At 37.6% G+C, this 72,089-nt stretch overlaps 1 protein-coding gene and 1 long non-coding RNA gene across 2 annotated transcripts in view; one reads left to right on the forward strand and one right to left on the reverse strand.

The window, feature by feature from the left end:
• Positions 1–40,566: 40,566 nt before the first annotated feature.
• XCL1 (X-C motif chemokine ligand 1) lies at positions 40,567–43,589 on the forward strand. Its single transcript, XM_059068512.2, has 3 exons — positions 40,567–40,708; positions 42,411–42,525; positions 43,427–43,589. The coding sequence occupies exons 1-3, from the start codon at positions 40,648–40,650 to the stop codon at positions 43,587–43,589; spliced, it is 339 nt and encodes a 112-aa protein (XP_058924495.1). The 5' UTR covers positions 40,567–40,647.
• Positions 43,590–69,784: 26,195 nt separating this feature from the next.
• Positions 69,785–72,089, reverse strand: part of LOC136794268 (uncharacterized) — a 5,211-nt gene continuing 2,906 nt past the window's right edge. The window contains exons 2-3 of the long non-coding RNA XR_010840882.1: positions 70,685–70,781; positions 69,785–70,088 (exon numbers count right to left, since the gene is read on the reverse strand). This is a non-coding gene — a long non-coding RNA (uncharacterized lncRNA). The remainder of the gene's footprint in view (positions 70,089–70,684; positions 70,782–72,089) is intronic.

The raw sequence follows: 72,089 nt of genomic DNA on the forward strand, positions 1-72,089 counted from the left end.
GCAGGTTGAGAACTACTGTTCTAGGCTGACTTTTCCAATTCTACCTTAACTTCATTGCATTTCTTTTATGTCCATAATATCCAGTCTTGGGGTATTTGAATCAAATCAACTTCAGATAATGAGTGCAGTCAGTAATTGTTCATTGAACGACTGTTTTGTGCCAGACACTGTAGTCAATTCTGGAGGTATAAAAATGAGCAAGAATTCCAATTGTCCTGAGGAGCTTATAGTCTATTTGAAAGAGAAGTTTAGAGTGTAGAGTAATCTATTTCCTACGTAGGTAAATTAATCAGATTAATGCTTCAATAATGGACCATTTCAGATTGTGTTTTGATCCCTATGACAGAGGTGCTGTATTTATCCTTCTGGGCACAAATAGCAAAATCAACATTCCAATCATGAAATCTTTCAGTCTTCAGTGTAATCTTTGCCCAGCTCAGAGAGCCTAGAGGTTGTATGATGCTAACTATAATCTTTCAGAATTTTCCTCAGAAAATTTGAGCTTGGCTTGAAGCAAATGCCTTCAGATTTTCGGACTCCACCAGGGCTGCTGTGTCCAGTTGAGCGTTTTGTACACTGTACAAGAATGTGCAGCTGAGGAGAGAAGAGGAAGCTGAAATTCAGCCCAAACAACCCTCTTTTAGTCCTGTATCTATGGAGCTGCTTCTGTAGAGAAAGGCACCCTTTTCTAATTTGCCCAAAGAAGAAAACATTTTTATAATTTGCATGAAGGTATCATATAGACTAGCAGGTGGCCCTGCTAACCATAACATTCCTTCAGTTCAGTACAACCCACAGCACTTATATTGTATGTTTACTGCAGAGGTATCACTTGAAATACTAGGGACCATATGTTTACCCTAAGAAAAAAATGACTCAGAAAATATACTTTTGAAACTAAAATGTTAGGACCAGAGAGGATTTTAGAAAACATGATGTTCAAACCATCTAATTTTCTATGTGTAGAAAATGACTTTGACTTTTAGAATGTAATGGAAAGTTGGAGATTATATTTATCTCCCTCACTTCACTGATGAAGAAATCAGTTTCTAGAGAGGTGAAGCAAGTAGGGAATCACAGACTTACAGGACTTCTAATCCAGTATTCTTTCAATTTTACTATATTCATTGCCACATGGTTGGTTAATGCAGATGAGTTCAGAATTCAGAGCATTGATACAAGTTAAGTGGCATCAAAACAGGTTTCTAATTCAACACAGGAGACCTAGGGTCTGCCACCAAAACCTGATTTCTAGTCTTATCTTCTCCATGTGAAGCCCACTGATATTGGACAATTTAGGGCATATTTCAATCTGTGTGCATCACCTCTCAAGAGCTCTCTTCAAGTAATCATTCTCTCTTCTCTTAGATTTCTCCATATCCTGTCCCACTTCTGAATTTGGCACAGGAACTGTGGTTGGTGTGATTGCACTTTCACATGTAATCCAAAAGCAAATATTGAGAAAAAGCACTTTCTCTTCTGATATAATCTCTACTCCTTGATCTAGGGCAAGGGGAGGGGTAAACTAAACATCTCAGTCTTATTCTGTGTCTGTCGTATTATTTTCCCAGGTGGCCCACAATTGGTCATAGGCAGTGCCTACATGTGAAAGTGACACACCTCTAGGAGAGAGTGCTTCTGGAGGGAATTGCTTCTGGCCTTGTTATTAACACTTCTTCAGAATTTTAGAGAAGTCCTCAGTGCTGCCCTTCTTCCCAGGGCAAATGGGGCACAGATAACCATTCCTCTTAGAGTTCCTCTTTCTGACATGGATAGCATCATTGCCAGGGCAACCTGACGGGATATATATTTTGGGTGAGACCGCATGAGAAGAGGATTCTGATGGACTGCAATGAGTCCTAGCTTTGCCACGTAGCAGGATGACTTAAGCCAGTCCTTTTATCCTGTTTGTATCTGTCTCTTCACGAATAAAATGGACACAATCATACCTGCTCTATCTTTCTGTACAACACTCTTGGGAGGATCAAACAAGGTAAGGAATTTGAAAATGATTGGATTGTTTGCTGAATCAACCTGAGGCCCATTTGGGGATTCCTTGCAATGAACCCTGGGACTGGGGTAAGGGAAGCTCTTTGCCAGCTGGAGGAGTAGTATGTGCGGCCTCAGCTTCCCACAAGCTCTCTAGGAGCATCTGGTATCCATGCTCCAAATTCACCTCCCCACCCCTGCATTTCCAAGGCTACTTCCAGGAAATCGCCATTAAAAAAATGAGAGCAGCAAGGGATGGGGTCTCATAGACAGAACAAAACTAGAGTAAAACTTTTGATGTGTCCAGTTGTGCACTGTCAAGCCTATTCAAGGGTTTCAAGAGACAGAGGGCTACATACATTATTCTGTGCTAAGCCTTCTGTCTATGAATTTCAACCCATACCATGAGATTTTTGCCCACTGTTTGCTTGAGCTCATCTCTCAATGGGGTGGGCATGGTGGTTTAAGAATGGAGAATGAGTGTGTTTCTCTGACTATATATCTTTGTATTCCAGAGGCCTAGATAAATGCCCTACAGAATGCTTGCTTTACTGTGTAACCTTCCTTTAATTTTTGGTGTCATTCATCAATTGTTGAAAATAACAATAATTTACAATGTTCACCACCACTCTTGGCATCATGGTACTTCAATGAATATTCCTGGTGGGATGGAAGGGAAAGGTCCTGTGAAGAGGAGGTGGTCATAAGAAGGAACAGGTCAAAGATCTGAGGATGGAAGGAAATAATTCCTTATTACTTTTTCTCTCTCTTGTTAAGTGGTGCTCCAGATTCTTCCCAAACATCTCCAGTGATGCACCATTTATTGCATCTCAAGACAGTCCATTCTGTTTCTGGACGACTGCAACCAGGAGAAAATAAGTTATAGTGTTAAGCTAAAATACACTTCTCTGTATTTTCAATTCTTTCGTCTTAGCTATATCCTAAAGATAGTATCTTTTCATTTAAAAAGTCTTGCCCTACATAATGCATTCAGGAGATGCTGTCATAATAGTCCCACTGTTGCCAATAGGGTTTAAATCAGAGTTTCAGGCTTGGTAGAAACCATAAAGTTCCTCTAATTATCAGTCTTGTAGATATCCTTTAGGGCTTACATTTGGGGAAAGTACAGTAGAACTTGCATGATGGTAAGGAAAGAGAGCCTTAGACATACAGACAGCAGTGGGATCTACAAAATATAGGAACATTTTAAAAAAACCCTTTAAACAGTATTCATAGAACCCATTTATTGCACACATATTATAATAGGCACAGTTCTAGGTGCTGTGTCTACAGTGTAAACACAATAGGTGAAGTACCTGCTCTCATGAAGCATACCTTCAGATGAGTATAATGGGAGTATAGCTCAGGGGTAGAGGATTTGACTGCCGATGAATGTAAGGCCAAAAATTAAGTAAGGAAGACAAACTTCACAAAGTGATAAACACCAAGAAGGAAATGAATAGGTCAAACAGGTAGGCAGTGACTCTAAGTTTATCTGTAATTTCAAAATATATAAGTTTTTCTTTATGAGTTATTCTTTGGGAATCTGGTTATGGTATCTTTTCTCTACCTAGAAGTAATAATCTCCTATATTTTCTTTTGTTAAGCTTTATGTATTTGTTTTTCAAATCTGGGTATTTAATTCATCAGGAGTCTATTTTTGTACGTAACATAAGTTAGGGAACATTTTATTTTTCTCTGTAAAATAAAGAAAATATTCCAACAAAACATACTGAATAATATACCTTATCCTCTTCTGATCATTTAATATATATGTATATATAATTTCATAATATATACATAATTTCATAGTATATATATAATTTCCATTTTTCTGTTTGCTCTTTGCTAAAGGTTTTTTATTACCGGAGCTTTGTCTTATGCCTTAACATTTGAAAGGGCATATTTTTACTCTATGGTTTTCTTTTCCCAACTTGCTTCAGCTCTCTGTGAATATCTTTGTGGCACACAAATTTAAGAAGAAGATTAGAAAATTTCTTCTCAAAATTATTTGGATATTTTTATTGGAATGACTTTGAATTGCATACTAGACATTGATTGACATCTTTACAATGTTTGCCATTTACTTCATAAATATTTACACATGTCTTTCGTGTCCTTTAACAGAGTCAAATATTCCTTTTATATCAAAGTGATATGGATATATTATGGAGCAGAATGCAAAATTATCATGAACTTTAAATATCAGTAATGAGACTTCAGGGAACTGTTGGAGTATTGCAACTCCCTTCTCACCAAGACTTTCTCATCTCTGGGAGTGGACTCTCCCCTCTATCAAGACTCGACTAGACAAGTTTTAGGAGCCCTGCCTTTACACATCTGCAAAATGGCTCTCTTCTGCCTGAGTCACTAAGTATGTGGGTACTGAGGCCAGATCACTTGTGTTCAAATCCCTGATCAATCACTTACTAGCTGTGTAACCTTGGGCAGGTGCTCTAACTCCTCCAAATCTTTAGTTTCGTCAGCAGTAAAATGGAGAATCAAATCAGATGATGCATGCCCAATGCTTAGCAGAGTGCCAGACTCGGAGTAAGTGCTTACCAATGGTTAGCTACTAAGATGAGCAATTTTAAGCTGTACTTGCTATAATCTAATATATGAAAATGTGTGTGTGTACTCATAAATGACCTTTCTAAGGAACTGCAGCCTATAACTCTTCTTTGTTCTGTTCAAAATGCATAACTATTAACAAATCAAGTGCAGGAGGGTAGATAGTCTCAATAAATAAAGAACTGAAATAGGCTACAAAAGAATAAAATTGAAGCAGCAAGAAGCTGATACAATATTATGTATTTAATATAAATAAGATAAAGAGCTTTGCAGTGAGAATTAAGCATCATTTTGTTATCTAAGGAATTATAATGTAAGGGGAAAGTAGAAATCAAGAGGCTAAGGAAGTCAGGAGTAATTACAGTAGTTTTCATTACTCTTAGCTTGATGCATGGGCAGAAGCAACAGGAAGGAAATATTGAAGGGTGTTGTATTAAAAGTTAAGCTGCAGTTGGGGAGGAAACCACAACTCTGAAGATGACATTCTCTGGAACGAATTCGTTAAAGTAGCAGCACGAGCAAGTGACAATGCTGAAGTCAGAGGAAGTGACTGCCTAGGCAGGAAACTACTTCTATTGAATTATCTCAGAAGTGGATGTTCCTCTCCCATTGGGAGGAGCCTTGCCCACAGACACCTGACTCTTAAGTCAAGTGTACTGCCACTGGAATTTTATTATTTTTAATTAAAAAAATTTTTTTAACATCTTTATTGGAGTATAACTGTTTTACTATGGTGTGTTAGTTTCTGCTTTACAGCAAAGTGAATCAGTTATACATATACATATGTTCCCATATCTCCTCCCTCTTGCATCTCCTTCCCTCCCACCGTCCCTATCCCATCCCTCTAGGTGGTCACAAACCACCTAGCTGATGTCCCTGTGCTATGTGGCTGCTTCCCACAAGCTATCTATTTTCCATTTGGTAGTGTATATATGTCCATGCCACTCTCTCACTTCGTGAAGAGACTAGGGGTAGGACGGGAATAAAGCCATTGGAATTTTAAATACACAGGATTCAAATACTAATCAGTAGTAGCTGAAGTATGGGGGAGAGCACTTAGTTTATCCTGGATATGAGTTTCCTTTTAATTTTGGTATCAATAGTGATTTTTCTTACTGCTACAACATAAAGGTAGATAATTTATGTTTAATGTCTATTTATAAAGTTCTTTAAATGAAATCATATTTTTATTAAAAAAGCACAATTATTATAGGTTCTAGAAAATACCAGGAAATAATTTAATCATCAATCAAATTGCTAATATGATTAGTTCCTGGTGAAGTAATGAGCTTGAAAGATTAAAGAGTCAGAAATGCATAACTAGTTTCTAGGGGACAGGCATTTGTAAATTCAAATTGTTAGAAGGAAGGCAAATATATATATATGGTTGATACACTGGGTATTATACTAATTGTTAAACTTTCCACTGGATTATTCCCATCAGCATACAAACTTGATGTTATTTCTCCCATTTAAAATTAAAATAAGCAAACAAAAACCCTTTCTTGACTCCACTTCCTTCTTAGGTTATAGTCTTTTTCTCTTCAAGCCTCTATAGTGACACTTTTGAGGCAACTTCAGTCTAAAACTACTCTTAAAGAATTATATATACTGACTGCCTCTAATTCTTCTCCCAGGCCTTCTTGAACCCTTGTCAGTAGGTTTTTGCTCCTGCCAATCCAATGAAATGTTTCCCCTCATGGTTGGTCACCTGTGACTGCTTTGTTATTAAACTCAACAGTCATTTCTAAGTCCTCATTTTCTTTTTATTTTTTCCATCTTTTTTTAAAAAACATCTTTATTGGAGTATAATTGCTTTACAATGGTGTGTTAGTTTCTGCTTTATAACAAAGTGAATCAGCTATACATATATGTATATCCCCATATCTCCTCCCTCTTGCATCTCCCTCCCACCCTCCCTATCCCACCTCTCTAGGTGGTCACGAAGCATGGAGCTGATCTCCATGTGCTATGCGGCTGCTTCCCACTAGCTATCTGTTTTACATTTGGTAGTATATATAAGTACATGCCACTCTCTCACTTTGTCCCAGCTTACCCTTCCCCACTCCCTGTGTCCTCAAGTCCATTCTCTACATCTGAGTCTTTATTCCTGTCCTGCCCCTAGGTTCTTCAGAACCACTTTTTTTTTTTTTTTTTTTTTAGATTCCATATATATGTGTTAGCATATGGTATTTGTTTTTCTCTTTCTGACTTCCCTCTGTATGAGAGACTCTAGGTCCATCTACCTCACTACAAATAACTCAATTTAGTTTCTTTTTATGGCTGAGTAATATTCCATTGTATATATGTGCCACATCTTTATTCAGTAGACAGATATATAGGTCACGAGTTGAGAGGAGACATCAGGGCTGGAAATAAACAGAGCCATCAGCAAATACATTGCATTTCAAGCCATGATAAAGGGTCAATGCACATAGGTAGTGAGAGCTGATAGAAAAAAGAAGAGAAGTTCAAGGACTGAGCCTTAGGACACTCCGAGGTCTTCAGGTTGGGAAGATGAGGAAGAACCAGCAAGAACAATTGAGAAGTAGTCAGAAAGTTATGTGGTGTCCTGGAAACCAAGATAGGAGAGTGTTTGCAGGAAAAAGGGAGTGAGCAATTTTGTCAAATGCTTGGGATAGGTCAGAAAATGAGGACTTATCCAAGATAAGTTTCTGACGACTTCTCAATTTATCTTGTGGTTCATGAGAGCTGATGTCTCTCAATGTATTTCCAGCCCTGATGCTTCCTCTCAACTCGTGACCTATCTACCTGTCTACTTGACATTTCCATTTGGATGTCTAATAAGCATCTCAAACTTATCATGTCCAAAACTGAGCTCTCAAACCTGCAACTCTTGTGTTTTCCCCAGCTCAGTGAATAGTGGGACCATTCTTCTAGAATGGTGTGACCATTTGCTCACAGCAAATGGTTCAGGGCCATCTTTATTCTCCTCATTCTCCATTATTCCACACCCAGTTTGTCAGGAAATCGTGTCAGTCCTACCTGCAAAATAGAACCAGCATTTGAGCCTTCCTTAACAATCCCCTGCCACCACTCTAATTCAATCCACAATCATCTCCCACTTGGATTACTGCAATAGCCTCCTAACTGGTCTGCCTGTCTACCTTAGCCTCCTGTGATCTATTATCAGCGCAGCAGCCAGAGTGTCCTGTTGAAGCCTAGGTCAGACTGTATCACACCTTCTACACATCTATCCAGTGTCTTCTTTTCTCACTTAGAGTAAAAGCCAATGTCTTAACAACAGACTGTAAGACCCAGAATGGTCTTGCTCTCTGTCACCCCTACGACTTCATCTTCTACCTTCTCCCCATTAATTTCCAAAACCAGCTACTTTGGACTTCTTGGCTATTTCTTGAATGTGCCAGGCACACTCTCACCTCAGGGCCTCTGTATTTGCTGTTTCCTCTGCCTTCCTGGAGTGCTCTTCTCCATTACCTTCAGCTCTTTGCTCAAAAGTCATCTTCTTAGTGTGGCTTTTAACAGCTACCCTATTTAAAATCTCAATTACCCCTTCCTCAATATTTCATTCTCCCCTTCCAGGCTTTATTTTTCCTCCTTAGCATTTACCACTTTTTGGTGTATATTTCACTTGTTTAATCCTGTTTATTGTCTGGTTTTCCTGCCAAATGTTTGCTCTACAAAGTCAAAGATTTTGTTTTGTTTATTCTTGTAGCTCCAGTTTTTAGAAAAAAATGGCTGACATGTTGTAGGCTTCAATAACTATTTGTTGCATAAATGAATAAAAAATAAATTGTGAACAAGATAAATATTTCTTAGAGCTCTATTTCACTACTGTTTTTTCCAAACATACATTAAAAAAGAATACTTCCATCTTTTCAAGTTGAATGATTTTGGCCATTCTTAGTCACAGAACTATTATGATTTAGCCACCAGAATTTTCAAATGCTGAAAAAAGACATTAATTGTAGATACATATATATTTTAATTGGTCATTTATTGAGTACCCATTTATGGCTATTTGCTGAATTGTTTTTAGAATAGAGATCTTTGCAGACAATCAGCTCGATCATTTACCAACTGTGTGACCCTGGGCAGTCACTAAATCTCTCTAGATCAGAGGGTCCTCTCTGGAAATTGAGACAATGATATAGGACATTCCTCGGACTTGTTGAAGACTATATAAAAGTTCAATATACACATAATTGCATGCTGCACAAGGAAACCAACTTCACTTGAGGTAATGGTTCTTCCAGTATTAATATGTTTTAACATGTATGCTTTTGCAAACACTACAGATATTGCTGCCCATTATTCCCTACTGAAGAGTAGAGATGGAAGTAGTACTTGTCAGGGAAGAAGGGACAAGAAGAATATCACTTTTTCACTTTTATTGATATATAATGGACATATATTACTTATAAGCTTAAGGTGTACAGAATAATGGTTTGACTTACATCTATTGTGAAACGATCACCACAATAAGTTTAGTTAGCATCCATCATCTCATATAAATACAATTTAAAAAACACACAAAAAGAAAAAACACTTTTTCCTTGTGCTAAGGAGAACATCAATTTAACATGGGAGAGAAGTCTTAACTAACTCCAGAGAGATGCACTAAAAACAACAACAACAAACTTACGTTTTTGCCCTATTTTACTGCATACCAAGCACTTTCTCATATCTTAGTTCATTTTTGAAATACATTTGGTAGCCAGGATTGATATTATTGTCTTCATTTTTTTTAGAGGGAGAGCTGAGGCTTATTTGAGTGATTTGTCCAAGGTGACAGAGTGGGCTAGTTGTGGAGCTAAAACTGTATTTCTGATTCCTATACTAAGTCTCTTTGGAGTGTCTATTGTTCCTACACTGTTAATTCTGTCAGCTGGGTGAGAGCCTCACTGCTTTTCACTTAACTGGTGTCTACTCATTGCAACGTTGGTGATCTTGGCCAGAATTTAAGCTACCTCATGCTCTAACACACCTTCTCTTATTGTTTTGGAGAGGTCCTCTGAGGCCAGCAGTGAGATGTGGAAAACCACAGAAGAAGTCTTTGCATCCTTTTTCACATCCTCTTGGACACTCAGTGAGATGATAAAATGTCCATAGTTCATGAATGGTCAAAGAAGGAACAGAACCTTGAGATAAAAAATGGCAGTCCAATCAATAAGCCTTCTTTAAGGGGCTATAGTGTGACTGACACTGAGGGGAGTACAAGCAAGATTGGCTCACTACTTTTGGTTAGATGGCTGACAACCTCAACAAAATTCTCTTACTTAGTATCTGATTTCGTTACCACTCTGCTTAAAGAGTCCAGTGGCTCCCCCAAACACCTTTAGGTAAAAGTCCACATGCCTTGGTTTAATAGAAGTCCTTTGCTATCTAGTGTCTTCCTTCCTTTGGTTCTTATCTCTCACTCCACTCTAGCTTGCCCTATCAATATCCACATATTTTCTTTATCTACCCTCTCTATGTCATTGAACTTTTCCTTCATCCAGAATGCTGGAACACCCTTCCTTCCTTCTTTAATTGGAAACCCCTACTCATCAATCCTCTGTGACTCCTTTCTTTTCTGCCCCGCCCTTACCCACTAGAAGGGATGTCCCTTCTCTGTGCTCCCACAGAACCCTTTGCTTTTTTCTGTTACTGTTTTATTACTCTGTGTTACATCTGTTTCCTTGATTCACCCATTGTCTCCAGTGCTATCACTGGGTTTGGAATTGCTAGATACTTAGTAAACTGTCTATTGTATGAATGACTAATATGAGTGATGTTTGTCAAATATGAAGTAATAATTGGCAAAACAATTTTAACTGTCTTGTGTAGCCTATGATATGAAATATGGAGCTCAACATACAACAAATATTCAGAGGCATAACCTCCACTGACATGTTGGACCTCATGACCCTCATGACCACTGGGATTGACAGGATGTTTCAGGTGTTCAAGGAGCATCCTTGCTAGCCTAACCCTGCAAAGGTGCCAAGGAGCCTCCCTCATAGAATGGAGGTAATGGTTCCTCACTGATGTCAGGTAAAGGCCACTGAAATCAACAGGATCATGAGGGCATGTGGATATCAAAGGAAATGGTTTGCCTTTGCCGCATACACCACCCCACCAGAATACAGTACACACAAAAAAACGTTGAATAAGAATGCTGTAACCCATAGGAACATGGTAAAGCATCATGAGCAGAAAAATCACAATGTGACACTTATATGGTGTGGTGAGTGGAACAAAAATCAGCTTTTCCACTGATACAGAAGTCCCCCTCAGACTACTGACTTCTCTCGAACATCTCACCTTCCTCAGACAGATCCTTCCCCAGCCTGCCGGTTAGGTGGCTACACTGGTGGTCTTGTACCAGGGGAAATCTCCAGCTCAAGGGAGGGTCCAAGAACCTTAGAGTCTCCCATGGAAAGTCTAATGAGTAACATTTTAGGTTGGTGAACAGCAGAGGCTGAGAAACTTGGGGGAGGGACAGGTCAGAGTTTTCCTCTTCTGCTTTTACTTCTCCACTCAACACTTTCAAAATAGAAGCTATTTCCTCTCTGCTCCACCACCTGCCCCAGTCTCAGCTTCAAGGTGGTCTACCACAATATTTTGTACTGACTGACAGTGGAGAAGCCGCCAACCTTCCTGTCAGACACGACATCAAGCAGAGGAAGATTCAGTCCATGCTACACCAAAGAAAAATGTCTTTGATGTTGGGCTGATCAGCATGAAAAGGGAATGGAGCTGATGAGAGAGCTCTGGGAAGAACGCATTGCCTCTTTAGGTCCAAATGTAAGCAGGAGAAAGAGATATTGATGATCTGGAAATTTTGCTTGGGAGATCCTTAGGTATAGGAACAATTTGTCCTCTGCATTTCTGAACCTGCAACCAGAATAACACCTGGCACCAGGTGGTGACTCAAAAATCTTGAATACATCATTGAATAAAGGAAAGAGGGAGTATGGGATTATTCCCCAGAGTGTAACTGGGTGCTTTCCAGGTAGGGGAAACTGAGTAGAAATCACTTTCATTTTGTCTTTTTTCTAAGGGGCAAAAAAATAAAAGCAGAAGGCTCAGTTATCTTCTTTAAATAACAATAGAGAGTTTGCAGCATGACATATTGTATAACTGCTTTGTAGACATCATTTACATGATTAAGACCTAACTGGGATAGGGGACAGATTCTTCAGGGGCTACTGGCCTGGGTGTTGAGTAGTAGTCTCAGTTGTTACCCACTGGCAGGGCAATTGCACTCAAAGGTGGAGTAGACGATCCTAAACATGACTTAACTTGAGAAAAACAAGTGATACTAGAAGTTCTAAGTGAGAAAAGTGATGATGAATTCTCTTCTTCTTAGTTTGATGGAATCATGGATTAACTTTCAAGAAGAGGTGTCTGGAAATCAGAGTTTAGGTCTAAACTTACAACTTTTGATGCCACCATCACCTCTGCCCCTGGACCCTTCCGATTCTCCCCCACATATAATAAAATTTCAGAAAGGTATGGTCATCTTTGATTCTTTCTAGAATAAACAAATTTCCAGATTGGCTCAACCATGTGAAGAGAAGAAAAGGAGGAGCTGGCTTTGTGGCTCTGTCTGTTAATTGCTAAATCTACGTATCTCATTTTGAGTTCCAGAATGTTGTTTATTGGCCTTTCCTTTTTTGTTTTTTTTAAAATTTCAGTTTTGATTTTGGCCTTTGATAAGTTAGCTATTTTGTCTGCTTGGATTCCTTTCCCATTTTCTGAAGACAACCCCTTCCACCGTCCCATACAAATGTTTACATGAGAGAAGCATGTTCTTATAATAGAATCCTCATCCCCCCGGCAACAGCTGACTGATCCAAGAGTGAGCATTTGACTCAGGACTCTGTCCCCTAGGGGTCTTTAAGTGATTGCAGTTTTAGTCTGGATGGGACTTTGAACAGAGAAAATAGAAACCAGGGTAGCTGTGACATACCATGTAGTCTCATGAGGTATTGGAAGCTCACGTGCTGTGAGAGAGGGGACTAGAACCTGGTATAGACATGCTTTCCTGACCTGTCTAAAATGTTCCAAGCCTGCATGCAGTCTGTTCTCTAGGCCTGGCACATCTTTGCTCGTTGCTTCTATGACTCACCTTTGTATCCTTACAACAATCTTCTCATCTCTAATTAAACTAGTTGTTGCAACCTCAAGTACTAATTCTCATCTCCCCAACCCCGATTTCAGGGGTGAGGCCTCTTACCTCCATTCTTAGCCTAAATCCTTTGTCCCAGCAAAGGGGTTTTAGCTCAGCTTTCTGTTAACATTATTGTGCAATTTAAAAAGTCTCAGGCACCTTATGAATATCTACCACAATTGGAGGATCTGGGAGGATCAGGGAAAGCCTTTATGTTGTAAAGTGTACAAGTGCTCAAGAAAGATATCACATTTCTTCTGTTCTAAAATAAAACCAGTGGTAAGGCACTTAATAGGAATTTTCAGAAAAAAAGTGAAAATATGTTACCATATTCAAAGTAAACAATCTCAAGCTGATTCCAAATTTAGAAATGTTTAAAATAAGAAAAAAAGTAGACATCTTGGAATTGTGGCAATTTGGTAATGCTTTAGGTTTAAGCATTACATAGCATGTCACATTTTTCCACTATGTTTTTTACATAGAGTACTATTAATCAGTGTGTGATCCTTAAGTCACTACTTCAGAGATATTCCATGAAAAGAGCTCAAAAGTTTAATGACAACAAGTCATTTTCTTCCTCTTCATTATGGATCTTTTCTTAAAAAACTTTTTGAGGATATTCTCCAGGAAAAGAAAAGGAGTAAATTGAGAAAAAGGAAGACATGGGCCTATGAAATAGTGGATTTAACCCCAGATAGCAATAATGGGAAGCCCTAAAGTAACACCTGGGCAGCAGTAGGGGAGAGGGCTCTAGGAGGGAGGCCTCTAGGAATAAAGGCAACTAATAGATTACCTGACATATACAATAATTGGGGGAAAAAGTTAGGATTTGTGGATTGAATATGGGACGAGAGATTCAAAACAAAATTCAATTCAAAATTACAAGGAAAATTAAAACATGAACAAGGAAAGAAATGTAATAATTGAATGTGGTTTGGCTCTGCATTTAGCAATGGTCCCAAATTCATAATAATATAAACTGTAATTATTGAATCAACCTACATTCATCTATTGGAAAGACAAAGTACAGGAGGGAAAAATAATGTGTACATAAAAAAATCCTAACCTGTTATAATAGTAAGTCAATTGATAGCATCTAAAATTCATAAATTAAAATATACCATATAAGCAATATCTATATAGAGAGACAAATATAACTATAGAAGAAATAGCTAAAAGAGTTAAACATAGTTTAACTGGTTCAAACTCAACATTGTGTCATTTGGAAATCTACCATATCTTCATATTTGAAAATAGAGACAATACTTACTTGTTTCCCATCTTCTGTCCTCCTTTCATTTTCCATGATTATTTAGATTCTCACTGCTTACATGCTTTTAGTATTCCAGGCTGGCATATTTTCTTGAGGTAACACAAGGGCAGAGAGAGAGAGAGAGAGAGGAGAAACAAGATGCAGCTCAACCATGGGTGGGTTGGGTGGACCCATATTCATGTTGAGGTACAAACTCAATTATGATTCAGCCACAGTAAGACCCAAACAGGCTGGCAAAGCAGTGTCATGGAATCTGTGCAGAAGCCCTTTTGGAAATCAGTCATTTCACATCTCTGTGGTCTGAATGTAGGGGAGGAACGGGTATCTACTCAGATCTGTTCATAGGGGGAGGCTTGGCAAGAGCTGCAGAAGGTAAGAGAGCAGAAGAGCAGCTCTGTGATGGCAATGGGGACATGTCTGGTATGGGAGGGCAATAGTTGGGGCCTCTTCTGATTAGGATTCTAGGATGCAAAAATAGAAACTAACTAAACGAACTCTAGAAACCTAAGAAAAGAAGAAGATTGAGTAGCTCACTGAATTGTCCTAAATTCTGGAGAATCTGGATCAGAGAACTAGGGATAATCAAAATGATGTCACAGGGACAGTTTCCTTAGGATGCTGGCACCATCACCACTGAGCACTCGCCAACCCAATGCTGAATGCCAGTGCCCTTCAACAATGGCTGCCATACTGCCCGATTCTAGATCCTGTCATGGCTACCATGAATAAACTCTGTCCCTGAACCACTTCATCATTCTCTTTAGATTCAAAATTCTAAGAAGTATCCACTTGATTTAAATTTGCCTTGTGTCCAGGTTATTGAGAGAGAAATGTGTCCTCCATTTTCCATAGTGGGTGGTACAGATTTTATTCCCATTTTTCTTGGATTTTGGCCCAGGAGGACAGGTGTCTGATGCTGGATAGCCAATCTCCATGTACAGATTTATTAGAGATCAAATGTGGGACTGTGCCTACAAAGCGGAAAATTAATGGTCTCAGCTGTGGTGAACACAGAGGGCAGAGCCCAGCCATTGAGACAGGGCTGACATAATTCACCTTGGTCCACAGATTTGAATCTATTAAAACGTCTAGCCTCTGTCTTGCTGTTTACCACCTATCTCTAACTTCGACTATCTTTTAACTCTTTTAACTACTTGCTCTGTCTTTGTCACTTTGAAAATCATTCCCCTTACTAGAGAAGATAGAAGATAGTTGAAGCTGATTTATTCTCTTTTTGTCGACTATGTTATATTGCAAAAACTAGAAAAAGCTTCCATGCTTCTTAGTGGGCTTTTAAAAAGTGAGACACAACATAAGATTGCAATTATTTATATTATAGGAAGTTACAGAAAGTAAAACAGAGTCTATTTTGGATGTGGGACAAAATCTAACAGGAAAATGACAACCCCTTCATCACTTGCAGCTGAGAACTATGCTCAAGGAAATCACAGCTTTCATGGTCTCACAGTTGGAAGTAGGGCTGCCAGATTTAGCAAATAAAAAGACAGGAGGCCCAATTAAATTTGAATTTCAGATAAATAATTTTTAGTAAAAGCGTGTCTGTACAATATTTAAAATATACTTATACTAATAATTATTTGCTGTTTATTTAAAATCCAGATGTAACTGGGAATCTTGTGTTTTAACTGACAACCCTGGTTGGAGGAGACCTCAAAGGAATTCAGTCCAATCTTGATACAGAAATATGTTCTGCAGAGCAGCAGATCTGGTGTCTGCCCCCCACCTCACTCAATATCCCTATTCAAAAAGCAACAAATCATTTAGGAACAGAATATGCTTGGTCAGTGTTTTGTATTCAAATGCAAAATCTGAAAACAAAAAGGAAAAGGAAGGTTTAAGTATGTAGGTAAATCAGGAAAACCTCCCATTCAGTTGTTGAGTCATTTAAGTAAAAGCAAGTGTTTTCTTCTTTCATTACTGAATCAAGTAGGTAATTATCGTCACATAACTTGACTCTAACATATTCTTTTAATAACTTTTACTCTCTTGTACATAACATTTTACATAATACTAACATTATATTAATAACATCAACTAATATATATTGAATGCTTTATCTGTGCCAGGAACAATTCTAAGTAATTTGCACGTGCTAGCTCATTTAATTCTTGCAACAGCTTCATATGGTAATCAGTATTATTACTTTCATTTTATATAGATAGGGAAACGGAAGCACAGACAGATTAAGTGCATTCAGTAACTGACTGAAGGTCACACAGTTACCAAATGATCAATCTGGCTATGAATACAGCATTCTAGTTGGCCCTTAACCACTACAGTATATTACTTCTCGGAGGTAGATATTCCACAAATAAAATCATATTACATTAAACATAGTGTAAACTGGGTATTCTGGGGTCTGAAACTACACACTTGGTTCTACAACTTCAATAGACTTCCCGGTCTGAACTGCTTGATTAAATGGCTCCACATTATAGTACCTTCCGTAACATTGTCAGCTTGTACTTAATACCTCTAGTGTGAGAAAGTCCTCCTAAAGTAGATATACCAGTTTTCTTGATGATTCTCCTCTGGTACTTTCTTTCCACACACTCTAGATTGATCCAGTGGAACATATGATTACAAGCAATCCCTTGCCAAGAGGTAAAGATCAGTCTGTCTTCCTGAGCATCTCTCTGCTTTGGTCCAAACACTCCCAGCTCTTTCAGCCATTTCATTTTGAGCTATGAAGAAAAATTTACTCATGCTCAAGTTCTGTGGTTGTCCATGAATATTATTTTCTTGGGCATAAACCTGTCCATAGAAATTTTCTTATCATAAGCTCTAGTACATGTTCAAATACAAATTTATAATCTTTAACAGGATGCCCACAAGGAAATTTGCTTCTGTGGAACTTTGGAATGGAAATTCTGTCCTTGTAACTTTTCATAGTGATTCTATGTGCATTGTCTTCCTGAACCAGTTTTTGGCAGTGAAGAGTATATGTTAGGGAAATATTTGTCTTTTGTGCTTTAAATCTGCTACATTTTTCAGAAGATCTAAGTGTAGGACTTTTGTAGTGAAAAATTATTAAATCCCTACATTTACCTACTCCCATGTCTAATGAAAGTGCATCCTCTAATTCTTTTCCCCCTTGTCATTTCAAAAAGCAAATGTTTGCACTGAACAAGTTGTTTTAACTTCTGCTTAAGTAGCCTAGTGTCAGAATTCATGGAAACATATGGAGAAAGCAGATAAGTTTAGAAAAGTAATCTGGATTGCCTGATTTTAGAGACAGCAAGCAGTGACTGGAGAAAGTTTTGTGAATATGACTAAGCTTAGCCTCTGAGGAATATATGATGGTGGTCTGAGTCTAAGGACTAACGGTTTTGAAAGTATTCATCACCACGGGTGACGAAATTTCACTGAACTTTTGGTTACTTTCAACAAACCACATAGACCTACTGTGGATTAGACTATGCTTTAGGGGTAGTATATTCGTGCATACATACTTCAAGGGGAAGAGAAAGAGAAACAGAGACAGAGACAGAGAAATAGAGAGAGACAGAGAAACACACACACACACACACACAGAGGGAGAGAGAGAGATCTGATAAGAAAGCAGCAGCCATGGTATTATACTCTGTTAATAGCATCATTACTATTCTCTTAGGATGAAGAAATGAATAACCAGGCTTCGGCAGCAGTGCTAGTGCTGTTAGTAGGGTCACTTCTACCATTATTTTGTGCTATGTTATCAAAAAGAACCCCAGACTTACTTTTATTCCTTTTAACTGAAGTGGATTCTGGGAGTATAATGATGCTCCTCCACAAATGAGGGTGATGCTAAGACCAGTGGATACCATTTATGTAACTTGGCAGCTGTGCTTCTGGTAATTTGCCTGAAGAAATGATTGGTCAAGTACACAAAGATATATGGGAAAGGATGTTTATTGCAGTTTTGGTAATAACCCCTTCTCCCTCATTAAACTTATCTAAATATCCATCAACAGGAGACTAGTTAAACAAATTTTGTTACATGCATTTAACAGATTCTCAATGGCCGTTAAAAATGACACAGTTATGTATCTGTGGAATATGCATATGAATGTTTTTAGGTGAAAAGAAAACAGGTTAAGGAACAGAATATATAGTATATTCTTATTTTTGTCATCTATCTCTCCACCTAAATGCATAAGAAATATTCTGGAAAGATAAATGTCTAAACATTGGGAATGTTTATCCTTAGATAGTAGAATTATAGATGATATTACCTTTATTTTTGCTTTTCCATTTTTCAAACAATTTTCTATAATTACTATTAATTAAACTTTATATAATACAGAAAAAATAAAATTGTTTTTCAACAGAAATAAGTAGACCATATAAGCTTATTGTTGCTTATAAAAATACCACTTCTGCAGATCTTTAACTAACTAGAACAGATAAGTCTTCCAACAATACCTAGTCTAAACACGCAATTTACATGGATCTACCTTAGTCACAAGATATATTGATCCTTTCTTTTGTTTGAATGTTATACTAATAATTATTATTTTTAAATTATAGAGCTGTTACTACTAAAAAATTCAGCTTACTCATACTAGAAGGTTTCGTATTTCCTTAAAATATTCAATTATTTTCTCTATTGTTACCAGTGTTCCTAAGCTGGTACATCCAATCAAATCGGAAGCCTTACCTTATCTTTTAGGTACAATACTTTGGAGTAAGAAGATCATCTTGGCAGACAGTAAATGTAAAGAGCATTAATTGAGAGCTTTCTATTATCTGTCAAATGTTTTGATTAATATCACTTACTTCCCCAAAATAACCTTATGACACAGAAATTATTCCCATTTTCAGAAGAATAAACAGAGATTTGGAAGAGTTAGGTGATTCCTAGCATCGTACAGTTAGCCATAGGCAAAACCAAAACTTAGACTCAGGTCTGTTGATTTTAAATCCCATTTCCTTTATCTATATCATACTGCCTCAAGAAGAATAATAAAGAACTAATTGTCTGGCAACTTACTATCAAGAAAATACATTTGACTGTCTTTGGAGATCATTCGTTCCATGTGAGTTCTTGGTTGCAAACAATAGGACATGCTTTTGAAGAATAATTACCAAATTACACTGTGGGACTGCCTACAGGTGGGTTCTCACAATCATGACTCCATGACTACAGTAATCAAGACAGTGTTGTATTGGCAGAAGAATAGACAATTTTATCAATGGAAGAAAAAAAGAGCCCAGAAAGAGATCTACACAAATATAGTCAATTGATCTTTGACAAAGAAGCAAAGGCAAATCGTTGGAGAAAGAATAATCTTTTCATCACATAATTCTGGAACAACTGTGCATCCACATGCAAAAAAAAAAAGAAAGAAAGAAAATAGACATAGACCTTATGCATTTCATGAAAAAATTAACTCAAAACATATCATAGGCCTAAATGGAAAATGGAAAATTATTAAACACATAGAAGATGACTGACATAGGAGAGAATCTAGATGACTGTGGGTTTGGAGATTTTTTTTTTTTTAATTTTGGGTATGACACCAAAGTCATACTCCTTACAAGAAAAAATTAAGTTGGAGTTCATTAAAATGATAAACTTCTGTTCTGTGAAAGACTGTCAAAAGAATGAGATGATAAACCACAGGTTAGGAGAAAATATTTTCAAAAGACATATCTGATAAAGGATTGTTATCCAAAGCACACATAGAACTCTTAAAACTCAACACTAAGAGAAAACAACTTGATTAAGTAATCCAGGCAAAAGATCTTAACAAACACCTCACCGAAAGAGATATACAGATGGAAAATAAACAAAGGAAAAGATGCTCAATGTCATACCTCATCAGGAAATTGCAAATTAAAATAATAATGACATACCACTACACACCTATTAGAATGGCAAAAATTCAAAACACTAACAACACCAAATGATGGCAAGGATGTGGAGCAACAGGAAGTTTTATTCATTATTGATGGAAATGAAAAGTGGTGCAGCCACATTTGAATAGTTTGGTAGTTCCTCACAAAGCTAAACATAGTTTTACCATATCATCCAACAATTGTGATCCTTGGAATGTATCCAAATGAGTTGAAAATGTGTTCACACACAACCTGCATATGGAGTTTTAATAGCTTTTTTCAAATTTGCCAAAACTTGGAAACAACCAAGGTGTCCTTCAATAGGTGACTGGATAAATAAACTGTGCTACATCCATACAAAAAAATGTTATTCAGTAGTGAAGAGAAATGAGTGATCAAGCCACAAAAGACATGGAAGGAACTTAAAAATATATTATTAAGTGCAAGAAGTCAATGTGAAAAGGCTACATAATATATGATTTTAATTATATGGCATTTTGGAAAAGGCAAACTATGGAGGCAGTAAAGAGTGGTGGTTTCCAGAAACTTAGACTGAGGGAGGGAAGAATATGTGGAGCACAGGTGAGTTTTGGGGTGGTAAAACTATTCTGTATGAAGCTGTAAAGGGTGGGTACATTTGTCAAAACCCATAGAATGTACAACACAGAGACTGTGTCCTAATGGAAACTGTGGACTTTGGGTGACGATGTGTCAATGTAGGTTCATCAGTGGAACAAATGGACCCCTCTGGTGTGGGATGATGATGGGGGGGCTATACATGTGTGTGGGGCAAGGGGATATATGGGGACTCTGTACTTTCTGCTCAATTTTGCTGTGAAACTAAAACTGCTCTTAAACATAAAGCCAATTAAAAAGAGTGTATATATTTGTATGTATAACTGATTCACTTTGCCATACACCTGAAACTAACACAACATTGTAAATCAATAATATTCCAATAAAAAATTTTTTAAACAGTCGGTTAGCTAAAAACAAACTCCAAAGCTATTGTTCACAATCATAAAACTCTCGCAAAATATGGATATGTGGAGCCTTCTATCTGCATAGTGAACTCTTCTAAATCCAAACTTGTAGTGGTAGTTTGATTGGCTCAGTCTAAGCCATATGACAATGACAGGTTGGTGATGGACTCAGGACTCTACGTTGAGGAAAAGAACTACGATAGGGGAATGTCCATAGACATAGGAAGTCATATTGCCACGATTCTGCCAAATACTCCCTACAGACACCAACGTGGAAGGGGAAAAAAAACCACATTAATATATTTCAATGACTAACTCCATTATAGGCATAATACCTGAATAATTAATTCACTCTCTTCTCCCCATTGAATGGAAAAGAAAAGTCTTCTTCATTTTGATATTTTCTTCCTTGAATTTCCATATGTGCACTTTGTCTTTGGTGGAAATACCAAAATACCTTCCAGAAATACCTAAAGTGCATGTGTAACTTTTTCTAATTGCTTTCAATACATTCATTTCTAGGAACTGTTTACTAAAAGGGTTAGCATTTCCTCACACTAACTTTTTAAGCACTAAATAAGCAAAGTTTACACATTTATTAAACTCCTTTCATGTCAGTTATGCAAATGTAATTGCCCCTAACAAATTTATTTTGACTATGTAAGAAAAATCCAGATGCTGAATATCTAAAGACATGTTTGTTAAATGTTAGGACTATCAACTGATTCTAACAGTGGGAGGATGATTCCATCCTTGATTTTGATGGTAAACTCAGTAATTAATGGACTTTGCTATTCCATAGGAGGTAAAAATACAATGATTAAGTAAATTCCTACAGCAGGGATAATATAAACGACATGAAAACAGAAAAAAGAAACAAGAACTAAAAAAATGGCAGGCTCTGGGAGTGTAGATGTTAGTGCAGGGGGGGTGACTCATTTTTGTAGACTGTTGATTGTGACCCAAAGGAAAATAATCACGGTCATAAAGAGAAGGAAAAGGTAAATAAACTCAGCTAAGTAGCAAAGGGGAGTATAAAACTTTTATAAGTATTATAGGGAAATTTGCAGGAACAGCTTTACATTTATGGCTTATTATGAAAAATATTAAAATACCATAAATAAGAAACTGTATAATGCAATTACATGTACAAATCACAACTTTTAAAAAGATGATGATCAACACTTTGAAAGTTTTAAAAGTTACTTGAGTAATGTCTTTTACAGAAAGGAAGTAGATGGGTTAGAGTTGTGTGGATTTCCCAGGTCACAATGCAGCTCATAATTAATTTTACTTTAATGTCTGTCCTGGTTGGATGCAGTGAACTGCGAAGAGGGTCAACAGAAAAGGAGCCACTGCACGTGATGGGGGGAAGACAAGTGTTCAAGCACGCATCCATCACATGAACCTATTGCTGTGTACTTTTTCCACGGGGGCTCTGCCTTGTGTAGTTGGAAAAGCAAAAAAAAAAAACAAAAAAAAAACAAAACAAAAAAAACAAATGCATTAATCTTTTTCCCCATATATATCACATTTTTTAAAATTGGTAATGGTCTTTCTTCTGACTTCCACTGAGACCTGCCAAGAGATATGACAGAATAGGCATGTTTCCTGGTGTTGCCCACACTGCAATTTGCTTTTTAAGAGTATTCACAGCAGTTTTATTAATAAAAGCCCACAACTAGAAACAACCCAAATGTCCATCAACAGGTGACTAGATAAACAAATTGTTCTAAATCCATGCCATGAAATACTATTCAGCAATAAAATGAAATGAACTTCAGATGCATGGAACAATATAAATGAATCCTGAAAACACTATGCTGAGTAAAAGAAACCAGACTCAAAAGATTACACACTGTATGCTTCCGTTTATATAAAATTTAGAACAGGCAAACTAATCTATAGTGACAGAAAGCAGATCAGTAGTTGCTTGGACTCAGGGATGGAGAAGATTGAGTGGGAAAGGACACAAAGGGTAATAGAAATGTTCTATATCTTGTGGTACTAGTTACAGAGGTGCACTCATTTCTCAAAATGCATTGAACTGTGTGCATCCATAAGTGTAATTTGTTTTCCCATTCATAAAAAGATAGTGGATTGGCTAGATCACTTTTTTTTTTTTTTTTTTTTTTTTTGCGGTACGCTGGCCTCTCACTGCCATGGCCTCTCCTGTTGCGGAGCACAGGCTCCGGACGCGCAGGCTCAGCAGCCATGGCTCACGGGCCCAGCCGCTCCACGGCTTGTGGGATCTTCTCAGACCGGGGCATGAACCCGCGTCCCCTGCATCGGCAGGCGGACTCTCAACCACTGCACCACCAGGGAAGCCCTAGATCACTTTTAAGATCTATTCTAGTCCCCATATACTTTAACCTTTTCCCTCTACATGTATTTCATCATACTAGGATAATATCAGTGTAAAGTATAATAATAGTTTGCCCCAAGTTAAATTGAACAGGGCTTCTCTTTTTAGTTCTTTGAAGAAAGAAGAAAATTAGTTTCTATTCATTTAGTTAATCAATAAATGTTTATTGAGTTCCTACATTATAGGCACTGAGAATTCAAGACTGAAACAGTCTCAGCTCTTAGGACATTATATTCTGCTAGAGAAGAACAATACACAGAATATACAAAGATGTATCATAGGTGATGATAAGAGCTATAAGTCCAAATAAAGCATGTGACAAGAAATATTAGGAATGGGATGATAACTGCTACTTTATATGGAATAACCAGGATAAACCTCTGATAAGATATTTGATCAATTTGTTTTTACAATCAACTTTGGGGAGCCACTCAGATTCAATCTATTATCATATGTTCTTTAAGTGAATGCATACATTGTCAGAATCCATCTAGGTTCTGTATATCGGTTATTAGCCTGTGACACTAATATTAAATGTGTTGACTGAGGCTCTGACATTAAGGATTCAGTTTTTTCCCTTCTGCTCTATCAGAAAAAAAATTTGAAAAAATTTCAATAAAAAATAAAATTAAATATTGTTTTGGTTAATCAGAGAGTTAGGTAATCCATAACACTCACATACAAATATGCCTCTACTGGTATCCGTGGCATAGTTCCTTGTACTCCATTTTAAGTAGTGTTTCTTTATAAGTCACCTAATTAATAAGTAAGGAACACATAGTAGAAGAGCTCTGAGTAATAAGCAGTGTTCTATTCATTATGGATTTAATGAGAGTCCCCAAACAAAATGTCAGAGCAACAAGATATTTTCCCCTCATGGAGAAACCCCTGGTCTAGATCTTGCACAAGAAATATGCAAACTAAAATATTTTATCTGTCCTTTTAAGCTGAGGTTTTCTGTTAGAAAAGGCACTCTTGAGGTTTGCAGGAAGTATGTGTAGTTCCTGTGAAAGTGAATAAACCAGTATATACCTAGTACCCTCACTTTTTATGTATTACTAGCATTGCAATAGTCAGGAGATTTAGTAAAAAAAATAGTTGTAATAAACATGACAGCACACTCTCACAAATAAAAAGAAAGGTACAAACATTCTAAGGGAAATGGGCAAAAATTACTGAAAGGCAATTTGTAAAATATTATCAACTTTACTAGTAGTCAAAGCAATTGAAACTGAAGAAGATATAAACATTAACCTTTCACCTATATGTTTGCAGTGGCTAAAATGGTTGATAAAACCCAGTATTGGTTAATCTGGGAACACTTGTGTTTTCATACCTTATTAGTGGGAGGGTAATTTAGGCCCTATTTTGACCTTACTATAAGCCACAGTTTCATATGTTATAAATAAATATCCATAGATTATTTTTTAGGAAGGAAGGAAACAAATTTATTGATTACTTATTTTACGTTCATCTATTTCATAATCGTGTATTCTCAATAATGCTTGAAGAATGTTAAAGCATCTTTCAAAATAAGGTAACTGAAGTTCAGAAATGCAAAGTGCCTCACCTATGTTTACACAACTATTAAAAATGGAGACTTGGTATTTGTGGCCACTTCTATCTGATATCTAAGCCCATGCCTTTCCAATACACAACAATGAACACTTACTAAAAGTTAATCAAAAGAACACACTCCAAACCATGTGAGAGTTTAGTAAAAGAACAAGTTAATGAACCATTAATTCACATGCATGCAACATGGAGTATCTGACCAACAAACCACATGGATCTAGGTGTTCTGATTTAGAAAGATGTTTTCTAACTGAGGGGTACAAAACATGATATCTGAGAACCATTGAGCTGGTATAAAATAAATTAAAAATTGCATGTCAATACATACCATAAATGGAAGCATTTCCAAAGCCTGAGTGGTATAAATTGACTTTCATGTAACAAATTTGGCTCTGCAGATCAGTGGAAAAGCAACGACCATTGAGAGGTATCTTACGTGGCATTTATCTGCCAGCAAGCTTCATTTTTACATAGTCAACCTTTGCACAGTTTTTTAAGAAAGCAGTATGTATGAAAGTAAGAGACTGTTTTCTGAAAACTTTCTGGAGGGAACTGATGACAAAGAGATACACAGAAAAGTACAAAAAGTTCAAAGACATGTCTATTCTTGTTGCTGTGTGGTCTGCGGTTCAGAAAGGAAATTAGCTAGAGACCCTATCAATAGGGAGTAGTAAATGCATCAGAGAATCTCTGACAGCATAGGGCACTGCTTAAAAGCTTAGGCTTTGGAATCTCACAGATTTGAGTTGGAATCTTCACTCTGTTATCACTAAGCCTTGGGATTGTGAGTGGATTACTTAACTTCTCCTAGCCTCAATTTTCTCATCTATAAAATATAGATAATAATTCTACTTAATTTATAATATTGCTGTTCTTAATAGGTTAATGCCCTTGAATGCTTAGCACAAAGCCTCACACATTGCAAATGTACAATAAATCTACAGCCATTGAATGCTGCAAAAAGACTGCAAAGTGATATATATACATGTAGGCATATTTATCTGAGAGATGCTTGGAAGAAGGTCCATCAGTAGTGGTTAAATGGTTATCTTGGATAGTGTGATTTAGGTGAATTTTCTTAAAAAAATTATTTTTTCTATAGTGTCTGACTTTTGTTTACAATAACCGTACTGTTTGTATCAGAAAAAACTATGACAAAGCTATTTTAAATTAGGGAAAAAAAACTAAGTACAATATAAGAAAAAGTATACTGGAAGTATGTTTCAAAGAAAACAATAGTAGTAATCTTGTTTTTATTTATTTATTTTTAAATGAATGGTTAATTTTTTAAAAAATAAATTTATTTATTTTTGGCTGCTTTGGGTCTTCGTTGCTGCGTGCAGGCTTTCTCTAGTTGCTGTGAGCAGGGGTTACTCTTTGTTGCTGTGTGCGGGCTTCTCATTGTGGTGGCTTCCTTTGTTGCGGAGCATGGCCTCTAGGCACGCGGCCTTCAGTAGTTGTGGCACGTGGGCTCAGTAGTTGTGGCTCGAGGGCTCTAAAGTGCAGGCTCAGTAGTTGTGGCACATGGGCTTAGTTGCTCTACAGCATGTGGGATTTTCCTGGGCCAAGGCTCGAACCCATGTCAACTGCGTTGACAGGTGGATTCTTAACCACTGTACCACCAGGGAAGTCCTTGCTTTTATTTTTGTCTTTGAAAAAATAGAACCTTAGGATAATGAAATCTTGCCATTTGCAACAACATGGATGGACCTGGAGGGGATTATGTAAAGTGAAATAAGTCAGATAGAGAAAGACAAATAGTGTATTATTTCACTTACATGTGGAATCTTAAAATAAATAAATAAATAAAAATAACCAAACAGAAACAGAGTTATAGATACAGAGAAAAAACAGGTGGTTGCCAGAGGGAAGGGGGTGAGGGGAGGAGAGAAATAGGTGAGGGAAACTAAGAGGTACAAACTTTCAGTGACAAAATAAATGAGTCAGTTATGAAATATACAGTGTGGGGAATATAGTCAATAATTTTGTAATATCTTTGTATGGTGACAACGAGACTTGTCATGGTGACCATTTTGAAATGCATAAAAATATTGAATCACTATGTTGGTACCAGGAACTAACATAGTTTTGTAGGTTACTTATATGTCAAAAACAAACAAATCAACAAGCAAACAGAAAAAAAGGGGATTGGATTTGTGCTCATGAAAGGCGGCAGGTGGGAAGAGGGGAGATTGGATGAAAGTATTTGAAAGGTACAAACTAATAGTGGATGTCCATTAAACATTGTGATAATTATTTCATGATGTAGGTAGGTCAAACCATTATGCTGTACACCTTAAACTTTAACAGTGCTGCATGTTAATTATATCTCAATGAAACTGTGAGAAAAAAATAGAAATGAAATGGCAGAATAATAATAAAGTTGTTTAGAGTGTATAAAAAAAACCAGAACCGTAGCTGCACAGTTGGATTAATCACTGTTGCATGGTTGCAGCAGGGCATGCTAGACCTGAATTGCTCTTTTTTACAAACACAGATCTAGATCACATTTCCCACATGCAACCCCATTCTTCCCCTCTGTCCTTGCTTCTAGATTGGACCAGATAACTAGTTCTTACTAGTGAAATGTGACCAAAAGAAAAAAGTCACTTCCAGATCAAAGTAGTTAAGAATAGGTGTGCTTTTCCATGTTCTTTTGTTCCCTTCCTGTAGCTGGAAGAAAAGGACTCCCAGTCTGTAAGGGATGGTTTTGCTCAGAGGTGGAAGCAGACAAGATTCCTGAATCACATTTTGGAGAAGCGCTTTGAAAAAAGACAACTTGCTAGGAACTTCTGCGTTGACTTTTGTGTGAGTGAATGGCAAATTTTTTTTTTGGTGTTATGCCAGTGAGAGTTTGGTTTGCTCCTTATAGCAGTTAGTCCAATCTGAGTTATTGAATTATAGGTTACCATCATTGGTCTGCATATGACCTTCTTTTATACAATTAACTAAGTTGTATAATGTTCTACTAGTAATCTACTTCCAACCTAACATTTTAGATAACTTGAGCATTTCAAATAACTCCTATCTATGTGCTCCTTCCTTTAGATATTCTCTAAGTATACATCTAGGAGTAGAATTTCTGGAGCTTCAGGGTATGCAAATGTGTAGCTTTACACAATGACGCCAAACTGCTATTCCAAGTGTTGTACCAGCTGCTAATGCCATGAATAATTTGTGTTGCTCCATATCACTGCCATCACAGTAATTATCAGACTTAATTTGGCCATTTGAATGGGAATAAATTGGGGTCACACTGTGGTCTTGATGTACATTTTCGTGATCACTAAGCTTAAGCCAAGTCACTTCTGAAGAAAATGATTAATGAAAGGTAATTTGCCCTACTAGAAGTTAAGGTTAAATTATAAGCCTATAGTAATTAAATAGTAATAGAATGGTATGAGTCAAGGATAGACAGATTTACCAATGGAACAGAGTAGAGAATTTGAAGGAGATGCACATGTATGTGGAAATTTAATATGTGACAGGTAGCATGGGAAGAGGAAGAACTATTCAAAACCAGAGCCAGAAAATTCAGGATCTAAAGAGGAAAAAAAGATTAAAAGATTAAAGATTAAAAGATTAAAAATTTAACTGTCAAATGCAAGAGTTAAAAATTTTTATTGGAGTAAATTTTGCTGACTTTGGGGAAGAAAAGAATTTATTAAAGCACAGAATGTACTAACTATAGAATAAAATATTGATAAACTTGATTACATTGGTATTAATATTTTTTTCCATAAGAGACAGCATAAAGGAAGTGAAAAGCTAAGCTACCAACTGAGAGAAAATATTTGCAACACTTATAAAAGACAAAGAATTAATATGGAAATACATAACAAAATCATATACATCGATAAGAAAATGACAAATTATCCAATAGAAAAATGGAATATTATACAAACATTCATTCTACAGAAGAAATTTTTATGTGAAGTACATATTACATATGATAAAATATGAATTAATTTTCTTTTCAGATGAATCAAAATGTTCAAACCATACAGTAAAAAGATAAGAGAAAATATATTGAGTTTTCTTGCTTTCACCCTTCATGCTTATACCTTCTTCTGTTAAAAAGCAATGTTTTCCTTCAAAAAAGGATTCTACAGTTCCACTCTGTGGTCAATCATATATAAATGGTACTGATCTTCCAGAGTACTAGACTTTGCGGGTACAAATGTTTTACGTGTGCTTATGCCTTCTTACACACTCATACACTTATGCATTTTTATACATTTACATTTAGTATGGATATATTAATTCAGCACTTTCATTGTGCAAGGCATTGTCCTAGACTCTGAGGAAATGAAAAAGACAAACAATTCCAGGAAAATGATGGATAATAAAAAAGTAAATTATTTTTATATTAGAAGGTGCTAGGTACTATGAACAAAAGTAGAGCAGCAAAGAGAAATCAAGTGATATCAGAATTGGTATGTGTGTGCACTTTTAAATTGGGGGGTCAGGGAAAGCCACAATGAGAAAACACTATTTGAGCAAAAGATTAGAGGGAATAAGGGACTGAACCATGCTTATGTCTGAGGGAAGAAGATACCAGGTGAAGTAAACAGAAGGTGAAAAGACTTGAAGGCAGGAGCATGCTGACATGTCTGAGAAACAACAGGGAGGTCATTGTGACTGCAGTAGAGAAAGAAGGGGGGAAGAGTAGCAGGAGATGATGTCAGAGAGTAAATGGGAGATGAGAGCATAGCTCATGGAGGTACTTGTAAACCCTTTACAATATAGCAATTGTAAAGACTGTAAATATATAGTCTTTACAATTGTTATGTCCTTTTGATGAATTGACCCCTTTATCATTATATAATAACATTCTTTGTCACTTTGTTATGGTTTTTGAAATAAAGTCTATTTTGTCTGATATAAGTATAGCTAGGCCTGCTTCCTTATGGTTTCCACTTTCATGAGGTATTTTCTTCCATCCGTTTACTCTGAGATGATGTGTGTCCTTAAAGATGAAGTGAGTCTCTTGTAGACAGTATGTATTTGGGTCATTAAAAAAAATCCATTTAGTCACTTCATGCCTTTTGATTGGAGAATTTAATCAATTTACATTTAAAGTAATTATTGATAAGTAACGACTAATTAATGGCATCTTATTTGTTTTCTAGTTGTTTTGTAGTCCCCTTGTTTCTTTCTTCCTCTGCTGAATTTATTTGTGAATTGATTTTCTATAGTGATATTCATTGATTCCTGTCTCTTTTCTACAGTGTATATATTGTAAGTGAGGCTTATATAAATATCTTACAAATATAGCAGTCTACTGTAAGCTGATTAACAACATAAGTTTCACATGAAAAACTCTAATCCTTTAATCCCTGCTCCATTTTATGTTTTTTATGCCTTAATATTCCCCTTTTTATATTGTGTATCATTAACAAATTGTGGTAGCTATATTTATTTATTTATTTATTTTTATTGCAGTCAGTCAATTTATTAGTAATTAAAGAAATATAATAATTATTTTTACATCTTTATTGGAGTATAATTGCTTTATGATGGTGTGTTAGTTTCTGCTGAACAACACAGTGAATCAGCTATGCATATACATATATCCCCATATCTCTTCCCTCTTGCGTCTCCCTCTCATCCTCCCTATCCAACCCCACTAGGTGGTTACAAAGCACTGAGCTGATCTCCCTGTGCTATATGGCTGCTTCCCACTAGCTATCTATTTTATATTTGGTAGTATATATATGTGCATGCCACTCTCTCATATTGTCCCAGTTTACCTTTCCCCCACCCTGTGTCCTCAGTTCCATTCTCTATGCCTGTGTCTTTATTCCTATCCTGCCATAGGTTCTTCAGAACCATTTTTTTTGAGATTCCATATATATGTGTTAGCATACAGTTTTTGTTTTTCTTTCACTGACTTACTTCACTCTGTATGACAGTCTCTATGTCCATTCACCTCACTACAAATAACTCAATTTTGTTTCTTTTTATTGCTGAGAAATATCATTGGATATATGTGCCACATCTTCTTTAACCATTCGTCTGTCGATGGACACTTAGGTTGCTTCCACATCCTGGTTATTGTAAATAGAGCTGAAATGAACATTGTGGTACATGACTCTATTTGAATTATGGTTTTCTCAGGGCATAAGCCCAGTAGTGGGATTGCTGGGTCATATGGCAGTTCTATTTTTAGTTTTTCAAGGAACCTCCATACTGTTCTCCATAGTGGCTGTATCAACTTACATTCCCACCAACAGTGCAAGAGGGTTCCCTTTTCTCCACACCCTCTCCAGTATTTATTTTGTGTAGATTTTTTGATAATGGCCATTCTGACTGGTGTGTGGTGATACTTCATTGTACTTTTGATTTGTATTTCTCTAATGATTAGTGATGTTGAGCATCCTTTCATGTGTTCATTGGCAATCTGTATATGTTCTTTGGAAATGTCTATTTAGCTCTTCAGCCCATTTTTGGATTGGGTGGTTTGTTTTTTTGATATTGAGATGCATGAGCTGCTTGTATATTTGGAGGTTAATCCTTTGTCTGTTGCTTCATTTGCAAATATTTTCTCCCATTCGAAGGGTTGTCTTTTCGTCTTGTTTATGTTTTCCTTTGCTGTGCAAAAGCCTTTAAGTTTCATTAGGTCCCATTTGTTTATTTTTGTTTTTATTTCCATTACTCTAGGAGGTGGGTCAAAAAGGATCTTGCTGTGATATATGTCATAGAGTGTTCTGCCTATGTTTTCCTCTAAGAGTTTAATAGTGTTTGGCCTTACATTTAGGTCTTGAATCAATTTTGAGATTATTTTTGAGTATGGTGTTAGGGAGTGTTCTAATTTCATTCTTTTACATGTAGCTGTCCAGTTTTCCCAGCACCACTTATTGAAGAGGCTTTCTTTTCTCCATTGTATATTTTGCCTCCTATATCAAAAATAAGGTGACCACATGTGTGTGGGTTTATCTCTGGGCTTTCTATCCTGTTCCATTGATCTATATTTTTGTTTTTGTGCCAGTGTCATACTGTCTTGATTACTGTAGCTTTGTAGTATAGTGTGAAGTCAGGGAGCCTGATTCCTCTAGCTCCGTTTTTCTTCCTCAAGATTACTTTGCCTATTCGAGGTCTTTTGTGTTTTCATACAAATTGTGAAATTTTTTGTTCTAGTTCTGTGAAAAATGCTACTGGTAGTTTGATAGGGATAGCATTGAATCTGTAGATTGCTTTGGGTAGTATAGTCATTTTCACAATGTTGGTTCTTCCAATCCAAGAACATGGTATATCTCTCCATCTGTTTGTATCATCTTTAATTTCTTTCTTCAGTGTCTTATAGTTTCCTGCATACAGTTCTTTTCTCTCCTTAGGTAGGTTTATTCCTAGATATTTTATTCTTTTTGTTGCAATGGTAAATGGGAGTGTTTACAGATTCCTCTTTTAGATTTTTCATCATTAGTGTATAGGAATGCAAGAGATTCCTGTGCATTATTTTTGTATCCTTCTACTTTATGAAATTCATTGATTAGCTCTAGTAGTTCTCTGGTAGCATCTTTAGGATTCTCTATGTATAGTATCATGTCATCTGCAAACAGTGATAGTTTTACTTCTTCTTTTTCAATTTGGATTAATTTTATTTCTCTTTCTTCTCTGATTGCTGTGGCTAAAACTTCCAAAATTATGTTGAATAATAGTGGTGAGAGTGGGGAACCTTGTCTTGATCCTGATCTTAGAGGTAATGGTTTCAGTTTTTCACCATTGAGAATGATGTTGGTTGTGGGTTTGTCATATGTGGCCTTTATTATGTTGATGTAAGTTTCCTCTATGCCTACTTTCTGGAGAGTTTTTAATCATAAATGGGTGTTGAACTTTGTTGAAAGCTTTTTCTGCATCTATTGAGATGATCATATGGTTTTTATCCATCAACTTGTTAATATGTTATATAACATTGATTGATTTACGTATATGGAAGAATCCTTGCATTCCTGGGATAAATCCCACTTGATCGTGGTGTATGATCCTTTTAATGTGCTGTTGGATTCTGTTTGCTAATATTTTGTTGAGGATTTTTGCATTTATGTACATCAGTGATATTGGCCTGTAGTTTTCATTCTTTGTGACGTCTTTGTCTGGTTTTGGTATCAGGGTGATGGTGGCCTTGTAGAATGAGTTTGGGAGTGTTTCTCCTTCTGCTATATTTTTGAAGAGTTTGAGAAGGATAGGTGTTAGCTCTTCTCTAAATGTTTGATAGAATTCTCCTGTGAAGCCTTCTGGTCCTGGGGTTTTGATTGTTGGAAGATTTTTAATCACAGTTTCAATTTCAGTGCTTGTGATTTGTCCGTTTATATTTTCTATTTCTTCCTGGTTCAGTCTCGGAAGGTTGTGCTTTTCTAAGAATTTGTCCATTTCGTCCAGGTTGTCCATTTTACTGGCATATAGTTTCTTGTACTAATCTCTCATGATCCTTTGTATTTCTGCAGTGTCAGGTTTTACTTCTCCTTTTTCATTTCTAATTCTATTGATTTGAGCCTTCTCCCTTTTTTTTCTTGATGAACCTGATTAATGTTTTATCAATTTTGTTTATCATCTCAAAGAACCAGCTTTTAGTTTTATTGATCTTTGGTATTGATCCCTTCATTTCCTTTTCAATTATTTCTGGTATGATCTTTATGATTTCTTTCCTTCTGCTAACTTTGGGTTTTTTTGTTCTTCTTTCTCTAATTGCTTTAGGTGTAAGTTTAGGTTGTTTTTTTAGATGTTTCTTGTTTCTTGATGTACTTTTTTCTTGTACTGCTAACAACTTCCCTCTTGAAACTGTTATTGCTGCATCCCAGAGGCATTGGGTGGTTGAGTTTTCATTGTCATTTTTTTCTAGGTATTTTTTGATTTCCTCTTTGATTTCTTCAGTGATCTCTTGGTTATTAAGGAGCATATTGTTTAACCACCATGTTTTTGTATTTTTTTAAAGATTTTTTTGAGTAATTGATATCTAGTCTCATAGCATTGTGGTTGGAAAAGATACTTGATACAATTTCAATTTTCTTAAATTTACCAAGGGTTGATGTGTGACCAAAGATATAATCTATCCTGGAGAATGTTGCATGAGCACTTCAGAAGAAAGTGTATTCTGTTGTTGTTGGATGGAATGTCCTATAAATATCAATTAAGTTCATCTTATTTACTTTATCATTTAAAGCTTGTGTTTCCTTATTTATTTTCATTTTGAATGATCTGTCTATTGGTGATAGTGGGATGTTAAAGTCCCCTGCTTTGATTGTGTTACTGTCAATTTCCCCTTTTATGGCTGTTAGCCTTTGCCTTATGTATTGAGGTGCTCCTATGTTGGGTGCATAAATATTTACAATTGTTATACCTTCTTCTTGGATTGATCCCTTGATCATTATGTAGTGTCCTTCTTTGTCTCTTGTAATAGTCTTTATTTTAAAGTCTATTTTGTCTGATAAGAGAATTGCTACTCCAGCTTTCTTTTGATATCCATTTGCATGGAATTTTTTCCATGACCTCACTTTCAGTCTGTATGTGTCCCTAGGTCTGAAGTTGGTCTCTTGTAGACAGCATATATTCGGGTCTTGTTTTTGTATCCATTCAGCCAGTCTATTTCTTTTTGTTGGAGAATTTAATCCATTTACATTTAATGTAGTTTTTGATATGTATGTTCCTATTATCATTTTCTTTATTGTTTTGGGTTTGTTATTGTAGGTCTTTTCCTTCTCTTGTGTTTCCTGCCTAGAGAAGTTCCTTTAGCATTTGTTGTAAAGCTGGTTTGGTGGTGTTGAATTCTCTTAACTTTTGCCTGTCAGTAAAGTTTTTAATTTCTCCATCGAATCTGTCTGAGATCCTTGCTGGGTAGAGTAATCTTTGTTGTAGGCTTTTTCCTTTCATAACTTTAAATATGTCCTGCCACTCCTGAATGATCTGGCTTGCAGAGTTTCTGCTGAAAGATCAGAAGTTAACCATATGGGGATTCCCTTGTATGTTATTTGTTGTTTTCCCTTGCTGCTTTTAATATTTTTTCTTTGTATTTAATTTTTGATAGTTTGATTAATATGTGTCTTGGTGTGTTTCTCCTTGGATTTCTCCTGTATGGGACTCTATGCACTTCCTGGACTTGATTGACTATTTCCTTTCCCATATTAGGGAAGTTTTCAACTATAATCTCTTCAAATATTTTCTCAGTCTCTTTCTTTTTCTCTTCTTCTGGGTCCCGTATAATTCAAGTTTTGGTGCATTTAATGTTGTCCCTGAGGTCTCTGAGACTGTCCTCAGTTCTTTTCATTCTTTGTTCTTTATTCTGCTCTGTGGTAGTTATTTCCAATATTTTATCTTACAGGTCATTTATCCTTTTTCTGCCTCAGTTATTCTGCTATTGATGCCTTCTAGAGAATTTTAAATTTCATTTATTGTGTTGTTCTTCATTGTTTGTTTGTTAGTTCTTGTAGGTCCTTGTTTAACATTTCTTGTATTTTCTCCATTCTATTTCCAAGATTTTTGATCATCTTTACTATCATTACTCTGAATTCTTTTTCAGCTAGACTGCTTATTTCATCTTCATTTGTTTGATCTGATGGGTTTTTACCTTGCTTCTTCATCTGCTGTGTGTTTCTCTGTCTTCTCATTTTGCTTAACTTACTGTGTTTGGGGTCTTCTTTTCTCAGGCTGCAGTTTCATAGTTCCCATTGTTTTTGGTGTCTACCCCTACTGGGCAAGGTTGTTTCAGTGGGTTATATAGGCTTACTGGTGGAGGGGACTGGTGCCTGTGTTCTGGTGGATGAGGCTGGATCTTGTCTTTCTGGTTTGCAGGATCACGTCCAGTGGTGTGTTTTGGGGGTGTCTGTGAACTTATTATGATTTTAGGTAGCCTCTCTACTAATGGTTGTGGTTGTGTTCCTGTCTTGCTAATTGTTTGGCATAGGGTGTCCAGCACTGTAGCTTGCTGGTCATTGACTGGAGCTGTGTCTTAACGTTGAGATGGAGATCTGTGGGAGACCTTTTGCCATTTGAGATTATGTGGAGCCAGGAGGTCTCTGGTGGACCAATGTCCTGAACTCAGCTCTTCCACCTCAGAGGCACAGGCCTGACATCCGACCAGAACACTAAGACCTTGTCAGTCACATGGCTCAGAATAAAAGGGAGAAAAATAGAAATAAATAAATAAGATAAAATAAAGTTATTAAAGTAAAAAATTAAAAAAATATATGAAAAATAAGAGAAATTTAAAAGTAATTTAAAAAAAATAAAGAATGAAGAGAGCACCCAAACTAAAAAACAAATCCACCAATGATAATAAGAGCTAAAAACTATACAGAAAAAATGACCCAAAAGCAGAAAAGCAAAAACGGACACACAGAACCCTAGGACAAATGGTAAATGTAAAGCTATACAGACAAAGTCACACAAAGATACATACATATACACACTCACAAAAAGAGTAAAAGAAAAAATATCTATATTTTTTTAAAAAAGGAAGATAGCAACCAAATCAATAAACAAATCTACCAATGATAATAAAATCTAAATACTAAACTGATATAAACATAAAACCAGAAACAAATTAGATGCAGAAAGAAAACCCCAAGTCTACAGTTTCTCCCAAAATCCACCAACTCAATTTTGGGATGATCCGTTGTCTATGCAGGTATTTCAGAGATGTTGTGTACATCAAGTTGATTGTGGAGATTTAATCCGCTGCTCCTGAGGCTGCTGGGAGAAAATTCCCTTTCTCTTTTTTGTTCACACAGCTCCTGGGGTTCCGCTTTGGATCTGGCCCTGCCTCTGCGTGTAGGTCACCTGAGGGCATCTGTTCCCTGCTCAGACAGGATGGGGTTAAAGTAACAGCTGATTAAGGGGCTCTCTCTCATTCAGGCCGTGGGAGGGTGGGGTATGGAATGCAGGGCAAACCTGCAGCAGCAGAGGCTGGTGTGACGTTGCAACAGCCTGAGGTGCACCTTGTGTTCTCCCAGGGGATTTGTCCCTGGATCACAGGACCCTGACAGTGGCGGGATGCACAAGCTCCCAGAAGTGGAGGTGTGGATAGTGACCTGTGTTTGCACACAGGGTTTTTGGTGGCTGAAGCAGCAGCCTTAGCATCTCATGCCCATCTCTGGTGTCCACACTGATAGCCGTGGCTCATGCCCATCTCTGGAGCTCATTTAGGCAGTACTCTGAATGTCCTCTCCTTGTGCACCCTGAAACAATGGTCTCTTTCCTCTTAGGCAGTTCCAGACTTTTTCCTGGACTCCCTTCTGGTTAGCTGTGGTTCACTAGCCCCCTTCAGGCTGAGTTCACACAGCCAACCCCAGTCCTCTCCCTGGGATCTCACCTCCAAAGCCCAAACCTCAGCTCCCAGCCCCCACCTGCTCCAGCGGGTGAGCAGACAAGCCTCTCAGGCTGGTGAGTGCTGGTTGGCACCAATCATCTGAGTGCAGGAATCTCTCCTCTTTGCCCTCTGCACCCCTGTTGCTACGCTCTCCTCCGTTGTTCTGAAGCTTTCTCCCTGCCACCCGTCTCCACCAGGGAAGGGGCTTCCTAGTATGTGGAAACTTTTTCTCCTTCACAGCTTCCTCCCAGAGGTGCAGGTCCTGTCCCTATTCTTTTGTCTCTGTTTTTTTCTTTTGCCCTACCCAGATACGTGGGTAGTTTCTTGACTTTTGGGAAGTCTGAGGTCTTCTGCCAGTGTTCAGTAGGTGTTCTGTAGGAGTTGTTCTACATGTAGATGTATTTCTGATGTATTTGTGGGGAGGAAGGTGATCTCCACATATTACTCCTCCGCTATCATGGAGGTCTCTCCACTATATTTATTATTAGTACTTTTGCCCTTTACCCTTTACACTAGAGTTAAGTGGTTAACGTACAGCAGAGCATCTAAATATATTAAATGATACATGGGGAAAAAAACGTCTCTGCTTTTCATTCATGAAAATTTGTTACACCAAAGGATTTTTGAGCAGAGAAGTAACATATTACTTACATTTTGACGTGATCAACTTTGTCAGATTGGTAAATTGACCAAAAGAAAGTAAGGGTGGAATTAGGAAAATCATTTAAGAGGTTGTTGGATGAATCCAGGTAAGAAGTGATTGTGGCTTGGAGTTGGGTCTCTTGGGGTGGTGGGAAGGGTTTAGATTCTATTTTGAAGTCAGAGAGGCAACAGTATTTTCTGACAGATTGGGTGTGGCAAGTAAGAGAAAGAGAGGGGTCAAGGATGAGAAATATTTGTTCTAATACCTTTCAACTGGTTGTCAATCAATGTCCACACATTAGCATATTATGCCCATTTTGTACAGGGTTTCTATATTTTTGTTGGTTGCTTAGTTCTTCTCCATCAGAGACTTTAGTGCATGCTTGGAAAAACTGAAATGAATAATTCATTCTCAGAGTTTAAGAAATTCTCTTTCAAAATGCTAAGTAAAAATTCAGTCATTGGTCAATTTGCTGATTTGACTATAAACATGAGAGGAAGACATAGGCACAATCTTCTGGCTTTATGTATTTAGATGTTCATCCTTTACTTAATGTACAATCATTATAATGTTGGTCTTTTGAAAAGAATTCATTTATTCAAAAACCCTTTGATGAGTGACCACTATATAGCAAACATTTTGCTAGTGCCAGAGACCCAGACAGCACTGAGGCAAATTCCCTACTCCCAAGAAACCTGCCATCTAGTGGAAGATGCAGGAATGTAAATGAGTAGGAGAATAAAATGAGCTTAGTGATAGAACAGTGGTGGCTAGAAAGTTCCAAGAGGTCATTGAAGATGGCACAACTTAATTGTATCTAGAGAATTGAGAAAAACTTGTAGAAAGAGGAGGAGTTTACAAATAATTACATAGGGAGCTGAGATGGGCATTCCAGATAAAGGAAGCACTATGTTGGGAGTAGAAAAGAGAATGGCCCATTTGGATAATCACACAGATATTTGTTAAGGCTAGAGGTTTTGGAGCATGTGCATGAGTGGTGAAAGATGAGTCTTGAAAGAAAAGTGTGTTATATCTTGAACACCTTTATTTATGACAATGTGAGGTTTGAAGTGAATCCTGTAGGCAATGGGAAGTAGCAAAGAGGTTCTCAACAGGAAAACAAGTTGATTAGAGTAAGGCTTTATAATGATTATTCTGGCAAGGCTGTGGAGAATATGTTGGAAAGAGAGGAGACCCAGGCTTGGGGAATCAGTTGGTCTACTACAGTAGTCCTAACAAGGAGTGATGAGATCCTGCCTTGAGCAGTGTGAAGAGAGAGGAGGAGACATATAGAAGAGCTACTTTGAAGGTATACTTAGTCCAACTTGGTTGAGAACAACATATGGGTGACTAGCAATGAGTCTAAGATGATGCAAGTAATCTGTATTTGGAAACTGAATAGATGATAACACATTATTCCATGTCAAGGAGTAATAGGAAGAGAAGCATTTTGAGTGGAATGGTGTGTTCAGAGTTTAAGAACTGATGGTGTAGCTAGGTGGAGGTAACTAAAAAGCTATTTGAATTTCTGAGTAAAATCTGGGTGGTAAATTAAATGCCAAAAATGAAAACTATCTTAGAGCTTAACCTATAATTTTCATAGAAATATAGGAATTTGTTTTCATATCCTTAATTTCAATGGCAAAAATTTTTAGCTATACATATAGTTAATAATCAGAATGTTATTTTCATATCCCTGAATAATAATGACAAAACCTTTTAGCTACACATATAATTAATAAATGCATTTTATACATACCTATATTAAACAAAAGACAAAACCCAAAAAAGCAAATTGAGTGACAGAGAGGTTGCCTTGCAACCATTACAGTGAAACACTGCTGGAAGCATTGCAAAAGGAAATTACATTTTGGGAAGTATATATGTCAATATGTCACAAGAGTTATAAAGATGATCGTATGATTTTGCCTAGTGATCCTACTCCTGGTGATTAAAAGCAAAAGATTCAGTGTAATTAATGAAAATTTACCTTATAGGTGTGGTTTACATAACAATAAGTTAAAAGGGAAGGGTTTAATGTGTCTGTGTATGTGTTTATTCAGAGTAGAAACATGAAGATTATGAAGAAACATGGCAGCAATTATACATAGATGTAAAAATAGTATTTATAATTGTCACAACTCTGCAAAACATGTATACCGATAGATACTCATTGAAAACCATTAAAAATGAAAACAGAATGGTAAGATTATAGATAATTTCCTTTTTCTTTTCTCCAAAATAATGTTTTTCTGAGGACAACTTTTCAAAATCTTTTAAAAAGGTATGTATTAAGTTACAATAAACCAAACCTGTGCATATAAACAGGCTCCAAAACACCATTATTGAAATGTTTCTTGGAATGTGGGGAGGCTGGTGTAAAGAAAGGGGATCACTTGAATGAGTGCAGAGGAGAGCAATAAGATTAAGGCAGAGGCGTGAGGAGCTCAGGGAAGCAACAGCATCCCTTCACATCCCTAAGGCGTCACTGGGCTTAGGATCCACAGTGGGGGAAGCCTCATGTCACAGCTGATGTTACATGAGGCAGGTGGGGGAGATGGACCACAGGGACCACTCCACATTGTTTCCTTTACACTGTCCCTGTGCTGGGCCATGACACTGGCATGGCCTTGGGGCATGTGTGCATGGAAGGTTTGAATTTAGACTGGTGGCAGGAGATGAGACAACTACATTTCTTTTGTGCACTTATTTGGTTTCACGGACACATTAACCACAGGAGGAGGAGAAAAGGCCACAAGGTGTTGGGTTAGTATGAGTGGGGACAAAGGAACTTTTTTTTCAACCAAAGAAAGCATCAGTATTGCAAAGACTTTCCATGATTCCACACCCACCTCGAAAGCCCCCTCTCACCACAGGAAGTGAGTTGATCACTGGAGGAATAAAAGAGACTGAAAGGATCAGTTCCTCAGCCTCTCGCTGCACAGCTCAGCAGGACCTCAGCCATGAAACTTCTCATCCTGGCCTTCCTCGGGATCTGCTGTCTCGCTGCATACACTGTGGAAGGTAAGTCAAAAGCTTATTTAAGAGATAAGGAGCATCTACATATACAGGCAGTGGCCACACATTTTGGTTTTGGCTCAAGCTTTGACGAGTATACTTTCTTCGAGCTAAGCCTCAGGCTTCCCATGTGTAAAATGGGGATAATTTGACTCTAGGAGACTTTGTAGATTTCAAAGATAAAACTTGGTTACAATCTGGGCTCCTATTTTTCACAGCTGGGTGATTGGGGTAAATTTCTTCACCTCTCTGTGCCTATGCTTACTTATCTATAGATAAGTAATGTAATAACCGATAAGAATGTAATAACTGATACATTTACCTGGGATTAAAATGAAATAAATCTTATGATCACTTATCAGGTTTCCACACAAGTCCTAACTTCTTGATTAATGTTAGTTGTGGAATGCTGATGACGATTGTATATACCTTTGAAGCTTTTGCCTATTTAATATTGATCTTGATAAATTCTCAAAAATTTTGAGAGTTCACAAAGTGGCAATGAGCTAGATGGTTTATGTTCTGAAGCAAAACAATGTTTTCTATTAAAACAAAAATGACTGGTAGCTCATACCTTTACACCCAGGAAATCAATTTTACATTAAGTGTGTAGGAGAGTCTGTTATTACTGCTATGAATGTTGTTCCTGCTGTTGATCAATTTCTTGAATTTATAAGAGACCATAAGTGCTAACAAATATCAATGTCTTATATACAATCAAATAAACCTACAAGACATACCCAGATGAGACTTAGTTATACTGAGACTTACCTGAGCATTCTACACTATTTCTTAAAAGATCATTTTTTCCCAGCTGGTTGGAGTATATTTCTCCTTGTGTCTCTGGCAACAAGAGGTAATATCCTTGGGTATAATTAATGTTTCATTTAACTCTCGTTTCAACCTCCTAATCCATAGACTTATTACTTAGACTAGAATACCTGAACCTGATCATGGATCCTAAAGGTGTCCATAAATAGAGATGGTGATGTCTGCAACTCCCTGAAATTGTGACACAAATTAAAAAAAATATATTAATGAAACAAAAACTTTAGGCCAACTGAACAGTTCAGCATTAAAAGTAATTTGGCACATGTAGAGGGTTAAGAATGTGCAGGCTGGATATTGTACGATGGAGAGAAGGAGAGCTGAAGAGCAATGGTAGTGAACACTTGGTCAGTTTCATGTTTATAAAAAACCTTCTGATACCAGCAACACTATAGCTCAAACTTCATCATTGCTGGCTATTATTTAAGATTTTTTTTTGCTGAATATTTCTCTGAGAAATATTCTCTGAGAATACTTGCTTCCCAGAGTAGCAAATGCCAGTCCGTAGCTTAGGAGTAAATCAGCACTTAGAAACCCTTTTTAGATTTTAGAAAACCCTTACTATTATTAACTCTCCCAAGTTATTTTCCCTTCTCCAATGTAAGATGTTCTCTAAACTTAGAAAGTTTAATCATCCTGGGCCATTTCTATTGAGGATGAGTATTTAATGAACTACTTACCTTACATATTTCATATTTTACCATTTAAAATGAGGACACCTTTATTTATGCAGTCAAAAGTGAGCTACCTCTCCCACATTCAGTGTTGCCTTCCCCAAATTACTCTTTATCATATCACTCTTTATTTTATTTACAGCACTCGAACATTGATAGTATTAACAATTATATTTTATTTCTGTTTGCTTGGTTTTCTTTACCAGGTGTGGGGACTGAAGTCCTAGACAAGACCGTCTGTGTGAGTCTGACTACCCAGCGACTGCCAGTTAAAAACATCAAGACCTACACCATCAAGGAGGGCTTCATGAAAGCAGTGATGTGAGTTGCTCTCCCCCAAATCTGGGCTTGATGGAACACAGTATATAGAAATGCTGCCCTCCTCAGGAAAAATGTCAACAAGGAGGAAAACCTCAACGTAGCCAATAGTCTTTCTGTTTTTCCATATGAACCATGACTTTACGTAGCTCCAAACAATGTTGATGACAAAAAATTGGCAACCAAGTGAAGAATCACCCTCCTATCTGCTTTATCTTAGCAGAAGAATCTAACTGGGAACCAGATGAATAATATGCTCAGTCCTGTAGGTTAGGTTTAGAGTTGGCTGGTTCAGATCAGGATTTGACCATAGAGACACACTGGTGTGGGATGCCTCCCTTTCTATCCTTCCCCTTCCCTGCCTTTCTCTGCCCTTATGGTGTGCTGGAGTAGAGTGCCGTATTTTATCAGTTGCCATATCTCGAGGAATAGTGTCAACAACTAGTCTACATGGTACCATTCTCTTTCTAGCATCTCATTTTCAGAATAGTAACTCTTCCCAAAACACAATTGCAACTTTATTCCCAAAACTATGATAAAGAAATCACCTTTTGTCCAGAAAATAAGATGAGTGTGTTTAAATTTGAAGAAGAAGATGATATGTAATAATTGGACTAGATGACCTCAAATGTCCAGTTTAATTACATCACCTGGTAGCAATGATGAGAAAAGGAGCCTGCAATTTATGCTGAACCAGGGATCTGGGTATTACCTGGAGCTCTTTCTCCTTTATGGGAAAATAGACTGCAGAAGAAAGATTTTCATTTATATTCTCCTGAATCTGAAAGACTGTTTTGTCCAGTCATTTCTGCACAAGATCTCTTATATATGATCTGATCTTAACTTCTGGTCCCAAGGCTTTGAGGATGTGACTAACTTTGTCTATCTTTCCTTTGCATTGCAGATTTATTACCAGACGTGGCCTTAAAGTCTGTGCTGATCCACAAGTTGAATGGGTGAAAAAAGCAGTCCGAACAATAGACAAGTCCACCAGGAGAAATGTGAGCCAGACCAAGCCTACAGAAGCCCAACAATCCAGCAATACAACTGTGACCCTGACTGGGTAGTGACCCCCTGGCACCTTGTCCCCTCACTAGCCAGACAGCTCATTTCCCTTTAAAGCTTATGGACTAATTACATTATATTCACCTTTTATAAAAGTGCTGCATGAGTCAAATTATTTTTTATATTTTTATTTTTTTATGTCTTTCATATTAATTTAGATACTCTTATTAATAAATATTTATTATTAAGAATAGTCCCAATGTTTATTCATTACATATTGGGAAAGGTAATACATCATATGTGTTCTATTTCTGTCCTAACTGTACTTCATTGAGGGTTCCATGATGGGAGAGATTTGGGTCAGTGTTTATCAGAGATGAAAGCTATATTCATCATTCTTAGGTTCTAGAGTGAAATAGTTCTCTACACATGAGTCATAGTTGACACCTGTGATAATGACAATTTAATATCTATTTCAACCTGTCTTCATAATGGAGTTCATTTTTTATGGAATAAACAAGAAAATCATCCAACGATTATTGGGTCTCCATATTGAGGGTTAGCTACTCAAAAAGTGGCTTCATTCAAGTTTGATCTGGAGCAAATTCTCATACCTCTGTGCTTCATTTGATCTGTAAAAGAAGAAAAAAATAATAACTTGCCAGTTCTTTCATTTGCCAAAGTAACAAGGATTAGACTTTTGATGAAAAGATACTTTATTGAAACAAAAATCAGTTCTCCTCAAATTGGGCAATGATCTCACTGTCTTTCTGTGATTTCCATAATTGTCACTACTCTAGTTATCACACAAGTCATGCTTTTTTTTTCTTTTGCCAGTAAGGTTTTAACATCCCAAACTGTCACCTGGAACATTTTTTGAATGTGATCACAATTTGCAGTAAGGTTTTAATTAAAGTTACTTCATCTGGTCATTAAAAACCCCAGAATCATGCCCTCCTGTTCTTATTAAATTGCTAATTTGATTCCTGTTTAAGACTCTACTATCCAAGTAGCTGATGATGTACAAGTTTACTTCTATCTGACTTTAAATAGTTAAGAACTGATCAGACCTTGATAACTTCAAGGGAAGAGAAAGGACTAACTGTTTTCTAGTCCTAAGGGGACACTCAACAATGTCAAGTATTTTTAGAGTGTTACCCGAGGGCAGTTTGTTGGAATGAGCTTACTTCTAATCATCCAACTAGTGAACCATAGAGGAAACCATTAAAACACAGCCTCATAGTGAAAGGTGGGGTCATCTACCCTTCCTCATTGCTATTTGCCCACAATAATTTTCAAAGCTGGTTTTTAAGAAAACACTGAGAAGAAAACACCTGTTTTACTAGGAGTAAAACATAGCAAAGTCAAGTCACAGAAGATGAAAGGAAAGTTTCCTGAATGAACATGTACTTGGATTTACCAAATGTCTCCCAAATCCTAGAGGTTTTCATGAGATAATAATAATATGACATGTGGAAGGATATGGGTAAAGACATTTTACTAACTTGGCACATTTATCCAAGGTGGCTATGTGATGCTAAGTGGTTTCAACCAAAGAGTGCACATAACTTTTAACTAATTGACTGGATGTATTGAATCATTTAGGTAGGACCTGTGTCTACTAACTATAATGCTGTGGTTTAATGGATTTCAATTCAATTCAAAGAAATAATCTAAGAAGAAGAGATCTCAAAATATTAAATTTTTTTAGTGGCTGGCGACCCCCTTTTAGTGCTCTTGTGGTGTCTTATACTTAACTGTAACCTAAAACTTACCAATTTATATTGAAATTGCTTATTCGCCTGTCTGTGCTTCCCCCACACCAATCCTGCAATTAGACTGGAAGGTGCTTGTGTGTATTATTACACCAGGTCCCCAGTGCCTAGCATAGAACTGTGTATGGGGAGTCAATTGATATTGGATGAATGAGAGGAATAACATATATTACATTATTTCCTTCATTCTACTCTTTCATATTTCTAAAATTATATATAACACAAAATAAACTTTATTAACAGAAAGTTCAATTCAGCGAACATTTTGGGGTACTTGCTATAAGACAGGCACTGTGCTAAGCTTAGTATACATCAAGATAAGTAAAACACCACTTCTGCTCTCCAGGAAATCACAGTCCAGCGGATGACACTATTTTGTAAGAAAACCAATTGTAGTCGAGCGTTTGAAACCGGTAATAATACGGGCATGCTCAAGAGAGAAGGGAATAATTATCCTGAGAATGTTCTCTAAATTTTTTTCTGAATTTATATATAATTATGAATGACTATTATTAATAAGAAATGGAGGATGCATCCTAAGTTGGTTTGAAGAAAGATGTTGTCACATATTTCTCTCTTCTCTAGGAAATTCTTCCACTGTGATTGTAATATTTGTAGAGTATTCTATTCTTTCCTAGATATTTGATGTAACAATACAGTGAGTAAAAAACTGTTACTGCAATTTAATTGGTGAGAAAACTGAGCCACAGAGAGCTTGATTGTCTTGTCTAAGAGCACATAGTTATTGAGAAACTGAGCCTGATCTCAGATAGCCACTTTCTGTGATAGCCTCAGGAAGGAGAGTGATAATGTACAAGTCTTCTTAGAGTGGGTATGATGTAGGCAATCTCTGAGCAGGGCCACGTTATCTCACCAGTCTCAGATTTTAAAAAATAAATTAGAAGTATTTGAAGACTATAACAAGTACTTCCCATATGACTTTTTCTATGCAATTATTTTAAAAATATTTTTATTTTATCAAAGTGATACATGAACATGGTCAAAAGTTTAAGTAGTACAAAAGGAATACTAATGAAAATGGATAACTCCCTGTCCTATTCTTCCTGTTTTCTAAGCTTCCTCCTCACAGACAACTGCTTTAACTCTTTTAGCTGATGGTTCTTCTGAGTCACCTTCAAATCACCAATGTTTGGTCACCATTAATTCCTGGGCTATGAATGTTGGGCATTTTTTGTGGCAGCCTTTATGATACATGAGGATTTAGTTCACTTCTTCCATTCTCTACATATAATTATGTTGATATTTTAATTATCTATGTTTATAGATTTAGGTAGTATACCTATCATTTATTTCTTATTTTGTCAACTGTGGACAATATATCTTGACTTTCCATTTCATAATATTGGTCTGTTGTCTATCGCAAATACTTAAATAGTTTTTACTATGTAACCAGCACTATTTCATTGATTTGCAAATGTTAAGACATTTAACCACATTATAGACCTCAGTTAAAGACAAAACACCCAAGACATAAACTATTGGCTTGTGTTGGATAGAGTTCAGATTTGAACGCATGCAAGCCTGGCTCCAAGTTCATGCTCTTGACCACTATGTCATGCTGCCTTCCTCGCTTTAGGAGCCAGTTTCCTAAAGACCAAACCATATGTAATATACCCATGAAAAGTCTACTAAGACCCACATAATATCTTCATTTAACCAACCTAATTAATTAATTAGCTCATTCATTCAGTAAATACTTGTTGAGGGCCTATTATATGCCAGAGGCTGTAACCATAAGCAGAACAAAGCCCCTGCTTTCACAGAGCTTACACTCTGATAAGATGTGCCTTCTATTCCTTACTCCAGGGTAATTATTTATTTATTTATTTATATTTATTTTTTTATATTGAAGTATAGTTGATTTACAGTGTTGTGTTAATTACTGCTGTACAGCAAAGTGATTCAGTTTATATATATGTATATTATATATGTGTATATATATTCTTTTTTATATTCTTTTCCATTATGGTTTATCACAGGAGATTGAATATAGTTCTCTGTGCTATACAGTAGGACTTTGTTGTTTATCCATTCTATATATAACAGTTTGCATCTGCTAACCGCAACCTTCCACTCCACCCCACCGTTCTTGTATCTACTCACTCAACCAACAGATTCTTATTGAGTGCCTAATGTAGTTCAGACGCTTTGCTGAGAAGTGGAACGCAGTGGTGAAATCAGACACAATCCTCACCTTCGGGGAGCTTACACAAATAAGCAGACAATTTCAACAATACTGTAACGTGTGATGATAGGGGAAGGGGAAGCAGGGAGTGTGAAGTTTGGGCAGACAGGAGCAAACCTGTCCAGGTCTTAGCAGGTGGAGAGGGTCAGGACAGGTTTCCCCTTGAAAATAACTTTTAACCTGAGACCTAAAGAATGAGTCAGAGTTATCCAGGGGAGTTCAGTGCAATCCAGGCAAAGGAACAAGCAACACATGAAAAGACCAGCAGGCGAGAGAAATCCAGATGCATTAAGGAAATGAAAGTAGTTTAATATGACTGAGGGACAAAGCTAAGCTTTGACAACAAAGAGAGTGTGAGCAAAAGGTGAGGTTAGAGAGATGGAGGAGATCACCAATGGCTTTGTCTGCCAGATGGAGGAATTTTACTCCATCCTAAAGGTGGTGGGAAATGACGCTGGCTGCCAGGTGGTAAACGGCGTGAAGAGAGGAAGACAGGAGCTGAGAAGACAGTTGGGAAGTGGCTCTGGGCTTGATAACTTTTGAACTTGGCCTGGCATGCTGTGACACATTTTTCCTTTTCCTCATGGTTTTTTTCTGCTTAGCCCGGGAGCACATTAACGATGCACAATTGCCTAACGCTGGCTGTGTAGCCCCGCTGTACATGCCAAATGCCTCAGACCAGCAAATCCAATCATTGCTTCTTTGGATGTGGGGAGCCAGGTTTGGGATGGGAAAATATTGCATTTATGGGACTTGCTTTATTATTTACACTTTTTTATTGGCTGAGCTAAGATTGGATGTGTAGAGCCAAGATTGAAGTCAACCACCAAGAGGAAGGAGAAGGCAGGGTTGAGAGGCAATAAACTTGATATCAGTTGGGTTTTAGACATCCACAGACTAATCGTTTTGGGATTTATTCAATTTTCTGAATATTTGTGGAGCACCTGCATACTACAAGGAGCACAGGATCTAGTCTGTTATCATAAAGTCCATGATCTCATGGGTAGAAAGTGCAGTCACCAAAGTCATTCCCATTTGAATATTCCAAACAACTTAGCTCAGGGCTCACTTCCTCTTAGAGACCTTTCTGATGTCCCCAGCCTAGGTGACACCCCTCTCATGGGCCCACTCAACCCCTGGGCTTACCTCTACTATCATTCATATCACCTGAAATACAAATTTATTTTTCTTTACTTTCTATCTTACTTAGTAGTCAGGGTAGGGACTACGTATTTGATCTCTGTGTACCTAGTACCTGGTATAGTGCCTGGCACATCATAGGCTTCCAATAAATTTTTGTGGAATATACACTACATTATACATATCTGTACCTTAGCAGTTATCATAAAGAACTATAGGAATGCAGAAGAGAGAATATTTAAATCTGTGCTGGGAAAGTTAGGAAAAGTTCTGCAGAAAAGATGACATAAAAATTGTACCTTTAAACCTGAGAAGAAAAATGCCAGGATGAAACAGGGGTGGACACTCCTGCCAGGGGAACTGTGTGAATGAGAAAGCACAGAGGCAGGTAAATCAAGGCCTATTCAGGGAAACTCCTCATTTCTGGGGTGGCTGGGGTATAGAACTCAGAAATCACAGAGGAAAGGAAGCCAAGGCTAGATTGAGATCACCCAGAGTGCCATGCCAAAGGGTGTGATTTTAAATAGCGGGTCCCAGGGAGCAGCATAATCAGATTTGACTTAGAGGAGGGCAGAAAATGGTTGAGGGTGGAGGGGAATAGTGAAGTGAATGCTGAGTCAGGTTAGAAAAGATGGGTCCAGGCTGGAGGATATGGTGGCCTGCATTAGGTTGTAGCAGTGAGGGGCCTGAGACAGAATTAGAATGGTTTGGTTATCAACTGGATGTGGAGAATAAGTTAATTGGAGGAGTTGAAACTGCGCTGAGGTTTCCAGCTTGGGTGGCTGGTTAAGAAACAGCACAACTGATTGGTAAGATTTTAGTCTAATTTCTGATGTGGTTACTAATAGACTCTGAAGAAAATAAATAGTACCAAGGAAGAGATGCAGAGAAGGAGGAGGTCTGAAAGACTAAAAAAACTGATTATCAGCCTTAATACTCAAGTAATTCAGACTTAAAGCCCAAACTACATTTCTATCCCTGTTTGACAGACTATCTTTTTACAAGGATGAGATAAAAATAAGACTGAATATCTGTGAAACTCTTTATGCCCCTTGGGGAAAAAAGGTACATATAAAGGGAATACAGTATCTACTGGGTGAGTCACCAGCGTTATTTTAAGAGGGATTTGTCACATGGCAGTGAGAGGCAGAGAGGAGCAAAGAAATGAATCCATAATGAGAGAAAAAAAGAAATGAGGTGAAAGAAAAGGTTTTGAGTGGGAGTTAGGAGTGCCCAAGCATGACAGCAAGGTGGAGTTCGAGAGAGGTCGAGGGAGAAGGTCAAAAAGATTTTTTTTCTTTCTTTGGGAGGAAGTAGTAAAAATTGGGACAGACTGCTGAGAGTGGAAGGCCAGAGCAGTGACCTGGAATTATTATTTTGGAAGCTAGGAAGGAAATTTAGAGGAATCTCTGCTGAGAGAAAGTTGCCCCCCCTGCCTCTCCCCTCAATCCTTCCAAAAGAAATTTCAATCAAATACAAGTGATATATGTTGATTTCCTTTCACACTGTGTTGCCTAGAGTAATTGCTAAGGCTGTATAATTTGCTTCCTCCTGAAACTTGTGATTTCTCTCATCAAGGTAGAACTGCTGAATGAGATATTTGGGAAGAAGTTTCACATTATAGAGTAAGGAAACAAAAGGCCACATGGCTAGACTGAGATGATCTTAACCAGAAGCATCAGATGCTGTATGAGGGAAGAGCGGATTCCCATTTCTCTGAAGCCTGGGTAGGGGAGATGGGTGGGTGGAGAGATGGATGGGTGGGTGGAGTATTGGCAAATTAACCTGTTATAAGCAGCGGGTGAAAGAGGAGAGAAGAATAGTCATGTGCTCTCTCTATCTTTCTCTCTCTCTCCCCTTCTTGCTCTCTTGGGTAGACACTGGTGTGGTAGTTAGAAGTGTAGCTCTGCCTGGTATACATTTGTATACTGGCTTTACCACTTACTATATAGGTGACCATGGGGAAATTCTTCAATTTCTCTGTGCTTTAGGTTGCCTCATTTATAAAATTAGAATAATAATAGTGCTGACTTCATAGGATTATTGCGAGGGTCAAAGCACTTTAAAAAGAGCCTGGCTCATAGTGAAGACTCAATAAATGATAGCTTTTATTATCCCTAGTGGATAGGTTGGGATGGGAGGTGGTAAAATGGAGGGTAGATAAAAAAGGGAATAGATCAAGTATCTATAAGGTTTCCTGTATGTTTATAATTACTGGTTAATACTTCTGTCTTCACCATTTAGGCAAAACTGGGTCTAATTTTCTATATTTTCTAAATAATTGTATTTAACTCATCAAGTCATAAAGTGTTCTATGGAATATTTGTACCATGAGAGCCTCCATTTAAAAAAAGGTACTATAGTCAAATGTATTTAGGAAATGATCATACCATCCTCCTCCTGTTGGAGAATCATGGTGACATAGCTTGTCAAAGTCTCTGAAAAGTACTATGAAAAAGATAGCCATTAAACCTCACTTAGCTCTGTGTACCAGCTAAGAATTGTGACTTGCCATCTGCCTCTACAAGAATTAAGTCACTAGCCACTGCAGTTGCTGACCTTCAACACACCGTGAAAAGAGTTCAGTGTGGAGTTCAGTGTGGAGATCAGGAATGAGGCACTCTGCTCTGAGAAAAACTGGCAGAACAGGCCTTCAGATAGATATTTTCAGGAGATTTTATGAGCCCCAATTCTTGCATCTTCTCATATTCAGAAAAGCACTAAAGTCATTAGTGGAGGCATCTGCTCCTTGTGACCAGCAGCAAGCCTCTGCCAAAATGTGTGCCTGATTGCACATATCCCCCTTCACCAAAATCACATATATACTGATCCCCCAACCCCACCTCTTCAGAGCAGTTTCTCAGAGCTATCTAAGAGGCTGTCTCCCAGGCTATAGTCCTTATTTTACCCCCAATAAAACTTAACTCACAATTTTCATGTTGTGCGTCTTTGTTCCTCAGTTGACAGGAGTTTCCTCAAGTTAACCTGAGTACAAAGCTTCTTTCCATATACTATTGATAAACACCCCAAGAACATCTATTGAACACAAATTCCTCAAAAGATTGAAGACCAAAAATCTCTCAGATCCATAATCCGGGAAGAATAAAACCATAATCCATCAATAGCATCAACACAATCAGAGAAAGGAATCTGTTCCGTGTTCCCTCACTTGTATCTCTGTAACCTGTTGGAGCCTGGAGTCCCATTTTTGGAAATGTCTGATGTTCTGTAGTGTGTTGTGTGCGTGTGCGTGTGTTCATATAAGGTGCTCACGGACTCTTTGGTTCCTTTATATTGTTAATTAACCAGGTACTGCTTAAAGTATCTACCTACTAGCACTCACTGAATAACTACTATGAATGAGAGGTCATGCTAAGTATCAATACTTTGAGGCCAAAGTAGATATGTGAAGGGTTCTAAACTTTCCTCTTTTGGTGGCTTTGCTTATGTTCTTCATTGAGCCTGGAGAGTAACATTCTTCCTCCTCTTTCTCTTCCTCCAATCATCAGTGTTCATCTCAGGTACCACTTTCTCTAAGAAACCTTCCCCTCTTCTTCCAACTGGATCTGATCTGTGGCTTCGCTGAACCTTCAGGACTTTCTTATGGCATTCATTTTACTCTGCTATGAATTGTAGATATTTATGAACTACTTATCCCTCAAAAAATTGGAACCTTTGGCAGGAGGGACTGTGTCTTATTCGCCCCTGTATTCTCTGTAGCACCAACAACAGGGCTTTCCCATCGTCTGAGCTCAACATATAGCTGCTGAATTAGAGCTATTAAAAGAAACATAAGACATAGTTGCCATCACTTAGGGTATTTAGTATGTGGTTGTGGAGATAATACCTACACATGAGGATGTAATGACAACAGAAGATAGAGGTGAATGATAACTGCCTAGTTAATGGAATGGATGGAGGATGACAGTATGTTTCTTTCAAAGAATAAACTCCACTTGACTGGCAGTGGCTGCCTGACATTCTGTATTGGGTGCAATCTTGAGGCTACTTCCTGGCTCGGTGGAAAGAGTGCTGTGATCAGTTACTGATGTCTGCCTTGTGTTATAAACTCACTAGCGGTGGCATGTATTTAGATGATTTGATGATGTTGGTAAGGTCAATGGTGTATGGGTTTCAGAGAAAGTGCAGATTACTGTGGGTTGACTGCAGTAAGTCAAGGAAAGCTTGTATGGATAAAAGGACTTCAACCTGGCCATGGAAGATGAGTAGCATTTAAAAGCCAAAGGAGAGGAGTACGATGGGTGGCTGAGACCATCTGGATGGTCTGTATACAAGACTGAACCTCATTAAAGCCTTTATATACATTTTAAGGTTCTGGCGGCCAGTGTGGAGGTCTGCTCATCTTGCAGTGCCCAAGACAAGCCTGATGTGTGGCTGACAGGGTCTTGGTCCTCCGGCCGGGTGTCAGGCCTGAGCCTCTGAGATGGGAGAGCAGAGTTCAGGACATTGATCCACAAGAGACCTCCCGGCGCCAATGAAAGCTCTCTCAAAGATCTCCATCTCAATGCGAAGATATCCAGCTCCAGCTCCACTCAATGACCAGCAAGCTACAGTGCTGGACACTCTATGCCAAACAACTAGCAAGACAGGAACACAATGCCACCCATTAGCAGAAAGGCTGCCTAAAATCATAATAAGTTCACAGAAACACCAAAACACACTACAGGACATGGTCCTGCCCATCAGACAGATAATATCCAGACTTATCCACCAGAAAACAGGAACCAGTCCCCTCCACCACGAAGCCTACACAACCCACTGAACCAACCTTAGCCACTGGGGGCAGACACCAAAAACTATGAGAATTATGAACCTGCAGGCTGTGAAAAGGAGACCCCAAACACAGTAAATTAAGTAAAATGAGAAGACAGAGAAATACACAGCAGATGAAGGAGCAAGGTAAAAAGCCACCAGACCAAACAAATGAAGAGGAAATAGGCAGACTACCTGAAAAAGAATTCAGAATAATGATAGTATAGAGGATCCAAAATCTTGGAAATAGAATGGAGAAAACAGAAGAAACATTTAACAAGGACTCAGAAGAACTAAAGAGCAAACAAGCAATGATGAACAACACAATAAATGAAATTAAAAATTCTCTAGAAGGAATCAATAGCAGAATAACTGAGGCAGAAGAATGGATAAGTGACCTGGAAGATAAAGTATTGGAAATAATTACCACAGAGCAGCATAAAGAAAAAAGAATGAAAAGAACTGAGGACAGTCTCAGAGACCTCTGGGACAACATTAAACATGCCAACATCTGAATAGTAGGGGTTCCAGAAGAAGAAGATAAGAAGAAAGGGACTGAGAAAATATTTGAAGAGTTTATAGATGAAAACATCCCTAATATGTGAAAGGAAATAGTCAAACAAGTGCAGGAAGTACAGAGAGTCCCATACAGGAGAAATCCAAGGAGAAACACACCAAGACACATATTAATCAAACTATCAAAAATTAAATACAAAGAAAAAATATTAAGAGCAGCAAGGGAAAAGCAGCAAATAACATAAAAGGGAATCACCATAAGGTTAACAACAGATAATTCAGCAGAAACTCTGCAAACCAGAATAGAGTGGCAGGATATATTTAAAGTGATGAAAGGGAAAAACCTACAGCCAAGATTATGCTATCCAGCAAGGATCTCATTCAGATTCGATGGAGAAATTAGAACATTTACAGATAAACAAAAACTAAGAGAATTCAGCACCACCAAACCAACTCTACAACAAAGGCTAAAGGAATTTCTCTAGGCAGGAAACATGAGAGAAGGGAAACACTTACAATAACAAACCCAAAACAATTAAGAAAATGGTCGTAGGAATAAACATATCAATAACTATCTTAAGTGTAAATGGATTAAATGCTCCAACCAAAAGACATAGACTGGCTGAATGGGTACAAAAACAAGCCCTGTATATATGCTGTCTACAAGTCACCCACGTCAGACCTAGGGACACATACAGACTGAGAGTGAGGGAATGGAAAAAGATATGCCATGCAAATGGAAATCAAAAGAAACGTGGAGTAGCAATTCTCATATCAGACAAAATAGACTTTAAAGTAAAGACTATTACAAGAGACAAAGAAGGACACTACATAATGATCAAGGGATCAATCCAAGAAGAAGGTATAACAATTGTAAATATTTATGCACCCAACATAGGAGCATCTCAATACATAAGGCAAATGCTAATAGCCATAAAAGGGGAAATCAACAGTAACACAATCACAGTAGGGTCCTTTAATATCTCAATTTCACCAGTGGACAGATCAACCAAAATGAAAATAAATAACGAAACACAAACTTTAAATGATACATTAAACAAGATGTACTTAACTGATATTTATAGGACACCCCATCCAAAAACTACAGAATACACTTTCTTCTCAAGTGCTCATGGAACAGTCTCTGGGATACATCATATCTTGGGTCACAAATCAAGCCTTGGTAAGTTAAAAAAATTGAAATCATATCAATTGTCTTTTCCAACCATAATGCTATAACACTAGATATCAATTACAGGAAAAAAATCTGTGAAAAATTCAAACACACGGAGGCTAAGCAATACACTACCTAATAACCAAGACATCACTGAAGAAATAAAAGAGGAAATCAAAAAATACCTAGAAACAAATGACTATGAAAACACAATGACCCAAAACTTACAGGATGCAGAAAAAGCAGTTCAAAGAGGGAAGTTTGTAGCAATACAATCCTACCTCAAGAAACAAGAAACATCTCCAACCTAAACTTACACTTAAAGAAATTAGAGAAAGAAGACCAAAAAAAGCCCAAAGTTAGCAGAAGGAAAGAAATCATAAAGATCAGATCAGAAATAAATGAAAAAGAAATGAAGGAAACAGTATCAAAGATCAATAAAACTAAAAGCTGCTTCTTTGAGAAGATAAACAAAATTGATAAACCACTGCCAGACTCATCAGGAAAAAGAGGGAAAAGACTCAGATCAATAGAATTAGAAATGAAAAAGGAGAAGTAACAACTGACACTGCAGAAATACAAAGGATCATGAGAGATTACTACAAGCAACTATATGCCAATAAAATGCACAACCTGGAAGATATGGACAAATTCTTAGACAAGTACAATCCTCCGAGACTGAACCAGGAAGAAATAGAAAATATAAACAGACCAATCACAAGCACTGAAATTGAAACTATGATTAAAAATCTTCCAACAAACAAAAGCCCAGGACCATAAGGCATCACAGGCGAATACTATCAAACATCTAGAGAAGAGCTAACGCCTATCCTTCTCAAACTCTTCCAAAATATAGCAGAGAGAGGAACACTCCCAAACTCATTCCATGAGGCCACCATCACCCTGATACCAAAACCGACAAAGATGTCGCAAAAATGGAAAACTACAGACTGATATCACTGTCAAACATAGAGGCAAAAATCCTAAACAAAATACTAGCAAACAGAATCCAGCAGCACCTTAAAGGGATCATACACCATGATCAAGTGGGGTTTATCCCAGGAATGCAAGGATTCTTCAATATATGCAAATCAATCAATGTGATACACCATATTAACAAATTGAAGGAGAAAAACCATATGATCATCTCAATAGATGCAGAAAAAGCTTTTGACAAAATTCAACACCGATTTATGACAAAAAACCTCCAGAAAGTAGGCATATAGGGAACTTACCTGAACATAATAAAAGCCATATATGACAAACCCACAGCCAACATCGTTCTCAATGGTGAAAAACTGAAACCATTCCCACTAAGTTCAGGAACAAGACAAGGTTGCCCACTCTCAACGCTATTATTCAACATAGTTTTGGAAGTTTCAGCCACAGAAATCAGAGAAGAAAAAGAAATAAAAGGAATCCAAATCAGAAAAGAAGAAGTAAAACTGTCAGTGTTTGCAAATGGTATGGTACTATACATAGAGAATCCCAAAGATGCTACCAGAAAACTACTAGAGCTAATCAATGAATTTAGTAAAGTAGCAGGATATAAAATTAATGCACAGAAATCTCTTGCATTCTTATACACTAATGATGAAAAATCTTAAAGAGAAATTAAGGATACATTCCCATTTACCATTGCAAAAAAAAAAGAATAAAATATCTAGGAATAACCCTACCTAAGGAGACAAAAGACCTGTATGCAGAAAAGTATGACACTGATAAAAGAAATTAAAGATGATACAAGCAGATGGACAGATACACCATGTTCTTGGATTGGGAGAATCGATATTGTGAAAATGACTATACTACCCAAAGCAATCTACAGATTCAATGCAATCCCTATTAAATTACCAATGTCAGTTTTTACAGAACTGGAACAAAAAATCTTAAAATTTGTATGGAGACACAAAAGACCCCAAATAGCTAAAGCTGTTTTGAAAAAGAAAAACAGAGCTGGAGGAATCAGGTTCCCTGACTTTAGACTATACTACAAAGCTACAGTAATCAAGACAGTATGGTACTGGCACAAAAACAGAAATTTAGATCAATGGAACAGCATAGAAAGCCCAGAGATAAACCCATGCAGATATGGTCACCTTATCTTTGATAAAAGGAGGCAAGAATATACAATGAAGAAAAGACTGCCTCTTCCATAAGTGGTGCTTGGAAAAGTGGACAGTTACGTGTAAGAGAATGAAATTAGAACACTCCCTAACACCATACACAAAAATAAACTCAAAATGAATTAAAGACCTAAATGTAAGGCCAGACACTATCAAAGTCTCAGAGGAAAACATAGGCAGAACACTCTATGACATACATCACAGTAAGATCCTTTTTGACCCACCTCCTAGAGAAATGCAAATAAAAACAAAAATAAACAATGGAACCTAATGAAACTTAAATGCTTTTGCACAGCAAAGGAAACCATAAACAAAACAAAAAGACAGCCCTTAGAATGGGAGAAAATATTTGCAAATGAAGCAACTGACAAAGGATTAATCTCCAAAGTATACAGGCAGCTCATCCAGCTTGTTATGAAAACAACAAACATCCCAATCCCAAAATGGGCAGAAGACCTAAATAGACATTTCTCCAAAGAAGATATACAGATTGTCAACAAACACATGTTAGGATGCTCAACATCACTAATCATTAGAGAAATGCAAATCAAAACTACAATGAGGTATCACTTCACACTGGTCAGAATGGCCATCATCAAAAAATCTACAAACAAGGGCTTCCCTGGTGACGCAGTGGTTGAGAATCCTCCTGCTGATGCAGGGGACACGGGTTCGTGCACCGGTCTGGGAAGATCCCACATGCCGCGGAGCGGCTGGACCTGTGAGCCATGGCCGCTGAGCCTGCGCGTCCGGAGCCTGTGCTCCACAATGGGAGAGGCCACAACAGTGAGAGGCCCACCTAGCACACACACACAAAAAAATCTACAAACAATAAATGCTGGAGAGGGTGTGGAGAAAAGGGAACCCTCTTACACTGTTGATGGGAATGTAAATTGATACAGCCACTATGGAGAACAGTATGGAGTTTCCTTAAAAAACTAAAAATAGAACTACCATGTGATCCAGCAGTCCCACTAATGGGCATATACGCTGAAAAAAACATAATTCAAAAAGAGTCATGTATCACAATGTTCACTGCATCTGTATTTACAATATTCAGGACATGGAAGCAACCTTAGTGTCTATAGATAGATGAATGGATAAAGAATATGTGGCACTTATATACAATGGAATACTACTCAGCCATAAAAAGAAATGAAATTGAGTTATTTGTAGTGAGGTGGACGGACCTAGAGACTGTCACACAGAGTGTAGTAAGTCAGAAAGAGAAAAACAAATTCCGTACGCTAGCACATACACATGGAATGTGAAAAAAAATGTTTCTGAAGAACGTAGTGCAGGACAGGAATAAAGATGCATGTGTAGAGAATGGACTTGAGGACACGGGGAATGGGAAGGGTAAGCTGGGATGAAGTGAGAGAGTGACATGGACATATGTACACTACCAAATGTAAAATAGATAGCTAGTGGGAAGCAGCCACGTAGCACAGGGAGATCAGCTTGGTTCTTTGTGTCAACCTAGAGGGGTGGGTTAGAGAGATGTAAGAAGGAGTATATATGGGGATATATGTTTATGTATATCTGATTCACTTAGTTATACAGCAGAAGCTAACATAGCATTGTAAGGCAATTATACTCTTATAAAGTTGTTTAAAAAAAAAGGAGAGCAATGATGTAAGCAAAAAGAAGTAGAGGTATAACACACCAAGATATTACATCCATTACATCCATTCTAAAGGGTGGAAACAGATTTCTGTTAAGCTTTTAAAGTAATTTACACAAGAGATAGTGGCTGCGTGGTCAGTAGGAGAGGTAGTAAAAAAGTGGTCATACTTCAGATTTTTTCCCCATATTTTTAACATCTTTGTTGAGGCATCATTTATATACCATGAATTTCGTCCATTTAAAATGTATAATTTTTATTAAAAAATTATAGATTTGTGCAAGCAACACCACAATTCAGTTTTAGAACATTTCCATCATTCCCAAAAGATCTCTCATTGCCATTTGCATTTAATTCCTGCTCCCACTGCCAGTTCCAGGCAATCACTAATATGCTTTCTCTCTTTATGGATTTGCCTTTCCTGGACATTTCATATAAATGAAATCATACAATATGTAGTATTTTGTATCTTGCTTTTTTCACTTAACATTGTGCTTTTGAGGAACAGTAGTCTATTCCTTTTCATTGCTGAATAGTATTCCACTGAATGAATATATCACATTTTGTTTATTCAACAATTGATGGACATTAGTCATTACTTAATTACTAATATGAATATTACTCCTTTGACTATTTATACATGAGTCTTTTGTGGACGTATGCATTCATCTTTCTTGAATAGATATTTAGGAGTGGAATTGCTGGATCTTATTGTAAGTTTATATGCAACATGTTAAGGAAGTGAAAAACAATTTTCCAAAGTGACTGTATCATTATATATTACCATTAAATGATGTGTGGGGATTCAGGTTTCTCCGTATCCTCACCAAAACTTATCGTCTGTTTTATTGTAGCTATTCTAGTAGATATGATGTAGTATCTTGTCATTTTAATTTGCATGTCCCTAATGACTAATGATATTGAACATATTTTCATGCAATTATTGGCCATTTGTATATCTTCTCTAATGAATTGTCTACTCAAATCTTCTACTGAGTTTTTAAGTGGTTTACTTTCTTCCTTGTTATTGAGTTATAAGTGTGCTTCATATATTTGGGACACAAGACCTTTGTCATATTTATGCTTTATGAATATTTTCTCCTAATCTGTGGCTTGTCTTTTAATTTCTTAGAGTATCTTTTGAACCATAAATGTTTTAAAATTTGATAAGGTCCAACTTATTATTTTTTATGGATTGTGCTTTTGATTTCACATCTAAGAACTTTGGGTTCTTTTTAAAGGTAAATCTAATAGGATTTGATGATGGATTGCATGTTGGGTATAAAAGAAAAGAAGAGTCAAAGATGACTGATCCTTTTGTTCTGGGCAATCAGGAAATGTTTCCATTTATTGAGTGAATAAAGACTGGAGAAAGAAAAAGTTAGGGAGTGGGAATCACAAATTGTTCTAACCAAGTTAGATTTAAGGTTTTTATTAGACATCCAAGTAAGGATGTAAAGGAGACAGATTTAGAAGCTTAGAGTTCAGCTGTTTGAGATAAAACTTCAAGTCATCCTCATAAATATGGTATTTAAAACCATGGCCCATGTGATGTTACTTAAGGAGTGAATGTGAGTAAAGAAAAGACCTCCAAGGACTGACTTGGAGGACTTAAAATAATAGCAGTCAGGGAGAAGGGAAGAAATCAGAGTGGAGATTGAGAAGCGGCATCAAGTATGTCAGATGAACCATGAGAATGGTGCTCTGGGGGACATGTGAAGAAGCTGTTTCAAGAAGGGGTGAGTGAGTAGTCAAAATGTGCAGATACATGAGGGCAATAAAACTGAAAATTGGTTAATGGATTTGGCAACATGGAGGTGGCTGCTGTTATTGGTAAAACAATATAAATGGAGTAATGAGGACTCAATCTGACTAGAACAGTGAAAGGGAGAATGGAAGGAGAGAAAGTAGAGAGTGTGTTTAGGAACAACTCTTAGCCATCAGGAAGAGATTAGCCATAATGAATAGTACAAAAATGAATGGTAGCTGGAGGGAAATGTAGCACCAAGAGAAGTACTACATTCCTTCCCTCCTTCCTTCCCTCCCTCCCTCTCTTCCTCCCTGTCTCCCTCCCTCCCTTCCTTCCTTCCTCTCTTCCTCTTCTCTTCTCTTCTTTTCCTCCTTTCCTTCCTTTCTCTTTCTCTCTCTTTTTCTTAAATTTGGGAGATATTACAACAGAAAGGAAAAAATTAATGCAGGAGAGAGAGGGAATAATTTCAGAAGTGAGATTCCTGAGAATGTGAGAGCTAAGTTCCAGTGAACAAGTGTCCATAAAAAGGAACAAGGATGGTTGATCCATTGTAGATGAAAAAAGGTAGAATTTATAAGGACCATTGTATATGGGTTGGTAGATTTGGTGATGGGAGTGTGGGGAAGCTTGCTTCTGATTGGTCTTATTTTTTTCATGGTCACCAGCTGAGATGAGAAAGGAAGGGAAAGATACTGTTAGTTTGGGGAGAGAAAAGAAAGCATAAAGTTGACATTTAGAAGAGTAGAAGAGTTACTGGACTAGAGAAATATGATGAGATTGAAGGAGTAAAAAAGAAGTAAAGGAGTTTTGGTGTATGTAAGGGAGTGATGGTAATGAAGGACTATAGAATCTAAGCTGGAAGAGAGGTAATGAATACCTTAGGAAGTGATAGCCAGTGGAGAGGTAGTTAAATCAATATATTTGGGGTCATAACGAAGTGGGGTGAAAGAAATGTTGGAATCAGGATACTAGAATGAATGAGATACAAAGATAGGTTATGATGGCGAGGAAACCAGCATAATGGATGAGATGTCATAATTAGGCGATGACAGTATCTAGGGTATGGTCATGGGCATAAAAATCTCAGGTATGGTGTAAAATATGGGAGGAGAGCAGGCCAGTATTTGAGAAAATAGTCCACATGGGTATTGAAATCAGCAAGAACTATAGCACAAGACAGAGAGAGACAAGCACTGAGTGTGAACATTTTCAATTACCGAAGGTTGGGATTCTTTAATTCTGGAGAGGACTGCAACGAAGGGAGGTATCTGGTAGTATTGTCTCATGATCTTATCTTCAGAGTCTCTGTGTAGGGAAAAATAGATTTGAGGGAGAAATAGTGGTTTGGAAGCAGCAATAAAATGCAAGAAGCATGCTTAGAATCTGTCTACAGATCAGCTGCATTTGTAGTGCAGCAGACAAAACGGCCATTGTGTGTCTGGTACAGAGCAGGTAATCCAAGAATGTCAGTTACTTTTTCATAGTCAGCAGCAGAGGTTTTCAAAACCTGCACGTCTTACTTTTTAAATTAATTGTTATTTGGCTTAAAGTCCGTAGTGGCTTGGAATTTGCAGTACTCTAACTTCACTTTTAAGGCATATTAGTGTTTTGGTTTGTCTTAAATGGTCCTAAAAGTTTCTTGGAACACAGTGAAAGACATATGCACACCCTCAAGAATACTCAAAAAGCAACTGAAAATGTCACTGTCCCTCAGAGTTACACATTTTGGAGGCAAAATGGTGGCTGAAGTTAGTTCCCTTTCTTTGGTTATGAATTTATATTTTCTCTGTGTGAAATTATATAATTGTCAGAGGGATTAAAAACCCATGAATAAAGCTCTTTTTTCTGCATCTGCTAGTACTCAGGCATCATCAGCTTTTTAGTTCTAATGTAGTCCCAGTAGCATGAATCCTGACTCTTGACCTGTACCTGTTAATGCAGCACCCAAACCCCTTGCAAAGTCCCTTTGACTCCCCAAGAGGTCTCCTATAGCTTCCATAAAAGTCCTGCTCCTACCTTGCTGGGGCCTCTGCTGCTGTAGGAGCTCAGCTGCCCTTCTAGCCAGTAGAGTTGCTCATCCAGGGTGTTGAGGGATGTGTTCTGACCCGAGTCCTGTCTCTTGCTTGTCTCTGTCACCCCGTGGTGTAGGTGACTTACCTGGGCCCATGATGCTCTTTGGCTGTAAGAGTGAGAATGTGTACTCCTTCTAGTTATGTGTAATTGGGAATGGGGAGGATCCCGCAAAAGTATTGCTTGGTTCCTGAAGTGTTAAAAAGAGGGTAAACTTGCAGCAGGTTCGTGAAACCCTTTCCCCCTAGACCTCATACATGCCTATCAGAGTGGCTGAGTTAAGACAGGTTCCAAGCACCAGTTCTCACAAAGAATGTGGAAGCCGTGACTCCCCTCCCATTCAGAGAGTCTAGTCATTACAAAGATCCCCCTCTTTTTTTTCCATTTCAGACTTCATCCCAGTTTCCTGCAATCTCACTGCAATCCAACTTCAGGGACAGCCTTCTCCCCACAACCTCCAAACAAAAGGGTTTTGGTTTTGTTTTTAACAATTTTTGCATATACCTCAGTGCCAATGGTACAGCCACTATAAGTTTGTTCTTTTTTCTCTCAATTCCCATCTTTACCCCTTTTCCAGGCTCCTTGGCATTTTCATGAATCACTGGATGCAAGTACATGCTTAGAGGGAGGGGCGCTGTCATGTCCAAAAATGAGGTACACTTGTAGACATCCCATTGAGCCTCTGTTCTATCAGATCAGATGATAGATCTTGATCTAAGTACAAACCCACTATCAGATAAAAAAAATGATAGTACTAGTATAGGGGCCTTTGCAGAGAATGGGTTGAACATAGTACCATTCCATTTTCTATCACTGTTGATTCAACTGGGCTATAGTCAATTTATTCTGTCTGATATAAACCACAGCATTTTTTTTTTTAGTGTTTGCCTCATTTATCATACTCCCAGTCAGTTCTGTATATCCCAATACTCACAATTATTAGATGGTTATAAAATATTTTTTTCTCTCAGGCACTTACAATTTCATTCCCCCCTCCAAAACATAAAAGGTAAAATGTATGATACTAATAATAAACATAGAGAACACAAAAAAGTAAAAAGGAGAGAACAAAAATCTAGTCTTACCATCCATAGGTATCATGGAATTGTTACTATTTCTATGTTGCTTTCCACTCTGCCCCTATGATTTTTTTAAATTGTGATTATATATAATTTTGTGCCTTGCTCTGAAAATATAAATGCCATAACCAAAGATTTCTTTAAGATCTTATTGTTGATTAATTTGATTGAAAGCAATAAACAAGATAAAGTAAAATTACAGTACAGCTAATACAAAGTATCCACTACTACTGGTATTTTTTGAAGTAATTCTGGAAGGTTCTTTCAGAGACTGACCCCTTTCTAGTCTACATCCTCATCTCCAGCCACTAGGAAAAGAAAAACAATAAAATAGAAAATGTAAGTTGACATTTTCAATTTCTGTCCTGCCTCAGTATAATGGGAGACTTTCACCTTCACTTCCAGTGAGTAAGTGGCCAGTTGCTATGATTGGTAGATTCCTTATAACCCTGAGATGTTGGGAAAAGGGACAAATCACAAATGCCACTCAATAACTCCAATTTTAGCGAGATTTTTATCTCCACTCAGGAGATGTCTGAAAATGACCTATGGGTGATTTGAACTGAGCTGGCCAACTCCTATTTCAAAAGAATTGAAAAAAGGGGATTTATGATGACACTGTTTGCCTATTTTCCAGACCAATGTTCACAGTATGCTTCTGAGAGCAGGTTGGTCCTGCTGCTATTTCATGCCACTGGCAGGCCCTTGCCTTCCACAAGGCAGAATCACTTCCTGTTGGAAATTAGCTCACCAACTTGGTTTTGGCAAGAAAGACAGACACATAAATCTGATGTAGTAAAGAATACAGTAATGTGAACTTTTCTTAAAAACAAAGAATATATATTTATTTTTGAAAATGTATGATTATATACCCATAGCCAATTGGTTATGCTAATAAAGACAATCTGTGTGCTGATTTCTGGAATGCATGTTGTCACACCACCCTTTTTCATTTTGTCTGCTCTAACACCTCCTCTTTTATGCTTACAATGGGAACAGACCTATCAAATTAAGCACCACAGGGAAAATTGTTCATCTGGTTCATGAGGAGCTGAGGCAGACGGTAAGTTAGCCACCTGACAGGCAATGCTGGCTGCTCTTCTGAGATTTATAGTTCAGTTTTACAGTCCAAATTGGATTGGGTAAAGTTTGCATTGAATTTACTTTGGCAATAGGGAAGTGTCCAGACCCATGTTTCTCTGTTTGTGACTTGAGGTCCTCCACGCCACAACCTCACCTTGCAAGTCGACCCCTGATAAGTCAAATGCGCAACAGAACTGATGATGGACCCCAGAGATATGTGTCTCCCCTGCTCCCTTCCCAAGCTAGCAGCATGCACAGTTGGTGAGTTTGTTATTTTCAGGACTGTCACAGAGACACAGATAACAAGTATACATCTCAGTCTACAAACGTAAGTGTGCAAGGAACCTAGCTTTCTTTATTTTCCAAGTTGTTTTCCAAATCTCTACTCAATAGTAATTTCAAGCCTCATTTCACTAGGATCACTAGGATCAGGCAATGCATTCACAATCAATTTGGAGTCTCTTCTTCCCACTGCCATTACCATCCTGGAGTTAAGTCTAATTTCAAGAGATGTGAATAAAGACAGTGCACTGGGGCAAGGACCCATCCAGTCCTTGGCTCACACAACATCCACTGTTCCATGCAGTTGCCATTGGGACATCCCTCAGTTGCATCCATGTTACTCTCTCCTCTACTTCTGAACTATGGGATTATACTGCTGCTTTTGTGCCCCACTGGGGGGGTCCCAGAATTTCTGCTAGGGGCCTAAGCTCTGTCTCCACAGTTTGGTCCTTCTCAGAAGAGCCATCCTCCTGCTCATCTCAGTAGTCAAGACCTAGTTCAAGCTCACTTCCTATAAGAGACCTCTCCTTGTGACTCCAAAGGTCATTTCACCTCTTTTCCCTTTGAGGATCCAATAGCACTCATCTAGCACTTGTCATGCAGGGATTGTCTTGTTTAGCTTTTCATGAGTGTTTGTAGAACTTTTTAGGGATAGGCTCCATCACCTTTACCTTCCAATCTGCATTAATATGTCTTTTTCAAATAAATTAGTACTACATCTTGCAGCTAAGAAGTCTATAAGCTCATGCAGAAGGGTGAGGAGGGGAGGCACAGGTAATGGAGAGAAAATGCAGATGCTTATGGTTGGTTATGAAGATTATGCACGAAGTCAAAAACATGCCATGTATATACTTTATCTTTTGCAGTATACTATAATTCAAAGGCAACATCATTATATTAATGATTTTTTATCTCTACCAGCTTACAGCCCAATTGATATATATGTCTGCTGTATGCTGACTCTACTCCAAGTACAATGAAGAAATAAAAAGGGAATTAAAAATTAAATAAAAATTCCCACCAAAATAAAATTTCTTCTCAAGATGTTGTTTGGGAAACAACATACACAGAAAGTGAAACCCTGATGGGCCTTCCTGGTGACAGACATCACACCCTCTCTTCTGTGATCTATGCCTCTTGTTTGTAGAAAAGCTTTAGCCTCTGAGGTCTTTCCTGAATTACAAAGAACAAATTTAATCAGAGAAGTGAGAAAAATGCAGAAACAAAGGTAAACTATCAAGCAAGACAAAATAATAATAGTTTAGCCGTAAAACAAAGTCAAGAGCCTTTAGCTCCTCCTCAAAGGCTATAGATAATATCCTGAGTCATATCCTTGAGTTGTTGGGTGGGCTTTAAAACCTCACCAGGTGGAAGAAGTTAACTACATGCTGACCATAAGCATACAAACCCCAGAGAGGTTGGAACCAGAAGATTGATGATGTTGACTCCCAAAATACCACCTGGTTACTTACTAACAACCAATCAGAAGAATGTCCATGAGCCAATCATGTACCCCATAACACTCTCCCTCATACTGTCTTTAAAAACCCTTCCCTGAAAGCCATTGGAAAGTCTGGGTAATTTGAGCATTAGCTGCCCATTCTCCTTGATTGACCCCATGTTGGTCACCTTGCAATGAACACTGTACTTTTCTTCACCACAGCTCGGTGTCAGAAGATTGGTTTTAAAGTGAGAAGGCAAGCAGTTCCAAGTTTGATTTGGTAACAAAATGATTATCAGATTACCTCAAATAATGAATTCCTCTATCACCTATTTATTAGTAACTCACAGCAAATTCAGTTCAGTTCAATCAGGGTTTGTTTAATTTCTACAAATTGCTGCTGTATGACATAGAGCAGGGGACATAGACAAAAATAAGATGTGATTATAGGGTTACATTTGATATGACTGCTTGGAATTTCCTAGCAGGTGGGCTTGTTATACAGACATAGAAACACAGATATACAAGAAACTATTATTTTCTTAAATACAATAGTCGTTTTTCAAAGAGGTACCCTAGGACTCCAACTTACTCCTAGTTGGAAAAGGGAAAAATATAGGGTATGATGCTTTCAGGTAGAAAGGAAGTGAGCTGCAACCTTTCAAGCCAGGAAGTTCATCTAAAAAGAAAACATACATTATATTAGTTTCAGGTGTGCTAATATAATGTTATAAGTCAATTATACCTCAATTAAAAAAAACTTCTCAAAAATCAAAAACAAAACAGATGCTACTCTTCTTGGGTAGTTGACTAAGGACCAATTCTATGCAGACTTTTGTATACAGACCTTTACTGAAATCCAAGAGTTGCTGCTATTTGGATAGGTCTTGCATAGAGTACATATAAGTATTATTATCTAAACGGAGACATTTTTGAAAGGAAAAGGGAGCACTACTATTATTAATTACTCTGACAACAGGAGGCATACACCTGGAGTACGGCTACCCTAGTCTTGCAGACTGACAGTCAAAATGAATAAAGAGAATTTAAGAGCAAACTAAAACATAAAGAGACAACACAGACTCCAGAAACCTCTTCTGAATAGAATATCAAGCCACATCTGACTCAGAAATAGATTCTCCTCCTATTTGCAGTAAGAGTGAAACAGTCTCCCAGAATAATCCCATGAACTTTTCTGCCACTTCCAGAGTTCACCTTTTGCAAATTTCCTGAACTGGGGCTTTACTGTTCTCAGATCTGGAGTTATCACAATGTTTACTTGTCTTCAGGCTTATGGGAAAGGAACTAAACAAAGATGGTGAATATTAAATGTCAAGAAGATCATATTATTTCAGTGTGTTTGCATGGGACATTGAATTTGTGAGCAATGCTGAGTATTGAATGTATACTTAATAAATTTCCCTATAGGTTATTTTAATAACATTCATGTTATTCCTTTTATAAAGTAGTACACATATACGTATTATAGATCATTTTAAAACTACAAGAAAAATATACAGAAGAAAATTGAATCACCTGTAAACCCAACACCTAGAGAGAAAACATTTTCGTATATTTCTATTTGTGTATTTCAGATAGTTGAGATTATTCCATATAGGTCATTTCTTCTTCCCTTTTCCACCTACTGTTCGACCACTTAAACTTAATTGTTGTGCAATATTCAATAATGATGCCACTTAATGTTTATTGATGCAGCTATATAGCATATAATTTTAACCATGTCACAGTCCTATGAGGTAAGTGATTTTACTAACCCATTTTGAAGATGAAGAAATTGGGCAAATATGGGTTAGGGAACTTGCTCAAAGTTTCACCAGAATTAAGTGCAGAACCAGGCTTGAACCAAGTCTAAGTGATCCCAGAGCTCAGCTGCTAACCAGTAGGCTGTGTCCATCAGGTGTTGGTTATGAAAACAGAAAAACAGAAGGTTTTTTTCAGTATGAAGGGATTTAATGCAGGGAATGTAAGGCTTATACTACCTTGCATACACATCCCATTGGGAGAGAGCACAGTCACGAAGGCCCTAGATCTAGAAATACAATAGTGATGCCATTGTTGTTAATCTCAGCTTCCAGGAGCACTTGAGAGCTGCTGGCAAAAACCCACATCAGTCATTTGCTGATGCCCACACATCCCTAGAGCTTCTGCCAGAAACAATGGCCCATCCTTTTCTCCTGCCTTGTAAACCTTGGAAAGTGCCACCCCTGGTGATATCCACAAACACCTGCTGCCAAGGAAATCTGTGACATATAGTTTCCAGGCTTTCAGTACTTGTGGAGCAGGGGAAAGCTTAGAATGACAGGGAAGATACGGTGATGCATAGGTGATATCAAATCCACAGGTTACGAGACAGACCAGACTTTACTTAATTTTCCCCATCATGGTACATTTATGTTAATGCCTTGGTCTATGACTACAAATGAGACAGTGGTAACTCAGATTTCACTGGCTTGTGTCCCCACCTGCATACATGTTAACCATGCACCCCAGTTTAGCTCTCTCTGGGAGCTCAAGTGAGCTCACAAATGATCCTCCCTGCTCTTCACTCCTGGACCCTTGCTCTGCTTACTGCCTGCACAGCCACTGGAGGGCAGCACGTCCCCATCACCGCTGCAGCTGGTGCCTCTCCCCAGGCTAGGTCTCCTCATCCCCCCACGGCTGCAGACCCTCAGGTTAGCAAAGCATGCCTCCAGCCCCACTGTCTTGAACCCAACCAAGGTTGTCCCCCAAGTGACACGGCTCTGCACTGAGTCCTCCACCTCTTTCCTGAGGACCAGACAGTGTTTTCAGGCCTCTATGTCTCATTTATGGAAACAGCTTCTTCAGCTTGTGTTGAGTAATCCTTTCTCCCTTCTGGCTGAACTGACCCATGGGCCTGGGTTGGAGGGAGACACCTCGCTGCCTGCTCCATCACTCACCCTAATCTCTTCCCCTCAGTGTACAAGCCAAACTTCCCTCTCAGAAGCTCTTTCCTCAGTGAAAACCAACGCATGCAGAAGACACCAGTTAACTACCAACTCTGACATTTCACGACACATGTATTTTTTTGTCTGAACCCTTAGGTTCAGAAACTTTCTCCATACCTAGTGCTATGATGAAAATTTTGGACATGGCTCTTTGTCCAGTGTCTTCCCTTAGAGTAGATTCTTAAAAATGGAATCACTGCTGTGGACTTGAAACAAACAGACTGACAGATATTTCTCCAGCAAAGATGGGTTTATTTGGGATCAGCAGAGAATTTCAATTTGGGGCCTGCAATTATGAGGAGCAATGTGCAAGTCCCTGGCAAGGAAAGGCAAGGAGAATACTTTTATAGAGAGGAAAAGGAAGTTGGGAGTGCTATAGTAGTCCATAACTTTTCATTGGCTGAGTCCTTGCAGGAAAGGAAGAGGAGTCTTTCTTCTTCCTGTTGGGCTCTGCTATGGTTGCAGGACATGAGAGTTCCCCCTTCTGGTCTCCCAACTTTATTTAACTGAGGTCTCTGTTTATTAATTTTTCACACTGTAGAAAAAAGAATAAACATTTTAATTTAAGAAATTGTTAGCAAATTGCTTCCAAAAATTTTTTAACAATTTATACTTCTACCAGCCAGTAACAGGCTTCTACTTGAACCTGGCTCACTGTGCCTTCTGTTGAATAGTATTTTATCTATCTATCATCTATCTATTTTTCTATCATCTACCAATCTATCTATCTATCTATCTATCTGTTATCTATGTAGATATTTGTCCATATTCTATATATGTGAAGTATGTAATATATTTATATCTATATATCTATGTCTATGTCTATATTTATATAATTTCCCTGAGGCTGCTTTGCTCACCATATCAAGTGAATTATGACTCAATCCTCTGTCTTATATACATCATTGAGACTCTCAAACACCAACTATTCCAAAAATGCAAGGAAAGTAACACCCCCAAGACATTTGTTTAGTCAATGGTAATTGTGACAATTGTAACTGTTGATTGAATGCAAGGTATTCTTCCAGAGGCTGAAGTGGTATATTGCTAAGGAGCAGGTTAAGCTGTGAATGACCAAATATCCAAAATACAGTGAGTTAAGCTAGATAGATTTTTCCCTCTTTCTCATACCAACAAAATCAGGAGTCAAGCAGGCCATGAATGGTATGAGATCCATTGAACCAGTTTCTATCCATTTTCCACTCCCAAGTTTGTACCCACATTCCATCTAGCAGGAGGAGAAAAGAGAAGTCATGTTTCTTATTTCCTGAAGACATTTTGCAGAAGTTGTACATATTACTTCTTCCTACAGCTCATTGCCCAGAAGTGAGTCATACAGCCAAGTTCAACTCCAAGGGAGGGTGAGAAATGCAGTCTTTTTTTTTTCCATGTGATCATTTTCCAGCTAAAAATCAGAGGAGTTAAGTAAAGAACAGATACCGAGGAACAAATACATTCCTGTCTCAGATGCATATTAAGTATAATATATGATGTTTGTTATTAAATGACTCACAATTTATTTATCTCCTGGAACGTCTGTGTTCCTCCTTTACATAGAAAACACAATGCTGTGGATAATAGCCTATTGTTTTTGTTTCCTTTAATTATAGTCTGCTTTTCCTTTGACATAGATTATAGTTTTAGAGATATACTTCAAATCTGTTTCGGACTTCAAAAAACTTCTCATGCTTTGCTCTCCTTCCTAGCCCAGCCTCTCTGTCTGGCCATTAACTGATCTGAGAATAAACACTCAAATGCAGCAGGTGAGTTATGAGCCTGGAATTTTGCTTCATATCCTTTACTTGAAAAAAGAAAAACAAAAATGTACTAAAACATCTGGAAGCAAAGAAAAAAGCTAAGAGAGAAGCAAGACAGCAAGTTTCTGTGATATGCATCTCAAGTTACACTGAATATAGCTTCCATTATCCAAATTAAAAAAACTTAATTTGGACAGGCCAAGGAGCTTTAGTGGAAAGAAATATATCAGTAGACTCAGACCAATTTACAGAGATGGGATTTCATCATGATACTGTATATATCTTGTGCATCTCATCAAGTGCACAACAGCCCCAAAAAATAGTTTCTTAAATTACTGGTCAAATAAAGACAGTGACAGATTTTATGGATTAGTGACATTAAATAAAGAACAGGGTTAGCTTGAACAATGGATCCCAGAAGTCTTGAGTCTTTTCTTATCACTGATAACCACTTAGCAAATATTCTTTCTGCTGCCTCATTGGTTGGGCCAAATGTCTCTAATTTTGAGTCTATCTTTATTTCCAGCTTTCCTATCCCTCTCCTGAGCCACATATACATGCAGTGCACTCTACTCAAGAAATACTTTCTAAATGAAGCAATTTGCCTATAGTTGATACTCAATTCACATACATATGTTGATTGATAGCTTTTGTCTGAGAATTGTATGTGTCTTGAAAAAAAAAATCTCTGTACAACTTCACATCTACTAGGATGTCTATAAAACACACACACACACACACACACACACACACACCAAAACAGAAAGTAATCAGTGTTG

Source organism: Kogia breviceps, chromosome 1 (assembly GCF_026419965.1).
Source record: "Kogia breviceps isolate mKogBre1 chromosome 1, mKogBre1 haplotype 1, whole genome shotgun sequence".
NCBI classification, from domain to species: Eukaryota; Metazoa; Chordata; class Mammalia; order Artiodactyla; family Physeteridae; genus Kogia; species Kogia breviceps.

Bases quoted from the DNA above. Each gene is read 5' to 3' on its own strand.
- XCL1 (XM_059068512.2), top strand. From the start codon at position 40,648: ATGAAACTTCTCATCCTGGCCTTCCTCGGGATCTGCTGTCTCGCTGCA. The intron at 40,709-42,410 runs GTAAGTCAAAAG...TTTCTTTACCAG, and splicing joins CGCTGCATACACTGTGGAAG to GTGTGGGGACTGAAGTCCTA. The intron at 42,526-43,426 runs GTGAGTTGCTCT...TTTGCATTGCAG, and splicing joins GGCTTCATGAAAGCAGTGAT to ATTTATTACCAGACGTGGCC.